Genomic DNA, 71895 nt, shown 5'->3' with positions numbered 1-71895 from the left:
GATTGAACTCAGGACCTCTGGAAGAGCAATCAGTGCTCTTAACCACTGAGCCATCTCTCTGACCCTGAGAGTATTAGCTTTTACATTAAATCATTTAATCTATTTGGAGTTGATTTTCGTGGAAGATGAGATACCTCTAGTCTACAGTATAGTTCCCTTTTTTCTTTAGTTTCCCCAGCACTGTTTGTTAAAAAGATTGTTTTTTTTTTCTACTTTGAGTATTTTTAGCATCGGCCTAAGTCTTCTATGGCTCTGAAAGGGACACCAAGATCAAGGCAACTAATAGAAGAAAGCATTTAACTGGAGGCTGGCTTACAGTTTCAGAGGGTGAGTCTATGATCATCAAGGCAGGGAGCGTGGCACCACACAGACAGGAGTGGTGCTGGAGAAGCAGATGAGAGTTTCATATCCTCCAACAAGGTCATATATCCCAATCCTAATCCTTCCCAAACAGTTCCACTAACTGGAGACCAAGCATTCAAACATCTAAACCCATGGAGGGCATTCTCATTCAAATTGCCACAGCATCTTAACAAAAACCCATGCCAGGTGGCTATAGATACATGGGCTTATTTCTGGGTTCTTAATTTTTTCCATTAATTTACATGCTTTTATTATGTTATTTTAAAATTTATAATAATTGTTATAATTATTATAAATTTTTAAACATGATAATAGTTACTATTGGTTTTTGTTGTTACTATTGTGCTAGGCTCTGTAGTATAATTTTTATAGTTTTTCTTTTACATGCTGTAGCCCTGGCTAGCCTGAAATTCACTATATAGAGCAGGCTGGCCTCAAAATCACAGAGATCTGCCTACCTCTGAGTGTTAGGATTAAAGGCGTGTGCCACCACACCCAGCACCTGTAGTATAATTAGAAATTAAGTATGGTGACAGCTTCCAGTGTTACTAGTTTTCCCAGGGTTTTTATCTAGGCTTGTTTATCCAAGACTTCTTTGCTTTCAAGGGAATTTTAAGACTGTTTTCTTTATTGTGAAGAATCTTGTAGTTTTCATTTTTTAAGTGTATATGAGTGTTTTATCTGCATGAATGTAAATGTAATATGTGTGTACAATACCAGCAGAGGCCAGAAGATGTTGGATCCCCTGGAACTGAAGTTACAGTTGGTCACATGCTGGCAGGTAGATGCTTGAACTCAAACCTGGGAAGAACAGCCAGTGGTATTAACCACAGAGCCTTCTTTCTAGTTCTGGTATAGGTGGTATATTTTTTTAAAATAAGGACTTCATTAAATATGAAGATTGTGTTTTTGGAAAGAGAGACATTTTCACAATTTTTTAAGCTTTGGAGAATTAGAGGTTGGAAAAACAATCAATTTTGGTGTAGGAACTATCTTTTTTTTTAAATTTTTAATATTTTTATTACATATTTTCCTCAATTACATTTCCAATGCTATCCCAAAAGTCCCCCATAGCGCCCCCCACTTCCCTACCCACCCATTCCCATTCTTTTGGCCCTGGCATTCCCCTATATTGGGGCGTATAAAGTTTGCAAGTCCAATGGGCCTCTCTTTCCATTGATGGCCGACTAGGCCATCTTTCGATACATATGCAGCTAGAGACAAGAGCTCCAGGGTTCTGGTTAGTACATCATGTTGTTCCAACAATAGGGTTGCAGATCCCTTTAGCTCCTTGGGTACTTTCTCTAGCTTCTCCATTGGGAGCCCTGTGATACATCCAATAGCTGACTGTGAACATCCACTCCTGTGTTTGCTAGGCCCCGGCATCGTCTCACAAGAGACAGCTATATTTGGGTCCTTTCAGCAAAATCTTGCTAGTGTATGCAATGGTGTCAGCGTTTAGAAGCTGATTATGGGATGGATCCCTGGATACGGCAGTCTCTAAATGGTCCATCCTTTCATCACAGCTACGAACTTTGTCTCTGTAACTCCTTCCCTGGGTGTTTTGTTCCCAATTCTAAGAAGGTGCACAGTGTCCACACTTTGGTCTTCATTCTTCTTGAGTTTCATGCGTTTAGCAAATTGAATCTTATATCTTGGGTGTCCTAAGTTTTGGGCTAATATCCACTTATCAGTGAATACATATTGTGTGAGTTCTTTTGTGATTGTGTTACTTCACTCAAGATGATGCCCTCCAGGTCCATCCATTTGGCTAGGAATTTCATAAATTCATTCTTTTTAATAGCTGAGTAGTACTCCATTGTGTAAATGTACCATAATTTCTGTATCCATTCCTCTGTTGAGGGACATCTGGGTTCTTTCCAGCTTCTGGCTATTATAAGTAGGGCTGCTATGAACATAGTGGAGCATGTGTCCTTTTTACCGGTTGGGACATCTTCTGGATATATGCCCAGGAGAGGTATTGCTGGATCCTCCGGTAGTACTATGTCCAATTTTCTGAGGAACTGCCAGACTGATTTCCAGAGTGGTTGTACAAGCTTACAATCCCACCAACAATGGAGGAGTGTTCCTCTTTCTCCACATCCTCGCCAGCATCTGCTGTCACCTGAATTTTTGATCTTAGCCATTCTGACTGGTGTGAGGTGGAATCTCAGGGTTGTTTTGATTGCATTTCCCTGATGATTAAGGATGTTGAACATTTTTTCAGGTATTTCTCTGCCATTCGGTATTCCTCAGGTGAGAATTCTTTATTCAGTTCTGAGCCCCATTTTTTAATGGGGTTATTTGACTTTCTGGAGTCCACCTTCTTGAGTTCTTTATATATATTGGATATTAGTCCCTTATCTGATTTAGGATAGGTGAAGATCCTTTCCCAATCTGTTGGTGGTTTTTTTGTCTTATTGATGGTGTCTTTAGCCTTGCAGAAGCTTTGCAGTTTCATGAGGTCCCACTTGTCAATTCTCGATCTTACAGCACAAGCCATTACTGTTCTATTCAGGAATTTTTCCCCTGTGCCCATATCTTCAAGGCTTTTCCCCACTTTCTCCTCTATAAGTTTCAGTGTCTCTGGTTTTATGTGTAGTTCCTTGATCCACTTAGACTTGACCTTAGTACAAGGAGATAGGAATGGATCGATTCGCATTCTTCTACATGTTAACAACCAGTTGTGCCAGCACCATTTGTTGAAAATGCTGTCTTTCTTCCACTGGATGTTTTTAGTTCCCTTGTCGAAGATCAAGTGACCGTAGGTGTGTGGGTTCATTTCTGGGTCTTCAATTCTATTCCATTGGTCTATTTGTCTGTCACTATACCAGTACCATACAGTTTTTATCACTATTGCTCTGTAGTAAAGCTTTAGGTCCGGCATGGTGATTCCACCAGAGGTTCTTTTATCCTTGAGAAGAGTTTTTGCTATCCTAGGTTTTTTGTTATTCCAGATTGCACTTTCTAATTCGTTGAAGAATTGATTTGAAATTTTGATGGGGATTGCATTGAATCTGTAGATTGCTTTTGGCAAGATAGCCATTTTTACAATGTTGATCCTGCCAATCCATGAGCATGGGAGATCTTTCCATCTTCTGAGATCTTCTATAATTTCTTTCTTCAGAGACTTGAAGTTTTTATTATACAGATCTTTCACTGCCTTAGTTAGAGTCACGCCAAGATATTTAATATTATTTGTGACTATTGAGAAGGGTGTTGTTTCCCTAATTTCTTTCTCAGCCTGTTTATTCTTTGTGTAGAGAAAGGCCATTGATTTGTTTGAGTTAATTTTATATCCAGCTACTTCACCGAAGCTGTTTATCAGGCTTAGGAGTTCTGTGGTGGAATTTTTAGGGTCACTTATATATACTATCATATCATCTGCAAAGAGTGATATTTTGACTTCATCTTTTCCAATTTGTATCCCTTTGATCTCCTTTTGTTGTCGAATTGCTCTGGCTAGGACTTCAAGTACAATGTTGAATAGGTATGGAGAAAGTGGACAGCCTTGTCTAGTCCCTGATTTTAGAGGGATTGCTTCAAGCTTCTCACCATTTACTTTGATGTTGGCTACTGGTTTGCTGTAGATTGCTTTTATCATGTTTAGGTATGGGCCTTGAATTCCTGATCTTTCCAAGACTTTTATCATGAATGGGTGTTGGATCTTGTCAAATGCTTTTTCCGCATCTAACGAGATGACCATGTGGTTTTTGTCTTTGAGTTTGTTTATATACTGGATTACATTGATGGATTTCTGTATATTGAACCATCCCTGCATCCCTGGGATGAAACCTACTTGTTCAGGATGGATGATTGTTTTGACGTGTTCTTGGATTCGGTTAGCAAGAACTTTATTGAGGATTTTTGCATCAATATTCATAAGGGATATTGGTCTGAAGTTTTCTATCTTTGTTGGGTCTTTTTGTGGTTTAGGTATCAGAGTAATTGTGGCTTCATAGAATGAGTTGGGTAGAGTACCTTCTGTTTCTATTTTGTGGAATAGTTTGTGAAGAACTGGGATTAGATCTTCTTTGAAGGTCTGATAGAACTCTGCAGTAAACCCATCTGGTCCTGGGCTTTTTTTAGTTGGGAGACTATTAATGACTGCTTCTATTTCTTTGGGGGATATAGGGCTGTTTAGATCATTAACCTGATCTTGATTCAACTTTGGTACCTGGTATCTGTCTAGGAACTTCTCCATTTCATCCAGGTTCTCCAGTTTTGTTGAGTATAGCCTTTGGTAGAAGGATCTGATGGTGTTTTGGATGTCTTCAGGATCTGTTGTTATGTCTCCTTTTTCATTTCTGATTTTGTTAATTAGGATGCTTTCCCTGTGCCCTCTAGTGAGTCTGGCTAAGGGTTTATCTATCTTGTTGATTTTCTCAAAGAACCAGCTCCTTGATTGGTTGATTCTTTGAATAGTTCTTCTTGTTTCCACTTGGTTGATTTCACCCCTGAGTTTGATTATTTCCTGCAGTCTACTCCTCTTGGGTGAATTTGCTTCCTTTTGTTCTAGTGCTTTTAGGTACGTTGTCAAGCTGCTAATGTGTGCTCTCTCTAGTTTCCTTTTGGAGGCACTCAGAGCTATGAGTTTTCCTCTTAGAAATGCTTTCATTGCGTTCCATAAGTTTGGGTATATTGTGGCTTCATTTTCATTGAACTCTAAAAAGTCCTTAATTTCTTTCTTTATTCCTTCCTTGACCAAGGTATCATTGAGAAGAGTGTTGTTCAGTTTCCACGTGAAGGTTGGCTTTCTATTATTTATTTTGTTATTGAAGATCAGCCTTAGTCCATGGTGATCTGATAGGATGCATGGGACAATTTTAATATTTTTGTATCTGTTGAGGCCTGTTTTGTGACCAATTATGTGGTCAATTTTGGAGAAGGTAGCATGAGGTGCTGAGAAGAAGGTATATCCTTTTGTTTTAGGATAGAATGTTCTGTAGATATCTGCCAGATCCATTTGATTCATAACTTCTGTTAGTTTCACTGTGTCCCTGTTTAGTTTCTGTTTCCACGATCTGTCCATTGGTGAAAGTGGTGTGTTGAAGTCTCCCACTATTATTGTATGAGGTGCAATGTGTGCTTTGAGATTTACTAAAGTTTCTTTAATGAATGTGGCTGCCTTTGTATTTGGAGCATAGATATTCAGGATTGATAGTTCCTCTTGGAGGATTTTACCTTTGATGGGTATGAAGTGTCCCTCCCTGTCTTTTTTAATGACTTTGGGTTGGAAGTCAATCTTATCAGATAGTAGAATGGCTACTCCAGCTTGTTTCTTCAGACCATTTGCTTGGAAAATTGTTTTCTAGCCTTTCATTCTGAGGTAGTGTCTATCTTTTTCTCTGAGATGAGTTTCCTGTAAGCAGCAAAATGTTGGGTCTTGTTTGTGTAGCCAGTTTGTTAGTCTATGTCTTTTTATCAGGGAGTTGAGTCCATTGATATTAAGAGATATTAAGGAAAAGTAATTGTTGTTTCCTGTTATTTTTGTTGTTAAAGTTGGCATTCTGTTCTTGTGGCTGTCTTCTTTTAGGTTTGTTGAGGGATTACCTTCTTGTTGTTTCTAGGGCGTGGTTCCTGTCCTTGTATTGGTTTTTTTCTGTTATTATCCTTTGAAGGGCTGGATTCGTGGAGAGATAATGTGTGAATTTGGTTTTGTCGTGGAATACTTTGATTTTTCCATCTATGTTAATTGAGTGTTTGGCTGGGTATAGTAGCCTGGGCTGGAATTTGTGTTCTTTTAGTGTCTGTATAATATCTGTCCAGTATCTTCTGGCTTTCATAGTCTCTGGTGAAAAATCTGGTGTAATTCTGATAGGCTTGCCTTTATATGTTACTTGGCCTTTTTCTCTTACTGCTTTTAGTATTCTATCTTTATTTAGAGCATCTGTTGTTCTGATTATTATGTGTCGGGAGGTATTTCTTTTCTGGTCCAGTCTATTTGGAGTTCTGTAGGCTTCTTGTATGTTCATGGGCATCTCTTTCTTTAGATTTGGGAAGTTTTCTTCTATAATTTTGTTGAAGATGTTTGCTGGTCCTTTGAGTTGAAAATCTTCATTCTCATCCACTCCTATTATCCGTAGGTTTGGTCTTCTCATTGTGTCCTGTATTTCTTGGATGTTTTGAGTTAGGATCTTTTTGCGTTTTACATTTTCCTTGATTGTTGTGCGGATGTTCTCTATGGAATCTTCTGCACCTGAGATTCTCTCTTCCATCTCTTGTATTCTGTTGCTGATGCTCGTATCTATGGTTCCAGATTTCTTTCCTAGGGTTTATATCTCCAGAGTTGCCTCATTTTGGGTTTTCTTTATTGTGTCTACTTCCCTTTTTAGGTCTAGTATGGTTTTGTTCATTTCCCTCATCTGTTTTGATGTGTTTTCCTGTTTTTCATTAAGACTTCTACCTGTTTGATTATGTTATCCTGTTTTTCTTTAAGGATTTGTAACTCTTTAGCAGTGTTCTCCTGCAATTCTTTAAGGAATTTTTGTGCTTCCTCTTTAATGTCTTCTACCTGTTTAGCAGTGTTCTCCTGTATTTCTTTAAGTGTGTTATTAAAGTCCTTCTTGAAGTCCTCTACCATCATCAGGAGATATGCTTTTAGATCCGTGTCTAGCTTTTCTAGTGTGTTGGGGCGCCCTGGACTGGGCGAAGTGGGAGTGCTGGGTTCTGATGATGGTGAGTGGTCTTGGTTTCTGTTAGTAAGATTATTACGTTTACCTTTCGCCATCTGGTAATCTCTGGGGTTAGTTGTTGTCGTTGTCACTGTTTAAAGATTGGAGCAGAAGCTGTGTTCCACTCACCAGCAGTCTCAAAATCCTGTGGCGGGGGTCGTGGGTAGCTGGCGGGTGTCAGCCGACCCTGCGCTCTAGCTACCCGGGTGCTGGTCCGGCTGGATGAGGCCTGTGGCCCTACTCAGGCCGGTTTCTGCTTCCCTAACTAATGCAGTCTCAGGTCCCGTGCGCAATTGGATTGGAGCAGAAGCTGTGTTCCACTCACCAGAAGTCTTAAGATCCTGTGGCGGGTGTTGTGGGTAGCTGGCGAGTGTCAGCCGACCCTGCGCCCTAGCTACCCCAGTGCTTTTCTGACTGGAAGAGGCTTGTGGCCCTACGTAGGCCTTATTTCTGCCTCCCCAACCAAAGCAGTCTCAGGTCCCGCGTGATTGGACTGGAGCAGAAGCTGTGTTCCACTCACCAGCAGTCTCAAAATCCTGTGGCGGGGGTGGTGGGTAGCTGGCGGGTGTCAGCCGACCCTGCGCTCTAGCTACCCTGTGCTGGTCCGGCTGGATGAGCGGAACTATCTTGTTATGAACATTTGTAGCAAACATGTACATTGTATTTTTAATTTTTTTCAATAAAACAAGGGTATATTGCTTCAAAGTAATTCTTGATGACAATATTAGTTTTCATGGTTCATCTAAAAATAGCAGAGTTTCGTGAAGGGCCAAAGATGACAAACTACTTCAAATAAACAAAACAAAACCATATGAAAATATGTTCAACAGTACAGAGAAGACTTTTCAAAATCCATTCTGAGCCGGGCATGATGGCACACGCCTTTAATCCAAGCACTCGGGAGGCAGAGGCAGGTGGATTTCTGAGTTCGAGGCCATCCTGGTCTACAAAGAGAGTTCCAGGACAGCCAGGGCTACACAGAGAAACCCTGTCTTGAAAAACAAAAACAAACAAGCAAACAAATCCATTCTGTTTAAATACTGATATGCAAAGAAATAATTTCTGGCTCATGGCCAAACTTTAAATTCCTCCAAAATTAAAATCCAAAGTATTGACTTTATTGCTGAAAGGTACATTAATTCTTTCTGCCAGAATGAGACTTGACAATTTGATTTCTATATAAATGACTGAATAGATAAAGTATCAAGTATAAGGGGTATTGCAGCAAGAAAAATAACTGGCAGAAGTCACTATTCACCTAGTACAGGCAGCTAAAACCAGCAAAGATTTTTCTATGTACAACAACTGAGACAATACTATTGTGAGAATTTCAATCTGAAATAGGTACTCTTACACTTCTTTCTTCTTCAGGATGAGAGGACCCATGGTATGTTCATTGTGTTTATGATAAGATCATCACAGGCAGGAAAGGTCTTGGAACACCAGCACCTACAATCAGCTCCTTTAGTAAGACTGAGATCTTCAACATTTATTATATTCACCACCTTGGGATTTTCTTTTTGTATTTTAAGATTAATCAAGCTATTCTGTTATTTCTTCTTTGGGAAGATTGGACAAGTGGCAACACGGTAGCCAAGACAAGCAAGCACACCACGGAAGGGAAATAAGTGGAGCCATTCTGAAACTGCGGTGGGGCACAGCTGGTAATGCTCTTGGGAATGGGGGCTGCTTGAGGTGGGTAGGCAGTTCCACTATGTGATGCAAGTCAGTCCGGTCCATCCTGCCTGCAGCATCCACTGGCATCTGCTTTCCCACTGCTGCACTTGCTTGTTTGAGAACAGAAGTGGCCAGCGGCCTCTGGGGTGTGAAGTGGCCCACTAGACAGTGATGAGCTCGCAGTGACTCCTGCTTTTTATTTTTATGGCCAGTCTTGATTTCACAATATGGCTTTCTATCATGATTATTTTCCCCTGTGCAGCATTTTCAAGGATGAAGACACTTCCACCAGTACCAGAAGCTCTCTGAGGCAGTGGGTCTGATATGGAGTTATGGAAAGGAACAACCTGTATAGATTTCTAAAAATTATGATGCTATATTAGTTATTCATCAGTTATTCTGCCAGCCAGGTTCCACCTCCTGAAGACTCCTAAAGCATCACTGTCAACCATGGATCCAGTGTTCAAACTCATGAACATGTGGGAGGCATTTCATACTCAAGGCCATAACAGATGCTCATAGACTTGATAGTTTTAGATATAGTTTTAGGTGATTTTTTTTTCTTTTGTTCAGTTTGTCTGAGATGGTTTTGCCATGCAGCCCAGGCTGGTCTTGAACTCATGACCCTTCTTCTTTAGCTTCCATACGGATGAAATTAGAGGCATACAAACATCACATCTGGCTCAGATAGTTTTGAGTATAGTAAATCCGTGTTCTACTTCCTAGTGCCAATAGCAATACTACAGAGAAGATGAGGTGTTTTCTTTTAAAAGGGTACATTCATCACATAGTTGTAGAATTTGATGGTTCTTTATGATTGCCAACTTGATAAAAATATGAGACATCCAAGGGATTAGAAAACACATTTCTATGTTCCTGTGATGGAGATAAAATTGACAATTAGGTCATGAGGGCTTTGTTCTAATCACTTAATTAATATTTTGGTGGATACATATTACAACGGCACCACTGAAGCTGGTGAAAGTTAGGGGGCGGGGCTTAGTTAGAGGAAGTACAACACTGAGAGGTTCATGGGCTTACTATAGTCTTGTCCCAGTCTTGTCTTGTATTCTCTCTCTCCTTTGTGATTTCCATGGTGTGAACTATGGTGTTCTGCCATGCCTTCCTCACTATGATTTCAAAACTCTCTTGACAGTGGTCCAGAATAAGCCTTCCCTTCTTGACGTTGTTTCTGTTTAGCCACCGTGACAAGATAAAGAGTAAATGCAAGGATGTTTATTTGTCTCGTGGTTCTGAAGGACTGGAGGACTAATCTAGTGATGGTCTTGCTGGCAGAGTCCTGAGGCTGTGCAGGGCTTCACATGCCAAGGGACAGGGAGTGCCCATGTCCTGGCCTATCTCTCTTCTATAAATCCACCATCATTTGATCCTGGGTGCTCTACCATTATCCTAGTTAATCCTCCCCAAAGCTCCACCTGTAAGCACTGCAGTTGGGTTGAGTGCCACCCACTTACTTCTTCACACTGAGGCTCGGTGTCAGGACATGAAATCTTGGAAGATATCCTCCCACAACACGGTGCCTGTTCATCCCCCACTGGGAAATCACTGCACATTTACTACAAGTCATTACCTAATAAAGAAAAGCAGGTTACCAATGGCAATGGTTCTTGTTTAAGGAAAAACACTCCTGGAACAGAATCCTCTGAGCATTGCGGTCATTGCTATTCTTAAACCAGAGCAGCTGTGATCACCCTCAGGAGCAATTTACCAGACTGGGTCCACTCACACTCCTGTGTGGAGTTAAGGGAAGGCTCATGGGGAACATGAGACAGCTTGGTGGGGGTAAATCTCAATGCAGCATGTGAGGCCCAGCACCTCTTGGAGAATAGATGGGGTTTGTTTGTATTTCCCCAGGAAAAGTTTAAGCAACATCCCAAAAGAAAAATCTGAGAACATGTGATCTTACAGAGATTAGTAAAGCTCCACTTGGTTTCTGTAGAAGTGTTTTTCCTCCCCCTCCTCCCCCTCATTTTCCTCCCCCTCTTCCTCTTCCTCCTCCTCTTCCTCCTCCTCCTCCTCCCCTTCCCTCTCGTCCTCTTGCTCCTCCTCCCTCTCCCTCTCCCTCTCACTCATCAATCTTTTCCTATGCCTTCTGTGCATTTCTACGTTTTCAAAAACTTGGATGGTCTAGTTTCTAAAGGTGCTCAAGATTTAGAAATTAGCATATTTCTCTGAAGGAAATTCAGCATTCTTGATGTTTCTCTTTCTGCTCCTCACCTGTTTACCCCTTCTTAGTTCTCACAGTTTGTTGGTGAGCTTTTTCATGGGTTTACACTGCAGGAGTCTGTCTCTCCTGGTACCCATAAAAGACACCTTTTGAGTGGTGGAAGTGTTTGAGGTGAGCCTGAGCCTCCCGTGGTCTACCTCTGACAATGAGCTAAATCCCCAGCCTTTTTTTCCTCCTTACACAAATGTTGCTAAACAGCTTCTTGGGAAATCTTTCTAGATGTAACCTGGGTGCTGTTTCTTGTTTTGTTTTGTTCTCTGATGTATTGATGAACATCCATTCCACCTTGTTTCTCACGCCTTAAATGTTTTATGTGTCCCTTTTCACTGTCACAGCTGGGTCATAGTACATGTCCTTAGGCCAGGAACTGCAGCTTTTCTTTCTTTTCTCTGACCCTTTGGTTTTGAACGCCCAACATTCAGGCTATAGAAAAATCTGACTGAATGGAAAAGAGTGGATCTGGTCAACTTGAGATGTGATATCACTTTTCTATACCTGCAGAGGGGTAGGTGTGCTTTGAGCATCCAACCCTGGTGTTTTAAGCAGAACTTTAAAACGAATCCAAACAGTAAGGTCAGAGTCTTGACCTGTACATTTTGGCAGACTTATCTTTGAATCCTCTCAACATGAAAGATATTTAATATATGTGTGGACTGTGGTGCACTCCATTTTGGCGCAGTCCTTCTTTAGCAAGGATGAGCTCTGGAAGGTCATCTGTCCGGAGCTCTGTGGAGTCAAGGTCAATCCCCCATTGCCTGTGCTCAGCCACATCGCCCTGCTGTTTGCAGTTTTCTGCTCAGAGAGTCTTTGGGACCAAGTCTGTACTGGGGACCTTCATGGCCTTTTCATCCTGGCCTTTATGCCACAGTTTTCTTGGACACAGTGACAAACCTAACCTTGGGAAGCTGTCTGGATAGCTCTTCTTCAGAGGCTCGCTGTCCTACTTGTCATCATCGGTTACTCTGGTAGGTCTTCTGAAGGGTGTCGTGAGAAGGAACCCCACTTAGGGTCAGTTTGGGTCTATGTTACATAATTCTGGAGAAGTGGGGCTTTTGATAAGTGCAGGTAAAAGCCTGGTTAAAAAAGCATCATTTGGAGACACAACCTAAGAAGAAAGACATTTGATAAATAGGTTTAAGAAAATCAGACAGATGCCATTAGTGGCCCCAGAATGGAAGTAACCAACTAAAACAACCTAATAGTTTCCCATCGTGGAATCTCTGACATGCAGTGATGGAAGGATGACTGGCTGCTGTTTGGTTCTGATGGAAGCTGTGTTTACAATGCAGGCAGCTAGGGCTTTGTCCAACAGCATTGCTATTGTTCCCATAGTTTTACCAGAATCTGCTGCTGCTTTCTGTTTGGGCATAGTTTCTGGGCCAACCTTGCCTTGGGGACCTGTGCCATGTATGTCATCTTAATCCTGATCTACCTTCCACATCTCCCTCTGGCAGGTGCCTGGAAGCACCCCTTTGGTTTCTAACTCCAGTTCTAGCCTGTGAACAGCTATGGTTGGGTCCCAGCCACTTCCAGGCAGGGACAATGTGACAATGTTCAGCTTCTTGCTTACCACCCCCTCTTCCTAACTTCCCTCCTGAAGCTTCCTTGCTAATGCTGAAGCACAGAAAACCATGGAGCCTTGCTTGGCACCCACACATACACAACCAGGAGTAAAGAGCAGACATGTCATGGAAAGACTCTTCATCTTGAGCTACTTAATAGTCGCCCTTTCCCCGTGAGATAAGTGGCCTATAGAGAACTTTAAGGAACTTGGCAGAGGAATGCAGTAAGGTCAAGTGCCAAGTGTACTCCACAGTTGTACCCTATTCTTGCTCTCCTTCCTTCCTCATGGGTTCCCCTTGCTCCTTACTCAGAGCTATACTCCCTGATAAAAGTAAAATGTGCAGTGTTCTATCTGTGATAACTTGCTATGGGTATTTGACGTAATGATGCTGTAAAGCAATACTCATTCAGCAGAAGCCATATTTTGCAAATTCCAGTATCTTCCTGTTCTCGTGTTTTGTAGTGTAGGTTCTTTTGATGCTGGGTGGTGTCAGTATGCTGCAGCTCCCAGGCATCCTCAGTCATCAGTGTCCTGTGACTTAACAGTATACCATGTCCTTAAGCTATGATGCCCATTCAACACATTTGTGGCTTACGATGTCTTCAACTTATCAGGGCCAATTAGGATGAATAGGATGAACGTGGAGGTGCATCTGCTAAGTATTCACCTCTTAGACATTCCCCTGGAGAACACTGCTTCCTCAAATCCCACGTTCATCCCATCGGGAACAGGACTCCATTCTTCCCCATGTTCTCTCTGTGAAAAAAGGCATGATAGCAAATAAGCAACCGTTTGAATACTTCTTTCTCTCTCCCCAAAGGAAGTTTTAAGTTCTATAAATCAAGAGGCAGGGAGCATTTCAGAAAGCCAGTCAACCACACATTTCAATTTAGATCTCATTGATCCTGTGTTAGCATGCAGGGAGAGAGTTATTAGAGACTCTGGTTCACTGCTTCCTACAGGCACTGTTGTTTCTCACTGAAGACCTTGTCATTGTGTGTGGGAGTGGATAGCCAGATACACATAGGTGCCAAACACTCCTGGTGACATTCAGGAGTTGGAGACCAATCTCTGTGGAGCAAGGTCAATGTTAGGAGAGAAGTCCCCTCTCCTGCCTCATTCCACAGACATTTCTCTTCTGTCATCAAAGAAAACAGCATCATGGGGACTATAGAGCTCCCACTTTAAATAATACTCAGAAGAAATACAACTTGTCACCTACATCTAGTCTTCTTTAACACACGTGCAAAGACTTTAAGAAAACAGACTGAAGATTAGTTGTACTCATGCTCACCTAATGCAGGTGCAGGGACTTTGGGGGAGCAGCTAGGGGAGAAGCATCGTGCAGTCTGCAGATACAAATTTGAGGGTCCTGTCAGTGGCCATGCTGTTCCTCCCTGTGCCATTCAGATTGGTGGTATTCACACTGTCCCCTTTGATAGCCCCAGGTGTGTGCACACTGAGCCTCATTGCTGGCTTTCTCTTTTGTGCCCATTGAAGCAGATTGCATAGCTGGGAACAGTCTGGATCTCCTCATTCCTAAAGCTGGTATCCTGGAGGTTGGAAGTGATTGTCTTACAATCAAAAGGAGTATCTTTATCAAATCCTTCTCCTTCAGGAAACCATGAGGACTAGGAGGCAGAGAGATTGTAAGAGCCAGAGGGGATGGAGGATAACAGGTCTTTCAGACACAACAGGACTGATTCATATATGGATCCACAGAAACTGTGGCAGCCTGCAGAGGATCTGCCCAGAATCAAACCAGACAGGGTCCCGGTGCTACAGTGAAGAAGTAGACACAAGCTCCCATTCACAACACAAGAAGCTATCTCCAAATAATACCTGCTCCAGAAAAGAAAACTTAGTTTCTCCAAGGGAGTCTCACTGTGTGGAGAAACTAAACTTAAGGGCAGGCCCCATGTCCAGTAGAAGATGGTTAATACAATCCAAACGCAAAGCTATTTTTGGAATTATTTTGTCTCTTATTGCTTTGTTTGAACTATTTACTTATTTGTTTTTACCTTATTGGTCTTCAGCTTGTATATTACAATTGCTGATTTTGAGTTTTCATGTTGTGTGTGTATGTTTGTGTATGTATGTGCATATGTTTGTGTTTGTGTCTGTGTCTCCGTGCATATGTGTGGTACATGTTTGTATCTGTGAATGTATGTGTGTGTATCTGTGCTTGTGTGGTATGTGTGTAATGTGCATTTGTGTATATGTGTGTGTGTGTATGTGTGGTATGTTTTTGTGTCTATGTGGTGTGTCTGTGTGTATATGTGCAGTATGTGTGTGTCTATGTGGTATATCTGTGTGTAAATGTGTAGTATGTGTGTGTATGGTGTGTATGTATACGTGTGTGGGGCATGTATATGTGGGGTGTATGTGTACGTGTGTCGGGCATGTATATGTGGGGTGTATGTGAGTGTGTCTGTCTGCATTTCTCTTGCTCTTTCCTAGTTCCTTTTTTCTTTTTGTTAGTTTTGTTTTATCCTTGTTTGTTTCTTAAGGGAGAGATAGTTGACGTTGGAAGGGTGGGAAGGATCTGAGAAGAGATGAGGGAGGAGAAACTGTGATCAGAATATTTTGTATGAGAATAACTTTATTTTCAATAAAAATCGTCTTCAATTTCTCCTTCCCTCTCCCCTCCTCTTCCCTCTCCCCATCTTCCTTCCCCTCCCTCAGATAGGGTCTTACTATATAGCCTAAGTTGGCCTCAACCTCATGATCCTATGTCCTAGCCTCTTGATTGCTGTCCTAGCCACTTATGCATCACCACCTCTGGCTTATTTATTTCTTTGCAATGTTGTGGATAAAAACTACTGCTTCACATATGCTCCATTAGCCCTGACAACTGAGTTCATACCCACAGCCAGTCATCATAGATGTGAATATCTGTAGAAGACAAGTTACTAAAAATTCATCTCTATGCTATAATCTAGAAATAATAATTCTTATTTGGATATGTTATTTTGTATACATACCTAACATGTCCTCTGAGTATCATGTAAGTGCTGGAGAGCATCATTTGTTAGCAAAACATCCATGGGCTTACTTGAGCTTTGGCGGCACCACCAGAGCTATGACCATTTCTGTCCTACCCATTACTTTGTGTTTCATGACAGCGCTGCCTTGAAGATCAACTCCTCCTACGGGATGCATGATGTGGGGACCCTCTAAGGTATTACAGAGGTGCTCCACGGATGTGGATTTCCTAAGAACTAAATGATGATGCCTGAGAGAGCTGGGCATTGTTAAGGCATCTCACAAATCCTCGGGGGCTTTGGGTTGAGTCTTGGCCAGGACTGGCCCTTAGAGTGATCTTACATCATGATCTTTCTGCCCTCTGCTAATACTGGGGATTGTTTGGGATCAAGCTATGTTTTGCTAACAAATCTCCCTGCAGTGAATGGGGTGAGACACAGAGAATTTTGAGCTTCAGAATGAAATGTACTTTATGGCAATTACTCTCCTTATCCCTGCATCCTCCTGTCCTACTTTCCACGAAGAGGGAGCTTTTGCCAAGGTCCAGAGCATGTAGAGAACAGTTATATTCTACAGTATCATGGATGCTCACTGCTTAACATTTTTGTTATTCAAAGGAACCCTTAAGCAGTAGGTTATTGAGTGATTGCATCTCTGAAAGAAAAGTCCTGATTTGTAGTGTTTGTTAATTTACGTGATATAAATAATCTTCTCAAGGTCACGTTACATTATGGAGGTAATACTCAAGGGAACTGGGAGGAGATGCAGACACTGTAACACCATGCTTTGAGAGTGCAGTCAGCTCCAAGATACCACTGCTTCAGGTGGCCCCTAATGACAGAGATCTGCTCCGAGAATGCCAAAATTGACCCTTTGTCCTTACCTATTAAGGGAACTGTTAGAGGCATTCCCTAAATAATGCATTTATCATATATATAAAACCAGGATCATAGTGTAGTAAATCTCTAAACATTGCTGAGAGAAAGATGTAGAGAACTGGACTCTTTAAGAAATCTCTCCACAGCTCTGTATGTGGTCAGCTGCAGAATCTAGGGGTAGCTGTTTAGAATCAGAGTTGCCTGGAAACAGTTTTGAATTTGTCATTGGTAAGACTCAGGACTGTCAGTGTAATTCTTTGGGAGGTTTTCTATGCTTGTTTTAGCTTCCAAATAATAGATACAGAGACCTGGTATTCTTATTAATAAGCTGCAACCTTAGCTGGGAAGGTTCTGAGATCTTCTAACCCTCTAAGCTATTTACCTCCCAGCCGCAGGTCCTCTGTTACTTGCAGTTTGAGCCTCTCCCTGGCTTGCTCTGTCCATGTGAGTCCTTATAGCTGCTCTTTCATCGTGACCTCATGGTGAATCCCTTGGTGACCTGCTCATCATGATGATCCCTGGACCCTCTGCCTCATGGCCTCATGCCTCTTCTCTTCCTTCCCCATGGTCCTCTTTGTACTTCCTTCTACCTGGGACACCTCCCTGCTCCTGCCTGCCACACGTACACAATTGAATTGGAAGTCCTATCTTATTCTTGTCTGCCCAGCTAATTGGTTGATCAGCTCTTTATTGACCAGAAATCTGCTTCAAACATCTTCAAGCCTGGACTTGTAAAAGCTGATGTGAATCAGTCCAGTTGATGTGATTTTTCCCTGTCTCTTCAGCTGGGTCAGCTAACCAGATATTTCTGGTGAATATCTCATTGCCTGAATCCCCTCCTAGCCTTTGACTAACTTTCCAGCCTTCCTCAGCCCTGACAATAACTTCCTAATTTTAGCAGGAAGTAGTTTCAGAAGAGAGTTCATCACTCCTTATCCTCTAGAAAAGGCTGGAGTGTTAGGTAAAAAGGAAACTCCCTTGCATAGGAGACAAAATTTCTTGTTTTACATAAAGAATGTCAGGTGCCCTATCATATTGTATAACTATTTCAGCTAATGAATCTTCCTGTTCATAGATTTTGGGTCTTTCCTGGAATGTCAACAAGCACTATAGGTAGCTTCATTTGTATTGAAGATTCTCTCAGACAAAATGACTGGCTTGAACTTCCATGACTATGTTAGTGGTTCAGAGCCAAGTTCATTGTCCACCTCTATGCTTGACCTAGCATCCACTCTTGTGAGTACATAGTAAAATTCTTCTGGAAAATACAAATGGATCATAAGCCTCCATCAACCCAAAAGGCTAAGTATGTCATCTGATAGCATTTGAGGCCGCCAGCAGAGATTGCCCTGCTTTGCCATAGTTGACCTACTTGATATTCCCATCATTGATTTAAGGACTGTCATTACTTACAACTTCCTTTTGTTCTGTTGCCATGTTGGAACACGGTATCTGGAATAAGATACTTGGCATCACAAAAGACCCTTATTCTCTTTTGTCTTAGTTGGAGTTTTTATTGCTGCAAAGAGATACCATGACCATGGCAACTCTTACAAAGGAACATATTTTACTGGGGCTGGCTTACAGTTCAGAGGTAGAGAAGCATGGCAGCATGCAGGCAGACATGGTGCTGAAGACATGGTGATGTAGAGCTGAGAGTTCTACTCTAGATCCTCAAGCAACAGGAAGAGAGAGACACTGGGTTTGGCTTGACATTTGAAACCTCAAAGCCTACTCTTAGTGGCATACTTCCTCCAAATAGGCCACACCTCCTGTGATGGTTTGTATATCCTTGGACCAGGGAGTGGCACCATCTGAAGGTGTGGTCTGGTTGGAATGGGTGTGTCACTGTGGGTGTGGGTATAAGATCCTCACCCTAGTTGCCTGGAAGTCAGTCTTCCACTAGCAGCCTTTGGATGAAGACATAGAACTCTCAGCTCCTCCTGCGCCATGCCTGCCTGGATACTGCCATGCTCCCACCTTGATGATAATGGACTGAACCTCTGAACCTGTAAGCCAGCCCCAATTAAATGTTGTTTTTTTTATAAGACTTGCCTTGGTCATAGTGTCTGTTCACAGCAGTAAAACCCTAACTAATACAGAAGTTGGTACCAGGAGTGGGGTATTGCTGTGATAGGCCTGACCATGCTTTTATTTGAAAGAATGTGGATTTTGGGACTTTGGATTTGGAAAGCAGTGGAATGCTTTAAATGGGGCTTAATGGGTCATCCTAGTAGGAATATGGAAGACTTTGTTGCTGGGAGTGATTTGAACTGTGTTGACCTGGTCCAAGAGATTTCAAAGGAGAAGAATTTCAGAATGTGGCATAAAGACTGGTTTTGTGGTATTTTGGTGAAGAATGTGGCTACTTTTTGCCCTTGTCTGAAAAGTTTGCCTGAGGCTAAAGTGAAGAGACTTGGATTAATTGCATTGACAAAAGAAGTTTCAAAAAAGCCCAGCAGAGACTTTGTTCTCTGGTTAAGTCTTATGAAGAGAAGTTTGAACAAGCATAGCAAGCTTAGAAAGGCAAAATATAAAATATATGGTTTGAGTATTAAAGGAGTACCAGGAAGTGAAATGGAGCAAAATCGTGTGTTCTAGGAGATAAAAGATTGAGGGAGTGGGACCTTGAGGCAAGATTCTACCCAGCTTAATTAGAACCAGGTATGGTGGTACACATCTTTAATCCCATGAGACAAGCATGCTGATCTCTGCATTCAAGGTCAATCTACAGAGCAAGAACCAGAATAGCCAAGTTTAGGCAGTGAAGGATTTAGAAAGCATAAAGCTAGTGATAATGTAATAGTACAAGGGGATCATATTCTAGTTCCTGTAAGCAGCAGAACTTGGCAGCTTCAGCCATGTGGCTCTGGTTCTAGATTTAAGAATGGAAGGAACTACTGGGAAAATTGATGCTGGTTAGCTGGAGCTAAGGAATTAGTGGTGATTAAGAAGAGACCAGCGTCATTGAGGTGAAATCTTCTGGAAATTGTTTTCTGGGAGCACAAAGAAGCTGTGTTCCAGAGATACCCAAGGTTGTACCTCATGCTGCGGCTGGACTTGGTAATGTGTAAGAGTCACTCAGGTGGTACTGCTTGTGAAGGAATGAAGGGATCATGGAGAGAAGCTGAGGTTTAGCACTGTGAGAGGCCAGGGAAGGCCATTGGAGAAGGTGAAGCCTCAGCTGTAGTTGATGGCCCAGGACTGAAGGGGTCATGCAAAGGATTTGAGGCTTGGCACCCTGAAGAGAACCTATGAGAGGCTATTGGTGAAGCCTAGTTGGAGTGGAACACCCCAGTGTATTGGAGATGTCAGTACCATGGGATGATCACCAAGAACAGCAGCCAAAGTGGAGTGGATCAACCAGAGCATAGAGTGCTACAGAGGACAGAGATGGAGAAGTGATGCCAGCCCTGAGGAGGAGTCCAAAAGATCAAGTGGAATCCCAGACACTGAAACAAGAAGCTGTAACATTGAAATTGCCTTGGAGACTCAAAGATGTTAAAGATGCCAGAGCCATGGGATACATGCTGAGGAAAGCTGCTCACAGGGAGTGAAACCATCCCAGGAGAAAGCAGTTTGTTGCAGTCAACAAAGATGAAAAATGAGTGGAGATCTGAAGACTGCTTTGACATCAGCCATGGAGATGCACAGTTTGGAGTTTGCCCAGCTGGTTTCCTGCCTTGCTTTGGGGATTACAGTTAATTAAGTTGAATGAATCTCAGAAGAGTCCTTGAACTTTGGACTTTTAACATTGTTGCGACTGCTATAGACTATGAGGACTTTGAAAGTTGGACTAAATGCATTTTGCATTATGCTATGTTTAAGTATGCCCCCCATAGACTCATGTTCAAAAACATGAGTCTATGGGGGCCAGGGAGTGGAATGTGATGGTTTGTATATCCTTGGACCAGGGAGTGGCACCATCTGAAGGTGTGGTCTGGTTGGAATGGGTGTGTCACTGTGGGTGTGGGTATAAGATCCTCACCCTAGTTGCCTGGAAGTCAGTCTTCCACTAGCAGCCTTTGGATGAAGACATAGAACTCTCAGCTCCTCCTGCGCCATGCCTGCCTGGATACTGCCATGCTCCCACCTTGATGATAATGGACTGAACCTCTGAACCTGTAAGCCAGCCCCAATTAAATGTTGTTTTTTTTATAAGACTTGCCTTGGTCATAGTGTCTGTGACAATGCCTCTCCCTGTGAGCAGATGGGAGCCATTTTCATTCAAACTACCACAGCTTTGAAGTGAGAGCACATCTTTTCATCAATGGAGGACTCTTAGTCTGTTGCTGTAAGAAGGAGGGGAATGCCAGGACCAGGAAGAGGGAGTGGGTGGGTTGGTAAGCAGGGGGAAATGGGGAGGAAAAAGGGGTTTTCAGAGGGGAAACCAAGAAAGAGGATAACATTTGAAATGTAAGAAAAGGAAATATCTAATAAAAAAATAAAAATAAAAAAAGAAGGATCTTCTGTTGTTGACTGTGGTATGAAAATAGTGAAAAAACAAGATACAGTTTTTTCTTCTTCGTCTTTGAAATCTTCTTTTCTTTCTTCAAAGACTTGAAGTTTTTATCGTATAAGTCTTTCACTTGCCTGGTTAGTATTACCCCAAGAAATTTTAATAATATTTTATGTTATTGTAAAAGGCAGTAGTGTTTCCCTTATTTCTTTCTCAGACGGTTCGTTGTTTGTATTTATGACGGATGCTAATTTTTCTGAGTTAATTTTGTATCCAGCTATTTTGCTAAAAGTGTTTATCATTTGTAGGAATTCCCTGGTGGAATTTTTAGAGTCACATATAAGTACTATCCTATCATCTGCAAATAAAGGTGAATAAAGAGTTATGAATTCCTCCTTTCTAATTTATATTCCCCTGATATCCTTCCCTTGATTTTCTGCTCTAGCTTAGACTTCAAATGCTATATGGAATAGGTACAGAAAGTGGATAAACTTGTATTGTTCCTGATTTTAGGGGAATTGTTTTTAGTTTCTTTCGATTTAAGTTTATATTGGCTATGGGCTTGCTGTAAACTACCTTTATTATGTTTAGATATGTCCTTTGTATAACTAATCTCTCCAGGACTTTTATCATGAAGGGGTATTGGATTTTGTCTGAGGCCTTTTCTTTGTCTAATGATTATATAAGTGGCTTTTGTCTTTTAATTTGTTTATCAATTTTCATACGCTGAACCATCCCTGCATTCCTGGGATGGAGCCTTATTTGCTCATGATGGATGGTCTTTTAATCTAACTTTGGTAAGTGGAATGTTTCAAGAAAATTATCCTTTTCTTTTAGATTTTCCAATTCAATCGACTACAGCTTTTTAAAGTATGTCCTTAGGATTCTGTAAATTTTTCTCCATGTCTGTTGTTACTTTCCCCTTTTCATTCCTGATTTTGTTAATTTGGATATTTTCTCAGCACATTGTAATTAATTTAGACAAGGGCTTGTCAATCTTATTGATTTCCTGAAAGAATCAAGTCTTTGTTCCATTGATTCTTTGTAATGTTCTCTTTGTTTTTACTTTATTGATTTCAGTCCTAGGCTTGATTATTTCTTGGCATCTACTCTTTGGGTGTGATTTCTTCTTTAAATTCTAGAGCCTTTAGGTGTGCTGTTAAGTTGCTGGTATGAGATCACTCCATTTTCTTTATGTAGGCACTTAGTGCTGTGAACTTGCATCTTAGAACAGCCTTAATTGTGTCTGATAAGTTTGGGTACGTTGTGCATTCATTTTCATTCAATTCTGGAAAGTCTTTAATTCTTTCTTGACCCATTTTTCATTCAGTAGAAAATTGTTCAGTTTCCATGAGTTTTGTAAGTTTTATGCTGTTTCTGTTGTTACTGATTTCAAGATTTAATCTTTGGTGGTCTGATAGGTGCATGGTGTTATATCAATTTTCTTGTATATGTTGGAGCTTGCTTTAGATCTGAGTATGTGGTCAATTTTTAGGGGAAAAATATCTCATGAGATTCAGAGAAGAAGGTGTATTTTGTACTTGGGAGAAATATTCTCTAAATATCTGTTAGGTCCATTTGGTTCATAATATCTGTAAGCTCTAACATTTCTCTCTTTATTTTTTATCTCTATGACCTGTCTATTGGTGAGATTGGGGTATTGAAGTCTCCCACTATCAGTGTCATCATGTAATTTTTTTTTTTTTTTTACTGTTTCTATATTTTGTATTTTGGACAAATGCCCATTTTTACCATGTCAATTCTACAAGTCCGTGAGCATGGGAGATCTTTCCATCCTCTGATAACTTTTTCTTTTTTTTTTTAATTTTTAATATTTTTTATTACATATTTTCCTCAATTACATTTCCAATGCTATCCCAAAAGTCCCCCATAGCGCCCCCCACTTCCCTACCCACCCATTCCCATTCTTTTGGCCCTGGCATTCCCCTATATTGGGGCATATAAAGTTTGCAAGTCCAATGGGCCTCTCTTTCCATTGATGGCCGACTAGGCCATCTTTCGATACATATGCAGCTAGAGACAAGAGCTACGGGGTACTGGTTAGTTCATCATGTTGTTCCAACAATAGGGTTGCAGATCCCTTTAGCTCCTTGGGTACTTTCTCTAGCTTCTCCATTGGGAGCCCTGTGATACATCCAATAGGTGACTGTGAGCATCCGCTCCTGTGTTTGCTAGGCCCTTGCATAGTCTCACAAGAGACAGCTATATTTGGGTCCTTTCAGCAAAATCTTGCTAGTGTATGCAATGGTGTCAGCGTTTAGAAGCTGATTATGGGATGGATCCCTGGATACGGCAGTCTCTAGATGGTCCATCCTTTCATCACAGCTCGAAACTTTGTCTCTGTAACTCCTTCCATGGGTGTTTTGTTCCCAATTCTAAGAAGGGGCACAGTGTCCACATTTTGGTCTTCATTCTTCTTGAGTTTCATGCATTTAGCAAATTGTATCTTATATCTTGGGTATCCTAAGTTTTGGGCTAATATCCACTTATCAGTGAATACATATTGTGTGAGTTCCTTTGTGATTGTGTTACCTCACTCAAGATGATGCCCTCCAGGTCCATCCATTTGGCTAGGAATTTCATAAATTCATTCTTTTTAATAGCTGAGTAGTACTCCATTGTGTAAATGTACCATAATTTCTGTATCCATTCCTCTGTTGAGGGACATCTGGGTTCTTTCCAGTTTCTGGCTATTATAAATAGGGCTGCTATGAACATAGTGGAGCATGTGTCCTTCTTACCGGTTGGGACATCTTCTGGATATATGCCCAGGAGAGGTATTGCTGGATCCTCCGGTAGTACTATGTCCAATTTTCTGAGGAACCACCAGACTGATTTCCAGAGTGGTTGTACAAGCTTGCAATCCCACCAACAATGGAGGAGTGTTCCTCTTTCTCCACATCCTCGCCAGCATCTGCTGTCACCTGAATTTTTGATCTTAGCCATTCTGACTGGTGTGAGGTGGAATCTCAGGGTTGTTTTGATTTGCATTTCCCTGATGATTAAGGATGTTGAACATTTTTTCAGGTGCTTCTCTGCCATTCGGTATTCTTCAGGTGAGAATTCTTTGTTCAGTTCTGAGCCCCATTTTTTAATGGGGTTATTTGACTTTCTGGAGTCCACCTTCTTGAGTTCTTTATATATATTGGATATTAGTCCCTTATCTGATTTAGGATAGGTAAAGATCCTTTCCCAATCTGTTGGTGTTTTTTTTTGTCTTATTGATGGTGTCTTTTGCCTTGCAGAAGCTTTGCAGTTTCATGAGGTCCCACTTGTCAATTCTTGAACTTACAGCATAAGCCATTGCTGTTCTATTCAAGAGTTTTTCCCCTGTGCCCATATCTTCAAGGCTTTTCCCCACTTTCTCCTCTATAAGTTTCAGTGTCTTTGGTTTTATGTGAAGTTCCTTGATCCACTTAGACTTGACCTTAGTACAAGGAGATAGGAATGGATCAATTCGCATTCTTCTACATGTTAACAACCAGTTGTGCCAGCACCATTTGTTGAAAATGCTGTCTTTGTTCCACTGATGTTTTTAGCTCCCTTGTCGAAGATCAAGTGACCGTAGGTGTGTGGGTTCATTTCTGGGTCTTCAATTCTATTCCATTGGTCTATTTGTCTGTCACTATACCAGTACCACACAGTTTTTATCACAATTGCTCTGTAGTAAAGCTTTAGGTCCGGCATGGTGATTCCACCAGAGGTTCTTTTATCCTTGAGAAGAGTTTTTGCTATCCTGGGTTTTTTGTTATTCCAGATGAATTTGCAGATTGCCCTTTCTAATTCGTTGAAGAATTGAGTTGGAATTTTGATGGGGATTGCATTGAATCTGTAGATTGCTTTTGGCAAGATAGCCATTTTTACAATGTTGATCCTGCCAATCCATGAGCATGGGAGATCTTTCCATCTTTTGAGATCTTCTATAATATTTCTTCAGAGACTTGAAGTTTTTATTATACAGATCTTTCACTTCCTTAGTTAGAGTCACGCCAAGATATTTTATATTATTTGACTATTGAGAAGGGTGTTGTTTCCCTAATTTCTTTCTCAGCCTGTTTATTCTTTGTGTAGAGAAAGGCCATTGATTTGTTTGAGTTAATTTTATATCCAGCTACTTCACCGAAGCTGTTTATCAGGCTTAGGAGTTCTCTGGTGGAATTTTTAGGGTCACTTATATATACTATCATATCATCTGCAAAAAGTGATATTTTGACTTCATCTTTTCCAATTTGTATCCCTTTGATCTCCTTTTGTTGTCGAATTGCTCTGGCTAGGACTTCAAGTACAATGTTGAATAGGTATGGAGAAAGTGGACAGCCTTGTCTAGTCCCTGATTTTAGAGGGATTGCTTCAAGCTTCTGACCATTTACTTTGATGTTGGCTACTGGTTTGCTGTAGATTGCTTTTATCATGTTTAGGGATGGGCCTTGAATTCCTGATCTTTCCAAGACTTTTATCATGAATGGGTGTTGGATCTTGTCAAATGCTTTTCCCGCATCTAACGAGATGACCATGTGGTTTTTGTCTTTGAGTTTGTTTATATACTGGATTACGTTGATGGATTTCCGTATATTGAACCATCCCTGCATCCCTGGGATGAAACCTACTTGGTCAGGATGGATGATTGTTTTGATGTGTTCTTGGATTCGGTTAGCAAGAACTTTATTGAGGATTTTTGCATCAATATTCATAAGGGATATTGGTCTGAAGTTTTCTATCTTTGTTGGGTCTTTTTGTGGTTTAGGTATCAGAGTAATTGTGGCTTCATAGAATGAGTTGGGTAGAGTACCTTCTGTTTCTATTTTGTGGAATAGTTTGTGAAGAACTGGGATTAGATCTTCTTTGAAGGTCTGATAGAACTCTGCACTAAACCCATCTGGTCCTGGGCTTTTTTTGGTTGGGAGACTATTAATGACTGCTTCTATTTCTTTGGGGGATATAGGGCTGTTTAGATCATTAACCTGATCTTGATTCAACTTTGGTACCTGGTATCTGTCTAGGAACTTCTCCATTTCATCCAGGTTCTCCAGTTTTGTTGAGTATAGCCTTTGGTAGAAGGATCTGATGGTGTTTTGGATGTCTTTAGGATCTGTTGTTATGTCTCCTTTTTCATTTCTGATTTTGTTAATTAGGATGCTTTCCCTGTGCCCTCTAGTGAGTCTGGCTAAGGGTTTATCTATCTTGTTGATTTTCTCAAAGAACCAGCTCCTTGATTGGTTGATTCTTTGAATAGTTCTTGTTTCCACTTGGTTGATTTCGCCCCTGAGTTTGATTATTTCCTGCGTCTACTCCTCTTGGGTGAGTTTGCTTCCTTTTGTTCTAGTGCTTTTAGGTGTGTTGTCAAGTTGCTAATGTGTGCTCTCTCTAGTTTCTTTTTGGAGGCACTCAAAGGTATGAGTTTTCCTCTTAGAAATGCTTTCATTGCGTCCCATAAGTTTGGGTATGTTGTGGCTTCATTTTCATTGAACTCTAAAAAGTCCTTAATTTCTTTCTTTATTCCTTCCTTGACCAAGGTATCATTGAGAAGAGTGTTGTTCAGTTTCCACGTGAAAGTTGGCTTTCTATTATTTATTTTGTTATTGAAGATCAGCCTTAGTCCATGGTGATCTGATAGGATGCATGGGACAATTTCAATATTATTGTATCTGTTGAGGCCTGTTTTGTGACCAATTATGTGGTCAATTTTGGAGAAGGTAGCATGAAGTGCTGAGAAGAAGGTATATCCTTTTGTTTTAGGATAGAATGTTCTGTAGATATCTGCCAGATCCATTTGATTCATAACTTCTGTTAGTTTCACTGTGTCCCTGTTTAGTTTCTGTTTCCATGATCTGTCCATTGGTGAAAGTGGTGTGTTGAAGTCTCCCACTATTATTGTATGAGGTGCAATGTGTGCTTTGAGATTTACTAAAGTTTCTTTAATGAATGTGGCTGCCTTTGTATTTGGAGCATAGATATTCAGGATTGATAGTTCCTCTTGGAGGATTTTACCTTTGATGAGTATGAAGTGCCCCTCCCTGTCTTTTTTGATGACTTTGGGTTGGAAGTCAATCTTATCAGATATTAGAATGGCTACTCCAGTTTGTTTCTTCGTACCATTTGCTTGGAAAATTGTTTTCCACCCTTTCATTCTGAGGTAGTGTCTATCTTTTTCTCTGAGATGAGTTTCCTGTAAGCAGCAAAATGTTGGGTCTTGTTTGTGTAGCCAGTTTGTTAGTCTATGTCTTTTTATCGGGGAGTTGAGTCCATTGATATTAAGAGATATTAAGGAAAAGTAATTGTTGTTTCCTGTTATTTTTGTTGTTAAAGTTGGCATTCTGTTCTTGTGGCTGTCTTCTTTTAGGTTTGTTGAGGGATTACCTTCTTGTTGTTTCTAGGGCGTGGTTCCCGTCCTTGTATTGGTTTTTTTTTCTGTTATTATCCTTTGAAGGGCTGGATTCGTGGAGAGATAATGTGTGAATTTGGTTTTGTCGTGGAATACTTTGGTTTCTCCATCTATGTTAATTGAGAGTTTGGCTGGGTATAGTAGCCTGGGCTGGAATTTGTGTTCTTTTAGTGTCTGTATAACATCTGTCCAGTATCTTCTGGCTTTCATAGTCTCTGGTGAAAAATCTGGTGTAATTCTGATAGGCTTGCCTTTATATGTTACTTGGCCTTTTTCTCTTACTGCTTTTAGTATTCTATCTTTATTTAGTGCATTTGTTGTTCTGATTATTATGTGTCGGGAGGTATTTCTTTTCTGGTCCAGTCTATTTGGAGTTCTGTAGGCTTCTTGTATGTTCATGGGCATCTCTTTCTTTAGATTTGGGAAGTTTTCTTCTATAATTTTGTTGAAGATGTTTGCTGGTCCTTTGAGTTGAAAATCTTCATTCTCATCCACCCCTATTATCCGTAGGTTTTGTCTTCTCATTGTGTCCTGTATTTCTTGGATGTTTTGAGTTAGGATCTTTTTACGTTTTACATTTTCTTTGATTGTTGTGCCGATGTTCTCTATGGAATCTTCTGCACCTGAGATTCTCTCTTCCATCTCTTGTATTCTGTTGCTGATTCTCGTATCTATGGTTCCAGATTTCTTTCCTAGGGTTTCTATCTCCAGTGTTGCCTCATTTTGGGTTTTCTTTATTGTGTCTACTTCCCTTTTTAGGTCTAGTATGGTTTTGTTCATTTACATCATCTGTTTGGATGTGTTTTCCTGTTTTTCTTTAAGGACTTCTACCTGTTTGATTGTGTTATCCTGTTTTTCTTTAAGGACTTCTACCTGTTTGATTGTGTTATCCTGTTTTTCTTTAAGGACTTGTAACTCTTTAGCCATGTTCTCCTGTAATTCTTTAAGCGAGTTATTAAAGTCCTTCTTGATGTCCTCTACCATCATCATGAGATATACTTTTAGATCCATGTCTAGCTTTTCCGGTGTGTTGGGGTGCCCTGGACTGGGCGAAGTGGGAGTGCTGGGTTCTGATGATGGTGAGTGGTCTTGGTTTATGTTAGTAAGATTATTACGTTTACCTTTCGCCATCTGGTAATCTCTGGGGTTAGTTGTTATCGTTGTCACTGTTTAAAGATTGGAGCAGACTCTGTGTTCCACTCACCCGAAGTCTCAAAATCCTGTGGCGGGTGTCGTGGGTAGCTGGCGGGTGTCAGCCGACCCTGGGCTCTAGCTACCCCGGTGCTGGTCCGGCCGGAAGAGGCCTGTGGCCCTACTCAGGCCGGTTTTCTGCTTCCCTAACTAATGCAGTCTCAGGTCCCGCGCGCAATTGGATTGGAGCAGAAGCTGTGTTCCACTCACCAGAAGTCTTAAGATCCTGTGGTGGGTGTTGTGGGTAGCTGGTGAGTGTCATCCGACCCTGCGCCCTAGCTACCCAGGTGCTGTTCTGACCGGAAGAGGCTTGTGGCCGTACTCAGGCCGGATTTCTGCCTCCCCAACCAAAGCAGTCTCAGGTCCTGCGTGATTGGACTGGAGCAGAAGCTGTGTTCCACTCACCAGAAGTCTCAAAATTCTGTGGCGGGGGTCGTGGGTAGCTGGCGGGTGTCCGTCATCATGTAATTTAAGCTATTGTTGTGTTTCTTTCACAAACTTGGGTGCCCTTGTGCTTGGGGCAAAGATGTTATGAATTACAATGTCTTTTTAGTGGACTTTTGCTTTGATGAATATGTAGTGGCCTTTCCTATCTCTTCTGATTAGTTTGAGTTTAAAGTCTATTTTGTTAGATATTAAAATGGCCACACAATCTTTCTTTTTAGGTCCATTTGCTTGGAATATCTTTTCCAACCCTTTAACCTGAGATACTGTCTATTTTTTGATGTGGATGTGTGGTTTTTGGATGCAGCAGAAGGATAGATACTGTTTTTGTATCCATTCTGTTAGTCTCTGTCTTTTTATTGGGAAACTGAGACCAGACCACTGGTGGTCTCAATGGCCAATGATTGTTGATTCCTGTTATTTTGTTGGTGGTGTTGATTGTGTGTATGTGTTTTCCTTCTTTTGACTTTGTTGTCTGAGGTTATTTATTCCCTGTGTTTTCATGGTTGTAGTTAACCTCTTTAGACTGGAGTTTTCCTTCAAGAAATTCTTGTAGGGCTAGATTTGTAAATGTTGCTTAAATCTGGATTTATCATGGAGTGTTTTATTTTCTCTCTCTATGTTGACTGAAAGTTTTGATGGGTATAGGTATCTGGACTGGTGTCTATGGTCTCAGAGTCTGCAGCACATCTCTTCAGGCCCTTCTGGCATTTAGAGTCTCCATTGAGAAGTCAAGTGTAATGCTAATAAATCTGACCTTATTTGTTACTTGGTCTTTTTTCCTCTCAGTGTTTACTTTTCCTTCTTTTGTTTGCTAGGTTTAGCATTTTGATTATTATGTGGCAAGGGGACTTTCTTTTCTCATCTAATCTATTCCATGTTTTATATTCTTCTTGTACTTTTATCTCCTTTCTTCTATGATTTTGTTGAAAATATTTTCTGTGCTTTTGACTTGTATTTCTTCTTTTCTTCTTCTTCTTTTCTTCTTCTTCTTCTTCTTCTTCTTCTTCTTCTTCTTCTTCTTCTTCTTCTTCTTCTTCTTCTTCTTCTTCTTCTTCTTCTTCTTCTTCTCCCCCTTCTCCCTTCTTCTCTCCCTTCTTTCCTCCTTCTTTCCTCCTTCTTTCTCCCTTCTCCCTCCTCCTCCTTCCTCTATTCCTATTATTTTTAGAGTTGGTCTTTTCATAGTGTCCCAGATTTCTAGGATATTTTGTATCAAAAAGTTTTTATATGCAACATTTTTCTTTGTTTAGTCTATGTACCTTCAATGACTGAGATTCTCTCTTCCATCTCTTTTGTTTTGTTGGTGAAACAGGCCTTGGCAGATTCCTGTTTGAATTCCTAAATTTCTCATTTCTAGAATTCCTCAGTTAGGGTTTTCTTATTGATTGCACTTTTATTTTCTGGTCTTGAATAGTTTTATTTGCTTTTTATGTTTGTTTTCTTGGACTTATTTAAAGGGCTTATTCATTTCTTCCTACTGTTTTTTGTTTTGTTTGATTTTTTTGGATTGCTCTAGGGGATTTATTCATTTCTCCTTTAAGGAATCCTATCATCTTCATACAGGATGTTTTCAGTCTTTTTCTGTTTGTCAGGTATATTGGAATATCCTGGGCCGGCTGTGGTAGCAGTGTTGGACTCTACTGGAAGACATATTGCTTCTAGTATTATTGTGTTTTTACAATGGCATCTGAGCATCTGGGATTTGTATGATTACAGGTCTAGGTGCTGATTTCTTGTTTTGCCTTTGTTTCACAGATGTTTTGTTCCTTGGTTTCTGCTTCCTCTCTGGATTTTAACAGAATGTGGTGGCTGTGTATTGCCTTGTAGGAAATTTTCTGTGGACCTAATAGCTGTGGAAGTTTCAGGTAAAATGTGCTTTAGGGTATTAGGAGATGACACTTATGGGAATAGGCTGGGATTCCAAAGAGGTTTACAGAGGGAGGGAGAGTGGAGTGTTCAACCAGGATCTATTTATTTGATCCCCTTGCAAAGGGGATAGACACTGAAGACAAGTTCTGTTCCCATGCTGGTGTTGAGACTGGTGTTGGATTGAGTCTGTTTCCTTGACTTGCTCAGCAGGCATGTGCTCAGTAATGGCTGCTAGCATTGGAGGCTGGGAAAATGTGAGAAGTTGGGGATGAAAGATTGGAAGAGAAGATCTTTGTGATCTCCTTGGGATGGGTTCAGAGGGTAAAGGGAGGCCACAGCAGGGTGTGAGACTGCGGGGATAGAGACTGGAGGAGAGGAAGGAAAGGTGAAGATTGCAGGTTGCCCACCTGTTCTCCTGACAGGACTTGCCTTTGGACTAGTTGGAGGTGGTGAGGCTGCTGGCACTGGGGGCTAGAATAAAGCAATGAGTTTGGCAGGGAGGTTGTTGTGTTTTATAAAAAGAAAGAGAAAGAAGGAATATGTTTGGTGGAGGCTCAGTATGGTGTGGGGGAAAGGAGATGTCAGGAGATGCCTCCGTGGGCCCACGCAGAGGCATCCCATCCCCCCTGAGGTACCAGCCACAGGATGGCATAGTATGGAATAGAGTTTATTCCAAGCATGGGGGGTGGGGTGGGTGGGAGTTGAGTGGGTAGGAGAGACAGAAAAGGGCAGAGAGAGAGGGAGTAGAGGAGTAGAGGCAGGCCATGAGCAAGTGGAGAGCACGTGGAGAAAGGGGGGGGGTAATGGGAGAGAGTGTAAGGAGCAGGAGTAAGAGGAGAAGAGAAAGGAGTAGGAGCAAGAGATCAAGAGATCAAGAGAGAGAAAAGTGGGCAAGCAGTCCTTTATATAGTAAGTCAGGCACACCAGGTTGTTGCCAGGTAACTGTGGGGCGGAGCCTAGACTAACTGCCAACAGAGGTGAAGAGGGGGAAGGTCTGTGGGATCCATAAGAGCTGTGGGCAGGTGGAGGGAGAGGGAAGGCTGCAGCAGGTGGAGTGTTGCAGAGCTGGGGTTAGATGAGGGACTGGGCCTGGAGGGCCTGAGGGAGAGAAGATCTGCAATCTACCTGGTTCCCTGGCAGGGGTGGCTTGTGTAGCAGGGAATGCTTGCAGGGTTTGAGTCTCAGCCCAGTTTTAGAATGTCATGATCAACTCCCAAAGAGACCATAACCAGTTCCAATCCTCCCCCCACCCCACATTTCTGCCCTTTCTCCAACCTTAGGAAACAGCCAATCATTGTTTATCCTCTACCTTTGTCTGTTATAGTAATTTAATATATACTAGCTTGTATGATGTGTGGTCTCGGTCTTTCACTTGGCATACTTTTTCAAGGTCATCTATGGGATAGCCAACTACAATGTGGTCATCTACATATGTTATTCCTTTTTATTTCAGAAAATATTCTATTGCATGGGTATATTGTATTTTAAAAATGCATTTAGTGTGTGTGTGTGTTTGTGTGTGTGTAACTTGCTCACCTTTACCTAGATAATTATATTTGATAATCTGATTGAAAATACCACTCTCACAGCACCACCTTGTGGACAGCACTGAAAACACTTTCTTCGTTGTTCAGTTACTGAAGGAAAGAAAATGACACAAAGTTTTGTGGAAGTTTAGCATATACCAGCCACCCCAAGTCCTTTTTATGGAAAGATATATGAGATGAATATTTTAAATATGATTAAACTGTAGAGATGAGGGTGTGTCTCAGTTGGCAGAGTGCTCGTTTAGCATGCATCAAATCTCCAGCTCTATAAACCAGGCTTGGTGGTACTTGCCTGTAATCCCCACAGTCAGAAGGCAAAGGCAGGAGGAGCAGAATCTCAAGCCATCCTCAGCTACCGAGAGTTCAAGGCCAGCCTGGATGGGATCCATAAGATCCTATGCCTCATAAATAAATGTTAGTAAAGTAATTGGAACTGGATAATCTGAAAATAATGGGTTGAATTCAAACCTGGTCCTCTCTGATTTTTAACACAATCACTTACTAAAAATACGTGTTATTTAGATTGTGTCTGGTGACCACTAATGATGCCTTAGGGATGTGCGACAGGATGCATTTCTGCAATCTGCTTTTTCATTTATTCTCCAGAAGTCAGGCTCTTTTTTTTTTTTTTTTTTTGGTTTCCCTTGAGTGGTAGGGATGGAATGCGATGTGAGACAAATGTTCCACCACTGACCTACACCCCGGATGGACACACAGACTAGTAGCAAGCCAGATCGAAACACCTAGAAGTGTACCACAGCTGCACTTGGGCTTTTCTGACCTCCTCTAGGGTCTGGGCTGATTTGTTTCCACCGTGACTTCTCTTTCACTAGTGCTTGTGTGTTCCTTGCTCATGCCCTTTAGATGGTCACCGTTCTGCTGTTCAGACTGACTCCTGTGGGTATTTGGGAAGCCTTTCCCCCATGTAAAATCAGCCTCCCCTTTCTCCTCTCTAAGTTCCTTTTTTCTCTCCCCCTTTTCTCCCCCACTCTTTCCTCGCTCTCTTTTTCTCTCCCTTCTCTCTCTCTCCCTTTCCTCTTTCCCAAAGAATGGCAGACCAGAATATTTACAAATGTAAACTTAAACAATTACCATGCTGGAAAAGCCTATATTTTATATAAGGACTGTTTGTCTGTCCTCTGAGAGAGGTCCCTTCAAGATCTTACATCATGCAAGTTCCTTTGAATTTTTCATGTCCCTCAGTATTGGTTCAGGCCCTGTGAAGTCCAAACTAACTCCAGCCAGTGGGAAGAGAGTCTTCCTCTCCCCTCTGCTCTCTACCTTTTCCTCCCCCTTTTTAGCGAGGGAACAAAGTCTCACCCGTTGCCAAACAAGACACTCAGAAGCCACCATCTTCCACCTTCCTCCCCTTCCCTCCCCCTGCAGCTCACCTCAGCCTACCCTTTTTTTGACCTCCTGCTCCCCACCACGCTTTCCTCAAGGTACCCACATCAATCCCCGATAACTGCCCTCAATCTGCTCATATCATCCTCAGCCACATAGTCCTGACAACCATCCAGCTAGTCTCTGCAAGCACTCTGAGCTCTTGCCAGTCTGTTTTCACACCAAGGCATTTGTTCAAAATGCAAATCCTGCCAGGCCTATTAAAATCCTTCTAGATCCTCGCGCCCCCTAGTGTAGAATGCCATGTGGTGCCTTGCCTGCCAGTCCAGCTGTTTCTCACCCTCTTTGCACCTTGTTCGCTGCACATCGGTCCTGTTGGCTTCTCCTTTGTTCTGGCAAACCCTCCACAGAGCGTCATACCCCCTCGTTCGTCATCCAGCTCGTCACCCAGTTACCTCCGCTCAGCCTAAGCTGACTTTTCTTAGGAGATGCCTTTTCCCAATTTTTAAAATAAGTTTGGCATACCACACTCCCTCCCTTCGAAACACTAACCTCAGTTTTCAGTTTCGAATCAGTGTGGTGGGTTTTCGACTCATGCCATCTTCTCAGGAAAGCCTAACCCCCAAGAGATGTGGGAGGCGGCTGGTACACGGAAGGAAATGGCCCCTATAGATCCATATTATACACTTGATCCCCAGCTGGGGGCGCTATTTGGGGAGGTTCTGGAAACTTTGGGAATTAGCGTCAAGGTGGAGGAAGATCACTGACCATGTATCCTTGAAGCTGTGTACTTCCCTGACCCCTTCTAGTGTCCTGTCCATCTTGATATGAACTTCTCTGTTCGACTTTAGCTTCCTTACCGTGCTGGAAACCTATGAGACAATGAGCCAAAAAAAAAAAAAAAAAAAAAAAAAAAAAGAATTCTTTAAGTTGTTTTCAGATATTTTGGTCAAAAATGACAAGGAGACTAGAAAAGTTGAATGAATGAATGAATGAATGAATGGTAATGTCTCATAGTAATTATGACAGTCGATAATATATACTTATTGTTTCTTATTCATGTTCAAGGTAAGATTAGGTGCAGGTGTGACTGAAAGTTCCATGATCTGGACAGGGCAACTGCAAGTCTCATCCAGTTGCTTTGGGCTGTTTCTGAAAGATGAGGAACCCCAGACCTGCCTGCCCCTTGCCTAGTCCTATCTGGTCTAGTGACATCAGTAAGCTTAAACTTAAAGAATTGTTTCCATGTTTCTCCTCTGATAGTATACTATTATTCTGAGTGACATACTAGTCTAGGTTTGTCTTAGGGCTTATAGTGCTGCGATAAAACATCATGACCATAAGCAACTTGAGGATGAAAGGGTTTATTTTCATTCACAGCTTGAATCTATCATCAAGAAGTCCAAGCAGTAACTGGAGCAGCAGCCTGGAAGCAGGAGCCGATGCTGAGGCTACGGAGGACTGATGCTTACTGGCTTGCTCCCCATGGCTTGTTCAGCCAGCTTTCAAATAGCACTCAGGACTCCCTGTCCAGGGACTGCACCACCCACAATGAGCTGGGCCATCCCACATCAATCAATAATGAAGAGAATGCACTAATAAGCTGTGTACAGGGAAGCCTAGAGAGACATTTTCTTAATTAAGAGTTCCTCTTCCCAAGTGACTCCAGCTTGTGTCAAACTTGTGTCAAAGTGATGCAAAACTAGCCAGAGCAAAGTTGACATTTCAAACAGAAAATACCTCTATCTTCTCATCATCCCATTTGCACTTAAAGGCGCAGTCAGCTTAGGTCACTATTCAGACAGAGTAATATATTCATCGCTGTGCAAATAGCCTTTCCCATGTTTGAGGAGCTGATGGGGGAAAATAATAGTCATTTCCTTCAAAACACAACTTTAAAGGTAAACCAGTAGTCCAGAAAACGGACAGCTTGCGGGAAAGGGTGGGAGTCCCGAGTCAATGTGCTGTTGACGTCGGCATGGTCATGGGAAAATGACAAAGACTTTACCCCACTTAGGGTGAGGTTCAGAGGGATGGTGAGGTCTTTCTTTGGTTGCTGTGCAAATGTCAATAGGGCAGAAAATGTCTGTTCTAGTTTTTCTGCCTAGATATTTATGGCCTGAGGAAAGCTCTTCTCCAGAGTCTGCCCTTACCTAGATTGGCTAAATCTCTCTCCTTGACCAGCTGTATAACCAAAACCCTGCCTCCTCGTTTATAAGTAAGTAACAGCCCTGCCTCCTTGTGCCACTGTGTGCTCTAACCCACCTCTCTGTTCTGCGGTATACAGTAAACACACTAAGTTTTTCTACTTCAGTGGCTTCTCCATCAGAGAGCCTGTCCACCCACCCCAGCTTGTCTATGTGTCTGTGTCTTTTCTTCATTCCCACCCTGCCAGTCTGGTTTGTCCCTAGAGCTGTGCTCGCTGCAGAAATAGCTAATTCTAAATAACACATCTCCATCTTAAAAATAAATCCAAATATGAGTGGGTGCTTCACTTCAAGATAAAATAAAAACTCACGTAGAATATTGACATGACATGCAAAGTGAAGAATACCTTTATGTAAAACAATTATTATCGTTTCATATAAACATGAGAACTTAATCTTTCCTTCACTGTTGTTTTTTTTATTAATAGAATTTTGTCTCAGGAATAATTTAACATAAATTACAACGTATGAAACATGGCAAGCTAACATAGCTATTAACAAGGTAAAATTTCAAAGACTATGAAAAAAAAGAATAAAAAAAGGTAGGAATGGGGATAGAACACTTGGGCTGTTTTCATGCTGCTGTAAGGAGCTCTGTGCTTCGGGCAAGAGTTGCTGGGGTTTTCTCATCAATAACCCACTTCTTCTTCCTTCTGCAGAGCCCTGAATTTGTGTAGCAAGTGTACCTGTACTCAATCATACAGGAGGGACCACAGTTGATCTTAGAAAGTCATGGACTCCTCAAGGACCAGGCCCTAGACAGTTCTTGTGCCAAAAGAATGTTCTCATTGATTGAGACTTGGCAGTATCTCTGGGACTGAGTGCTACCTGACAGAGTGCTTCATGGTTTGCATTCAAGCACAGTTATCAACCCCAAAGACACAAGGTAATACTCCTAAAACAAACTGAAATTCGTTTTAGACCCCCAAACTCCCACAAAACACAATGTAGCCAAGCCCAAAGGAGACCAGGGTTTGTAGGGTTCCACTTGTCTGATCTATTTAAAATTCTCGGTGAAAGTGCCCATGATAAAGATACCATCACCGTCCACCAGGTCCACCTGAGCCAAAGCAATGGGCTTCCTCTGTTGACACAAGTTATTATTCACTTTGAACCTTTGTCTTCCACACTCATTTCAGATTATAATACTATTCTTGAGCCAAATGAAAAGGTGTTTAATAAATTAACATGGACCCTGAGTGCAGACCAGCTGTTCTTTGGAATCTGACCTTTGGTCTCCACACCCAAAGCCCCAAATTAGTGAGGCAGCAGATAAGCTGTGGGGGTGGGAAATGTCCAGATGCTTCCCCGGTACATCTTCTAGAAAGAATATGTGTCTAGTATGTGCACCTCTTCAGAAAATGTGCGGATATTTAGCACAAGAGAGAAAGATCACATTCTTTAAAGGATGTTTACTTCATGGAACACTGAGATGAGAAGAGACTGTATTTTTGCAGAATATTTTTATGCAGGAGTAAGACTGTCTCTGTTTATGTTATTATTATTTATATCTAGCTTAGGAGAAAGAAGCAGCTAGAATACTGGTAGGAAGAATGTCTCTTTCTGCCTGATGCTATGACTGCTTGGGTAGTCTGAGCACCTGCCAGAGCTCCTCGCCCACGGGGCACCACCCCTTCCCACTCTCCCAGTAGGAGGAAGCCTCTTTGCTACTTTACTGCAAAGAATCAGCTAATGTGACCATGTGAGGTGTGTCCTTGGAGAGGAACACTGCCTGTACCAGGAAGGCTTGAGGAGACTTGAGCTGTTGCCATGGCTAAAAGCCGGTGATGCACTCCTATGACTTCATCCTCAAATGGATGTGAGCCTTCAGTCTTAGTGAAGCCTCAGAAAAAGAGCGATTTGGAAAACATGAAGAAAAGAGGCAGGATTTTCTCTTCCGAATTAAATGAAGGAATCACTACTCAGACCCTGAGATAAAAACTCGTTCTCGACAGCACTGATGATGACTGTAAAGGCACAGAATAGAGAAAGAATAGGAAACTGCCAGTGGTATTTTTCAGTGGGGCTCACGAAAGAGGAATGTAGGAATTAAATGCCCATCCCTGGGCTGTACATTTTCATCCCATTTGTTCAGACCCCTCAGACTCGTTTCTAGTTTTCTTTTTAGAAAAAGGGAATAGTTCCATTCCAGTTGATGGTAGCCTCTCTCCATTTGGTTCTGATCACCATTTCCAGTGAAGAAAACCGTCTTCCTGATCCATATTTATCTTCATGGTGCTCCCCTTCCCAGTGGTGGGAGTGGGTATCTGAGGATAGAACAGTAGCATTGACATCCAGGTCTACTGTCTTTTTTCTAACAAAGCCAGCATATGGGGAGAAGACACAAGGGGTGAGGTGCTGGCCCAGGGCCCTGGCTAAGTGAATGGATTCTTGCAGGCAATGTATTAAAATACCCATACAAAATAGGTCTGTAGTAGCTTTGTGTTGGGACAAGAATATTCATGTCATTTAATGCAACGTGATGCAAACATAGGTATTTGTCACTGATATTACCAGGAAAACAAATGAAAGGACGATCCATCATTTTTTAAGAAGAGGCACTTATTTTGAGGTAGAGGGAATCTAGAACTTGTTTTCAAGGCCTAGGTTTGTCTGGTATGAGCCAGATAACATTTGAGAGAGTATTTAAAATACCATTGCTGTACTCCCTTGATTCATTTATCAGCCAAATATAGCAACTATACAACTAAGAATAGATCCTCGAGTACCTGCTTCATATGGCTATTGGGAATTTAATGCTACTGTTACATACAGTCTCAACACAGTACTCAGAACAGAATGTGTGGGATGTTTGTAAGCGGTGGGGGGCAGGGGCGGGGAGAGAAGGGGGTGATGCTTAGCTCACAGGTAAGGTGAAATAAGAGTGGTAATAGATATTAAAGAACACGTGGCCAATGTCACACTAAATTAAATGAGCTAATATGCATTTCTCATGATAAAAGAAAAAAATAGAGGACTCCCCCCGCCCCTGGGTTATGGTGCTAAATGCAAAGTCAGTCTTTGACAAAACCATAAAACTGGGGCCAAGGTTGCTGATGGAAGTCTTGTGTCCACTCTCAGCATCTGGTCAGAGGTATTTAGAGACCTCTTAAGGTTTTCTCATTAGCTTAAGGCACTGGAGTTGTAATAAAGACAAAAATGGTCTTCCTGTCCCTGTGGGTTTGCTAGTGTCCATCCTGGCATCTGGCTCATAGCTTTCCCCTCAAAAATGCCTTTTGAATTAATTTGAACAAAAATTCATTCTCACTTGAGCTGCTTCTGTCGGTGGGTGATTGTCTTGTGTTTGCCTGGGTACAGAACTGGCCAGTGGGACTTTGTGTCTCCTTTTCATTGCCATGCCTTTCCTGGGGGTAGGGGTGAGGCTTGGGGAAGAATTTCTGGGGATTTGACTCTTTAACCTTTATTTTTTATTTTATCTAAAATGTATTTATTTTTCCATGTTATTTCTAGTGCTAACACATGTGCACACAAGCACACACACACACACACACACACACACACACACACACACAATGTCTCCATTTTAAAGCCACACATGACAATGGATTTAGACCTAGGCAGGAGCTTCACTTCCAAAACCAAGTCTAAGCAGTTCTTGCAGTAGTAGCATGAATAACCACACAGCTGTTAAACAAGGACAGCTATATCTCAGGGTGCATTAAAGCACACACTTGGGAGTCTTAAGTACTCACCTATTGTAAGATGTACAGGCTTTTTCTGTGAGGGCTGGCCACTGTAAAAGTGCAGATCAAAGACACGCTCCATTTTCCAGTCTGATAAGAGCTGCCTATTTGTGCAGAAAAGGATGCTGTAATTTCCGTTGATGTTGCACAGCCAAATAGGAAATGTAGGAGTCTTCAGCATGCTGCCCACCTGGAAGGAGAAAGGAGAATGCAGATGTACATCTAGATCTTTCAGGGTAGTGAAAGAGGCCGATTCATTCTGTTTAAAAAGAAGTTCTGAGCTTCCTATTGCACACGTAGCTTTCAGGTCCTTGTATGTGGTATAATATTCAAAATTGAGACTTGATGGAGAATGAATTTGTACTTACAAATGGTTTGAGAGTGGTAATGCCTCACTTTGCTCTGAATGGATTGTGCTTTTTAAAATGCAGTGGCCTTAGAGAGAAGGTGAAGATTCTCCAGCTTGGCTTTACAGTGTGATAATGTAAGCTGAAATATAAATATAGACGTAGATGTAGAAAACGAGAATGCCAGTTCTGTCTGTCTCATTGGCTAGTGTGATTGTTCCCAGTGTAATTTCCAAGGTCAGGCAATGCTTCACACAGCAGATGCCAAGTTTCTGGTAACACGAACCATATATACTAGAGAAAAAAAATTCTAGGAAATGTGGGAAACACTTGTGCGCACATATACCTGTGAGCTAGTATGTAGATTATTGGTGAAGACATACATACAGCAGAGTATTTTGGTTTCATATTACCATGATGGGATGGAATTGTGAACAGTGCAGAATTCATCCAAATTAGATGAAAGAAGAAAAGCATAAGCTTAATGCAGTGGTAGTGGGCAGAACAGCGCTAGAATGACCTGACACACAAGATAATGGACTGATCCTCTTCATATATGGGAGCTGTTCTCCTTTTGGTTCCTTCCGGCTTTCTGCTATGCAAATAATGGACTGAGCATGGCAGTTCTTATTGGTCAATGCTTGGCTCTGGAGTTTACAGGGCAACAACTCTGTTATGAGGGACATGGTTGATTTTGGTTGCTTGCTTTAAGTGGTAAGATGGATCCTCTAGAGGTTGATAGCAGTTGTGACATAGTAACAGTCCAATAGACCATGACACTAACAGATTGATGGCCTAGAAAGTTTCCATTTCTATGGTGTGAAGCCAAATGATTCTCACAATGTCCCCAACTTGTTTGTTCCCACATTCATACTTGATAGAGCAGCAAGGGCAATATTGGGTGTTTGGGCTGAAGATCTTCTCTTAAGGCTGAGTGGGTTTGTGTTAGCACTGTTCTACCTACCATAATTGTTCTGTCAGGGCACGGTGGGGAGAAGTCATGAAGGGGAGGTTGGCTGGTACACAAATAAATGCCTGCTTGCCTCTTTGAATGGCCCTGTGGGTAACGGATTGTCTGGCATCCATGCTGAAGCATCATCAAGACTTGAACTTGTTTGATTTTAGAGAAGACAAATTCGACAATTCAGCTAAAAATTCAGGCACCAGATACAGAGGTTTCAGAAAAGGGGGTGTCTAGGAAAACCATCCAAAGTGTCTTCCCAAGACAGCCAGCCCTGGGACACTCTCTTTCAGGTTTTAATGACTTGGTTTTTAAGTCTTTTTCTTTTTCATCATGTCTCAAACCATTTCTTTTCTAGAACCAGACAGATGCTTCTATGAGCAGCCATTACTAAATAAATACCACAGCAGTTCAGGGGGATCATGGACCAACTCAGTCCTTTAGGATCTGAAGAACATTTGAAATGTAGTTGAGAGGGCAATTGAAGCCAAAGGTCAGAGACATAGGGACCATACGGAGCTACCATGTCTAGTCTGGAACAAAACAAGGAAGTTTCTGGGGGTTTGTCCTAAGAGAGTGTAAGATTTGAATCAACATGATATGGTGAAGTCTTAGCTTCATTAAAAGTTCAAAGGTCTTGTCCAAGTTAGTTAAGCATCATCAGGTCTTTGTCTGTGGAGATGGATGTGTTTCCAGGGGCTACAGAGGCAGCACAGATTAGTGGTCAAAGTTATGAAAAAGGATTGTATCCATTGCTGGGCTTCAGACATGAAGGGGTATTGGGAGAATCTGTCAGGGTTCTTGAAAACAACTCTTTCAGGGGTCTCAGACAGTATCCGGGTAGACTGGCATTCAGACCTTCGAGAAAATATTTGGGAGCTGACTAGATACTTGTAGTACAACTATATTACTGTTTCTGAGAAACCTTCCATTCAAGATTATTGAGGTAGCTTGGAGTACATGTAGAATCCAGGAAACTAGAAAGGGAAAGGAGGAGACCAGAGGCAGTATGAACCGGAAAGGGGGAAGCATGGGGAGGCAGATTTAGGTGGGGAGAGAGATTCAAGGGTAGGATAGGAGGGTGTAGACAAGGAATGACTAGGGATGTTTGAAAATTTCCATATGGAAACCTATTTTATAATATATATCCATATGTGTGTATGCTATTACAATTACTCTTGGAAACCCACTAAAAGTTGATGGTAAGAGCCTATTTCTTGAAGACACTACAGACTTTGGTCATAGGACATGAAAAAAAAATCAAGTTAGAACTGACCAGAAAGCTTTCTCCCTGATGGTTAGCTTTTATAGAATTGAGAGGTATTATCTAGGCTTCTGGTGGGGTGTGAGAGTCATTAACATTTTTACCTAGATTTGAACCTGTGCACTTTAATAATGACCCACGTAGCAAGATATCTCATGGATATAACAGTAGCATGATTGTTATGGGATTAAATAACCACTTTCTCATAGGACTTAAGGCCTGCTCCATGGGAGGAAACACATGCTTGGTACTTTAAAACTAGCCAAGAACATTTGGTTGGGAGCTAGACAGCTCTGGAGTCAACCAAATGCTATTGTTTTGTTGAATGGACAAACTGTCATGTAAATTCATATCTCTGTACTCACAGACATGCAGATCTCAGATGGCACCAGAGAAGGTTCTTCATGCAGCGGACAATGGTTAATACAAATACTCCCAACTTATCAAAGTGCAGAAAATAAGTGTCACTGGAATGCTCAGCCATAAATGGGACATCTGTACCACTCCCACAGCCAAGGCTCAGGGACCTTCTGGGAAGCAGAGCCAGAGGTCAGGCAGGGTTCCACTGAAACTATGTCTCCTGGCATGACAGCACCGCTGCACAAACCAACTCAAAGAAGTGGGCGTTGCCTAGAAAAGATGTGCTAAAGATCAAGCCAGTCAACATTACAGCAGGGAGGAGCTCACGAGCCCTTGCCCCTAACTGAGCAGCGATTGACAGCTGATGGCTTCTGGGGGAGGAACAGTCAATTTTCTTTAAGCATGTGGCCTCTAGTAGGTTGGCCTTCCTCCAGTGGAATCAATCAAAATATCTTTAGAAAGTTTCCAAGGACATAATTTTTGGATAGTAAAAGTAAGTATGCCCTTGCATAGCTTCCTAATATCTAATCCTAATCGTGGGATAGAGAACCTCAGCATCTCCCGATCTCATGTACAGCTTCTGCAGAGCTGCACAGTTGTGCTCAAGAACCTGATTCGATCTGAGTCAGGCCTTTGGGTAGTATAAACTGCTGGTGGTGACCACACACCTTCGGTAGATTGTAATGCATTTTATAAATGATGTCTATCATTTTTTTCAAAGGCATGAAAACACATTTTTTTTTCAAAAATAGTTTTCCATCATCAGGACTTTTAAATATTAAGAATGATGTTTTTAACTTGATATGGTGCCACATCAAGTTATAATTATAATACTCATGAGCTGGAGGCAGGAGGGTCACGAGTTCAAGGTCAGCCTGAGCTGCACAGTAAGTACTAGGCTAACCTGCGCTATAGAGCCAGACAGTGCCTCAAAACAAGAAGAACAGGAGGACAACAACAAAGCATCCAAATTATCTTCTTTGCTGGTTTTTTTTTTCCTACTTAAAAAGATAAAAGTGAGCTACTTGGAAAACACCATGACTTCTGCACAAAGTTGGAAAGAGCAAGTGGCCTCTGGGCTTGCTGTGCTCCTGGAATGGGAGGGGCCGATGTTGCCCATTCAGGCCTTTTTTTTTTTTTTTTAGCCCTTGGGGTTGAGCTGTCTGTTCAGGAACCAACTCTGTTCTATAGGAAAGCAAACTTTGGAAGATCATTATGTGTTATAAAGCCAAGTGTTACAGGGTAATAACATGCCACTTTCCCCCTCAGTAGTTCTATTTAAACTCCTTCATTCTCTTTAAATTCTTCAGTTGTGAGTGAACCAGAGGTACTTTTGTCTTCAAGGGTTTCACTTTTCGTTGCCTAGAAAATCTGTACTGTCATCCTTAACACAAAGCGAGGTTCGTTCCAGTTAATAGTTTAGAAAGGACACGCCCCCTAGCATCCAGCCAGGACCCACTCATAGGAGGTACTCTTCTATCTGCACTAGAATTAGTGTCTCTGACCTAAAGGTAACCTGGGTGTGCTGGCCAGTTTTATGTCAACTTGACACAAGCTAAAGTCATCTGAGAGGAAGGAATTAAGATCAGTCTGTAGGCAAGCCTGTAGGGCACTTTCTTAATTAGTGATTGATGTGGGAGGGCCCAGCCCATTGGCCATCCTTGGGCTGGTGGTCCTGGATTATAAGCAAGCAGGCTGAGCAAGCCATGAGAAGCAAACCAGCAAGCAGCACCCCTCCATGGCCTCTGCATCAGCTCCTGCCTCCACGTTCCTGCCCTGCTTGAGTTCCTGTCCCGAGTTCCTTTGGTGATGAACTCTGGTGTGGAAGCGTAAGCCAAGTAAACCCATTCCTCTGCAAGTTACTTTGGTCAGGTGTTTCATCACGGGTAGTAACTAATTAAGGCATTGAGTATCTCACCTTCAAACCAGGGGCAAGTCTACACTAGCTACAGCCAGAGAGAAACAGCCTTAGGGTTAGTTTCAGAAACATTTCCCCCAAGTTGTAAATAAGTTTGTAATTATCCATGAGTTAAACCAAACACACGCTTTTCTAGGCCTTCTTACAATAGTTCCTGCTTGGACTAAGATGATATGTAATGAAAATATGATATACAGGTTTGGCTCATAATCTCAAACTTGCTATGCAACCCAAGGCTGGCCTCAATCTCATGACCTGGCCCCCTGCCTTTTAAGTGCCATTTGTTCCTTGTGTGCTTGACACAAAGGGGCTGTTTCTCTTTTCATGTAGCCAGTGTAGACTTGTCCCTGGTTTGAAGGTGAGATACTCAATATCTTAGAGTTAGAGATTGTTAGCATGTATTATAATATTCAAGTGGACCATGTAATTATTAATGGAATAAAGTAACTAGGAGATTAAATGCTGTTTCAAATAGATCTTATGATTGATTTAAAAATCAATGAAAACCCCTATAAATTTTGGATGAAGGGATAATATTCATATATAGGTATATGGATAATATTTACTTATAAAATATTTTTCATAGAACATTTGTAAAAATTCTACTGCCCCTCATGCATACACCTACCCTGGTGCTGACACCGCACCCCATCGTGTTCCTTTATGCAGAAATTCAACTGCTATTTTTTCCTGAGCTCAAAGCTACTTCGTCACTTCTGAGTGGCACAGCGAGCAGATTTCACCCTGAGCAGGCAGTGTTTCCTCCCTGCAGAGATTGCAGTAGAACCCTGAACGACGCTGGTGGCACTTTGGGTAACAAGTCAGGAGATGAGCCTGAAGATTGCCATTGAGAAAACAGCTGGTTTAAAGTAACGTAACTGGTCAGGCAGAAATGAAGATCTTCTAAAGAGACATTTGTGACTCTCTATGTGACGATCAGACTAGTAAAACAATGAACCCTAAACAAACGAGATGTTCCCCAAGAATCTCATGCTGGGAGAAAGAAAAGGCCCCAGCCAAGGGAGAAATTGAACTCCTGGATAGAGGTTTCAAGTAGTTCTAACAATGTGTCCTCTGACCACCTTACAGGATAAGACTGGAGCCCAGACAGTGACAGGTGGATGGCAGGCAGGACCACCCGTTCGTTGCCCAGGACTGTTGATATGTGCACATCCTTGGCCCACTATTTAAACTTTGATCTCAGTTCAGGACCCAAAGCTGGGCTTGGGGCAGTTGCTGGATCTCCCTGGCTCTTATTCCAACGTGACCAATGAATAACTCTCTCTTTTGTGTTTCCCACTGTTAATTTAGCTCTTTTAACTGGATTATTGAGGACAGGTGGCTGAACCTGGCTTGAGGCAAAGGTGTGACCCTCAAGTTTGAAGACAGTAAATCCTGTAAAAATAAAACAAAGCACCTTTTGGTTGAGCCCTGTCAGCTTTCACCCCAACTCCTGTCCCCACTTTGGCACAGCACATGGCCGTTTGACTGAAATGTCCCGGTTTAAGCATTTTAATTGTTTTTTTAGACAGACGTGGTTTACCAACTCCCCCTCCCCCTTTGCAGGATTCTAAATATATTTTATCGGTGAGATTCCACCAATTCTGAACTTGTGCACGTTGCCATGGTAAAAAAGGAAATTAAATTGTGATACAGTGGTACTATAAATAAAATACCTTTCTTCTTAGGGTCACGTATTGTGTAATAAGCTCAGTTGTTTCAGTATTAACCTGCAGCTATGGCAACCTCTGTAACACAAACCTTCCTTTAAGCCAATGTAAAATGGTAAGGACAGGAAAGATGGACACAGAGTCCATCTAGAGAACACATATTGAGTCTGTCGATTTTCTTTCCCATGCCACCGGTACAACAGTGCTTAGAAAGCACCTTTGCATAATGAGCTTAATATTGCAAGTCCCAGGGCCCCAGGTTGGTAATGAGAGTGGGGGAAAGGTGTAAACAACGGTGTGCCTTCTTCATTGAGCCCTGGTGACAATTCCAGTGCTGTCAATGGTGTGGCTTTCCTCTCTGCCACCTGAAACACACAGTTAATGCAACTTCTCTGGCAGAGTTTGCAGGTATGTTGTAAAGACAAATTGGATCATGCTTGCGGGGTGTAACCTTGGTGACTTAGTGGCAGAGTGTAGCGAGTGCCGTTTCATTAGGTATTTTCAAAGTTGGATTTCTTCTCATCAGCCTCTCCAAGGGGAAGATGTAAAGAGAGCAGAGGACACCACTGGGGATGGAAGTAGGCGCTGCCAGGGCTGCTGTGGGAACGATTCTGGAGAGACCTAAATGACTTCATTCCCTTCTAAAAACCGGAGTTGACTTTTCTTCCCACTGGCAGGTGTGACGATAACGTGCACCTCCTAAGGCTTTCCAGATGGTGTTAGACTCAAACTGCTTTATGTTCTCACTTAGGTATTGGAGCCTCACACTCAAACCTGTACCTTCAAATAGAAAAGTAACAGGGAGGCTTCAAAATAGTGCCTCGCCTCATGGGTAGCTGGCTGCTTCCTGCAGGAACTGTCAGTCTGGTAGGCTCTAGGGGGCTTGCCATGTCATCTGATGAGAACACCATCTTTTCTTCCTTTTTAAAGCTCACCCACTGAGCTGTGACATTGGGACAGAAAGATGTGTGGTTTTTTTTTGCAATCTCTGCAGTTTTATCACAGAGTAAGAAAAGATTGACTTGGGGAAGACAAAGGCGGAGCTACTGAATGGGGTTTACAGTAGTCACAGAACCCAGCTCTCGGGCGGCATGCACGTTGCCTTCTAAACTTAGAAACCGTTTTTTTTTTTTTTTTTTCCTTAGGTTCTTCTCATCAGTGTGTACACATACTATTCAAATCTATTGTACCCACCCTGGCTAGGGTACAGCAGATGCCCTGAGAGCACTTTATAGGGCATCTCTGGGTCTCACACAGTGTTCCCATGGCTTGGAGCCGAAAGGAAGGGCCCTGGCTGTGGCGTCTCTCCAAGCCAGCTGCGCATGTACCAGTATTCTGAAACCTTCTCCTCTCAAGCCAATGTCTGCTCTGTGAGGTGTTTCCATCCCAGGATACGATGCTGTGAAGCATTTGACTTCAGAGTCTGCTGCAATCAGCACAAAGGTACTTGTACAACACATCTCTAGGCACCATTGAGCTTATTCCAATAAGGGCGAAAAGTATGGATACCTGATAAACGTTATCTGCCTTTCTAGGAGCAAACACTTCAGAAAGCATCCGCCAAGTACTGTGATTCCTATCAACATACGCTCATGACAGCTTTAGCTTTAAACTACTCAACTGTCATACAGCAAAACCCTTACGTTGGGCGGCCATGGAACATGTGTTTAGTCCTAGCACTCAGGAAGCAGAGGCAAGTGAATCTCTGTGAGTTCAAGGCCATCCTAGTCTACAAAGTGACTTCTGGGACATCCAGGGCTACACAAAGAAACCCTGACTCAAAAAAAAAATACCAAAACCCAAACAAAGCAATCCTTGCCACTGTCTAAAATGTTGCAGACCACCAACAGTGCATCCTTAGCAAATGCTAAAGGCTGTGTTAGGTCAGTTTGCATTTATAATTGATTTTAAAGTGCTAATTATCGCATAGAATTCCAAGAACAGAATTTATATATTTATAATCTATTGGAAAATGACTGACATGGTACAGCAGACACTGTGAGCTTTGAGTCTAGCTAGAATGGGACTCTGACATGTAACTAGTCAAGACTTTGGGCAAGTTCCTCTATCTCCCTCTGACCTTTCTAACCCTTTAATGGAATGGCCAAGCAACAAACTGGATTTAAGATTGTAGCTTTGAGTTGCTAGTGGAATAAGGCATCATAGATAGTATCCATTGCTGATAAGGAGTTTGGCAAAAGTAGGTGCTCTCTGCCCACAGCTGTCAGCACCTCAGTGAGTGAAGCCTAAGTGTAACTGACATCTGTCATGAGTAGTGAGGGGCGCACATGTAAGTGTGAGTGTAAGTGTGAGTCCATGCTTTATGAGCTGAGAATTGCTTTTGTCCTACGTAGCAGGATGATATGGAAAGAGTTAAAAAAAAAAACCCAACAAACAAAAAACCAGATGAAATCCACTGTGTATGTGTGTATTTTATATACCACATTTCAAAAGCTTAAGTAAGACAAATGTCTGTCTGTAGCTGCTCCATAATACGTTTAAAAGAAAAAGAAAAACCTGAACTCTGAGTGCATGACAGAAACATCAGCATGAACGTCCTCAGGGTTTCAATCCATTAGTGTACAATTTCTGGCAATTTTCACCGAGGGCACATTCACAGACATCTCCCAGGGGAAGAGGACGCTGAGTCCAAGAAAGAAGGATGAAAAGCCACATTAGTCACTTTCCCAAAAGCTGGAAGCATTTTCGATTTGATTTCTATGTAGATTTTTAAAGTGACCCCAGGCAGTCTCTAGCCTCTGCCCTACTTCCAATTGGCAATCTCGCCTTTGGATGATGGCCCCGTGTTCTCCCACATCGTGTCCTCTTCCCAGCAGGAAAGCTCTCATTTTCCCACATGTGCTGTGGGCTCTCAACTGCCTTTAAGTTCCTCGCAAACATCCTCTTCCCATTAGAGGATATTTTAGGCTCTGTAGGTAATTTTCTTTAGAGCTTGGTTTAGGGTGGGATCCCTGTGAATCCCTGACTCCGACTCTGCATGCTTCACCCCATCGTGGCGGCATTTTGTCTGATGTGGTCCTTTTCTTCCGAGCAGCTTAGCAGCTGCTTCACAAACACCTGTTCCATTTTAGCCTCAGATAAAGCCTGCAGCTTGTTCCCAAAGCCTCGAAAATGTCACAAGGGAACAAAAGGCTGTCCACCTCGTCAGCACGGATCAGACAGGCCTATGCAGCTTCTTGAAGGTTCCGTTGAAACACCTGGTTCCTCAGTTCCACACACGGTGGATTTAATCACTGAGCCAAAGGAGTTTATTTAATTTCATCCTTCCTTTAGAATCGTGATTTTCATTTTAGGGACAATTCTATCCTCACCACCCAAGAGGGACATTTGGAAATGTCTGCAAATGTTTTGGGATGTCTTGCCGGTGGTAGGGTAGCTTGCATCTAGTGGGTGCTGCCCAAGAGCTTGCAGCATACAGCATAACCCTACAACCATTGATTGACAAATATTCATAGTGTCTCAAGCTGAAAAGTCTTACTTGGGACAGAGGTTTCTAGCCCTTGTTGACCGTTAGGATCACCTGTAAATTTTAATTAAGGTCAAGCGTCTAGCATTCCGCAGATGAAGTAAGTCTATTTGGGAGTCAAAAATGGCCTTTCATTTTTAGGACCCCATGCAAAATGAAAAGGCAGTGACTCTTGTTAAAAACTGAATGTGCAGCTCTGTTTGACAATATGAGTGCTTTACTTATGCAGTTGGTGATGTCTGGGGATGATCCAGGCATGGAGAGTTCCCAGAGCTTTCTGAGTGGCTTTAGACAAAACTGGAAAAATAAACTAGATCAAGTCCCAAGGGGTGGAACATAAAAGTGACAATAATTTTAGTGCTTCATCTATTATTGCAAAATTCTTTCACAGTACTGTAGGGGGGGTTATAAACTGTACCCTGCCCCTACATCATCTGTACCACTACTGATGCCTTTCCTTAAATCAACTCTACTTTAAGATTGCTTGTAACCTTTATTGCAGTGGTGATATAAACCAAGCAGTTGCTTTTCCCTTGTATACAGTTAAATGCATAAATGTTCATTTTAAAAGTTTCTTCCCATGCCACAGTCCAGCAGTGAGCAACCCCTCCCATATTTGGAAGCCTTGCTACCAAGGCAAGGTATCCTATAGTGATAGAAAATAATCCTACCCAGAAATCCACAGACATTGGAGACCTCCGCAGAGGCAGGACCTGCCCAATCATTTAACCTGAGCTGGTGACTGCTGAGCCTCTCCTGACCTCTGAGCAAGAGGATCAGTATGAAGCAGACAGAATCATGAATCTTAATCCCCACAATCTCTGGACGTACAAGACTTGTGGCAGGTGACAAGGAGTAGTGTTCTACTGTGTCAGTCAGCTAGGGTCACTCAGCAGCACTTAAGTTGGAAGGATCTGGGTCGAGGTACAAAAATGAGCCCTATGTGGACCACATGGGGCGCATGCTGATTATTCTAGAACAGTGGTTCTCAACTTCCTAATACTGCCAACCTTTAGTACAATTCCGGATGTTGTGGCAACTCCCAACCATACACTTTTTTTGTTGCGGTGGTTGCTACTTTATAACTATAATTTTGCTACTGTTATGAATCATAATGTAAATATCTGTGTTTTCCGCTGCTCTTAAATGCACCCAGTGAAAGGGTCATTTGACCATCCCCCCTCCAGGGGTCATGTCTCACAGGTTGAGAATTGCTGTTGTATAATAACACAAATGATAAATACTGGTTAGCAGTGACATCAACCCAGCAAACAGAAGTAGACAAACAGAATCTTGGCACATTGCTGAGTTCTGAGAGATACAGAATGTGAGACCATAGGCATGCAGTGACTTATGTCTGGCTACCAGAAAGGCAAGATAAATAAAAATAATCCTTACGCATGCCTGAGTTTTATTTATTCCACATAGTACGTCCAATGTAACCTCCCAAATTTCTAGAAAATGTGATTAGGGACTTTATGCTCACAACCCATCTGTTCTCATCCAGGATGTACCAAAGTTTAGCCTTTACTATTCATGTAGTGGGGGTTCTTTGCAGCCCTTGAATTCACTAATGGCCAGATTCTCATTACCATATAAAGATAAATGTAAAAAAGAGTCTATGAGAGTAACATGGGATTACACACGAGGAAGGAAAAGAGAAGGAAGTGTTTCTGAAAAAGACAGACCACTGGATGATGCAGTTGGGCTAATTTCTCTTAGTTTATTTGGTATTTCTCACATTTTATCTGATGGACCTGGATTATACACTTAAGGAAAAACGAGGAAACTTTCACAACTTGTTTGTGTGTAAAAGTTAGCAGCCTGTCATGGCCTGATGCTAATTTCCTGATGTCATCCAGACACATGGATGAGATTCTGGGTTTGTGAATAATATGCATAGTATCTAAACACAGGCAGAGAGGTAGGCAAGGCACACCTTGTGAACACACCTTGTGAGAAATTCTGTGCACATGAAGGGTATCTAGCAGGAACAGGAGAACTGACACATAGGATAGGGGCCTAGAAAGGCCCTTGCTTGCCACCAGGGTTAGGAGGGACAGGCAAGGGAGCCTCCATCAGAGGGAACTGCCTTCCAGGTGGTGTCAAGGTTAATTCAGAGAAGTGCAGCTTTCCACTGAGTTGGCCATGTTAGAATGAAAACCTCTACGAAACTTTGGTTCATGGTTTGGGGAAACTGTTTGCCCCTTCACTTTCTGGTCCTTATTCTCTGCTTGTACATTGATTATTTTCTGTCTATCAGAAGTTGTTTATCCCCTGAGCTGAAAAATCTTTGTGACAGATATATTATCAGTGGGGCCCCCATTCTATGTTTTTTAAAGTGTTCAGGAACAGGAAGTCTATGTATACTCATTTGCATAAATAAAGGATTCGGGTTATAGGTTCTAGCTGGCAATATTTCAGAGAAGGAGGTTGTGGCTACCTGGGCATGAAAGGAACCTTCCATCTATCTGTGTATTTCAAATATTGTTTTTCAGTAAATGTTTTCATACGTGGTTTTCATTTTATATATACTTTGTAAGGCATTAAAATATGTAAAATATAGTGTGAAGAACAGAGACTCAGATGTTTCTATTTAGACCCAATGGCACCAAAAGGGAAAAAAGGTGCAGGATTTAATCGATATAGAAACTTTGAAAAATGGTCAAATGCTTGCATTCTGGTTAGAGGGTTAAGAGTCAAGACACACTAACCTGTGAGAGGTGGTAACCCTCAGACGTGTCCTTACTCCACTGCAAGTAGCCAATGTCGCTTCGGGCCAGGACTCCATGCAACGATTGCTCAGACCTGCCTTCTTCATAGCCATTGAAGACATTTGGACTTGCTCTCCCAGTCAAAATCAAGTTTAGAACTGCCTAGATTGGATATTTCGTTAATATTTACATTAGGTAGCAATGGAATGAAGACTTTTTCCTTTTAAAAAATTACAGAAATGGCCAGGGATGTAGCTCAGTAGTAGAGAACTTGCCTATTAAGCCTAAGGGCCTAGATTCAACCCTCAGCACAAAAAGGCAATAATATCATTTAAAATGCTTATTTTGCTTTTGTTTGTTTGTTTGTTTTTTACTGGTAAAGAATGCAGCTATACCAACAGAGCATATGTGTGCTATGAATTTTATAGAAGGAAGTCTCTTGGCTTTTCTTCTCTAGTATTTGTTTTAATAGAGGTCTCCATTGTTGTAAGTTAGGAAGCACAGAGCTAAAATGTTTAATGCTATTTGTTCTGGCCAGATATTAGGGAGTCTTGGCAAGATATCTCCTGTTTCCAAGATCTTAGGCTTTCAGGGTTTTTCTAGGAAGGGTGGCAGAAACCAGAAGACGGTAAGGTCTGGTAATAATGTGTTATCTTTCAAAGACAGCGTGATCAGGTTTTCTTAGAGGAGAAAACAAGCCTGATTCAGAATCTACAAAGTCTTCCCACCTACCTGCCTGCACAAGACGCCTCCAGCTTGAGATTGCAAGAGATGAGTGGTGGTGGTATCCAAGTCCTTCTGGAGCCTGCAGAACAAGGAAGCTGTCAGCATCTTTGTCAGCACAGTGATCCTATCAGGAAATATATCAGTAACAAGCTCATTGTACAGGTCCTTCATGCTTCTATATCTCGTAGGACTAAGGCCTATGCAGGGATGATGGGGAAGCTATGCTTTGGGTGGTAAGGTAAGGGATACATGGTAAAGAAGGGGGATGAAGACACAGGCAGGCCACACAGCACAGTTCCTGTGTGTGCTCTGGATGGATGCTGGGCTCACTAGTGAGGTGGCTAGCTTATCCTCTGATAGATGTTTGGCTGACAGTGGTGACACATGACCACACACCAGAGAGTGTTGGCCTGAAGCAGACCTGAACAAGCTTATCAAGTACACACCAGAGTGGTTGCAACTTCATTTCTTGGCTTAAAGAGCAGAGTCTAGAGGCTCCAACCCTTGACTATATAAGGTGGCCTGTGACTCCTGTTGTCAACTGTGAAGTGTGCTGAGATGGAAACAGTACATGTTCCTGAGTCAAATTATTAATGAGACTGGAGGGCGTGCCTCCTACTTGACACCTAAAGATTTGGTGATAATGTGTAACTGAGGATAGTGGTCTCCGAAATACAGCACAAGAGAAAGTGTTATAGATCTGAGCATTTAACATCTTAATATCTAATCATGGTGGCACAGTGTGTTCTATAAGTCTACCTATGTGGGGGGCAGAGGCAGGAGAATAGCAAGGGTGAGGTCAACATGGACAATTTAGCAAGAGCATTCCTCAAAAATGAAAATGAGACTTTTTTTTATAAAGGTCTGGGTGTTGTAGCTCAGGAGTAGAGCTTGCCTAGTGTTTGTAGACCCTGTGTTCTAACCTCAGCATGCATGCATGTATATATACCACAACACACACACACACACACACACACACACACACACACACACACACACACACACACAAACACACAAATACAGAGTTCATAGTGACATATTTATTTAAATACATGGTTTTGGTCATTATACTTAGGGTTGAACCTTAGGCCTTCTACATGTCAGTCAAAAGCTCTATTGTTGAGCTATATCCCTAGACTTATTTTGATAAAACCATGACACACATATGGAAGGCAGAAGACAATTTGTGGGGAATCTGTTCTCTCTCACACTCTGGGTTCTGTGGCTCACACTCAGGTCAGAGGGCTTGGTGACAAGTGCCTTTTGTCTGCTGACACTTCTTGCCAGCTGGACAACTCCCACTTCATTCCTTATTTTGAATTAAAATCATATTAAGTAGCCCAGTCTGACCTTAAACTCACCTGTAACCCAGGCAGACCTTGACCTTGTCATCCCCCTGACTCAGTCTCCCGAGTGGCTAGGTTTACAGGCCTGTGAAGGCATGACAACTACATCTTTATCATAGCAAATGACTTAAAGAATTTGAATACTAGTGTTTAGAAACAGGTCTACACTTAAATACAGACTGATTTAAATAAATGTACTAACCAAGTAACAGCATAGCCCGTACAAATGTGAATGTTGTAGAAGACAAATTTTTTATAACACTGTTTCAGGTCTTGTATTCTTCTCTTCTAGGTGACCCTAACCCTTGTCTGACTCAAAATCTTGAATTTCTTTCAGAGTCCAGAAAAAAAGCCTACCTCTTCTATAAAACTTCCTGTGCTTCCTATAGGATCCTTCCTCCTCAGTCCACCAAGACTCCTTATCTTTATGACACTTTGAGATATCAGATGCTGCCTGGGCAATATTTGTCCAATATTTCTGGGCATATCTGTCATCTTTCCCAGAGTAGAACCCCCAGAAGGTCAGGGCTTCATCTTTTATTCCTCATACTTTTCCATGGTGCCAAGAATAAAACTTTGCATAGTATAGACAGTAACTAGACATCAACTAAGAAAAAGACACCCTGATGGAAGAATTAGCAGTGGATAAAATATTCGATGAGGACATTTCCCCACCCAAGAGTCCACATCTATGCGATCCCATTCCTGTAGGCAATGCCTGCATGGACGTTTGTAACATTTACCTCTCAAATGTTCTGGAGAGGACCAGGCTGTAGAGGAAGAGGGTGACACCATGACTTCCTTCTCCTTTGAACTATGGAGAGAAAGAGAGAGAGAGAGAGAGAGAGAGAGAGAGAGAGAGAGAGAGAGAGAGAGAGATCTTTGCTTAACAGCACTGCAGATAGATGGCATATGTGCTGGTGTGACTTCAGGGTTTTAGGTCTCAGAAAAGCCCTCCTCCTCCATTCTCAGTCTTCACCATAGCTTGTCTTTCCTCTAGTGGTATTTATTGATTCCCTTCTAATCATAGCTAAGATGCATAGTCTGTTCCCTAGCAAGATCCTTGGTCTACACTGAGCTGTGTTCCCTGGCCCTGCCTTTGGTGGGTTTGTCTTCTCTAGTTACCCCACTGACCTCAGAAGGGGCCAGACACTCGTGGAAGCAGTTCTGATTGTGCATGAACTGGTGCACAAAGACAGTTTTACCCATTAGCTTCTTTAGTTATAGTTTTGTCTTCAACTTTCATCAAATATTAAATTTTTTTACCCCTGGGGTTTGTTGCAAAGTTTGAATTCAAAGGTTAGTGTGTGGTACACATCTTCATTCTTGGAGCATTTGAGATCCATAGAAACTGTCCCTCTTTAAAGATGTTCTGCTTAGAACTTTCAAAGGTAACTAACTTGTGACCCCATGGATCATATCTCAATTGACCAAATCCAAGCCTCTCAGGGGCTAGCCTTATCTTAGCTTTCTGTCAGTATTCTCCTCACTGCCAAATAGTCCCTTTGTTGGCTAAAGCCTCGTTTAAGGTGTGGCAGCAGAAAGGCTTTTATCAAGACATGCTTATTTTTCTTCATGGATTAGTATGTCTACCTGTCTGTCTGTAACCTGGGAGAGCACAGAGCCCTCAGACATGAGAACAGGTTTCAGTGGCATAGGAGGCAGACAGGAATTCAAATAAACATTCTTCAGGGTGTAAGGGAAATGGGCAGGGTGGGGATTGAGGCTAACTGGAGCTGTTATGTATGAGTTACTTAATTGCTGCTATAACAATACCATACTGGCTTGCTGGCTGAAAACAGCACTGAGTTATTATCCAGCGGTTCACGCTCTGCATGGGTTTTAATGGACACAACTGACCTGACTATAATCTGGGTTCTCATGGAGACCAGCCTTTTCCAACTTAAAATCTGCCCTCATGTCTTATTCATGACCTATCTTTACTCTGTCCTTACACCTCTCCTAACTCCTCCTCTTCATTTGTATTGGGTAACTAGGTTAACCTAACTAACTAACTATGGTTAGTGAGGCCCACCAGTACAATCAATCCACAGCCACTCTGCATCTCAGGGTCCAGGGTTCCATGGGCACCCCGTTTTTATCAGATCTGACTCTCCCTCATGCCGACACAGTTTATCCCTTGGGGTTGGCAGCCTGTCAGTGAACTGAAGATGCAGAAGACGGTGAGCTCGGCGTCGCCATCTTTTCTGGGACAAATTCGGGTTCCACAATCCTGACAAGAAGTTTCCTGATTATTTTTGGCTTGTGTAGATTCAGATGTGAAGAGCTGTAACACTGTGCTGGCTCGTGCTCAGCTCATGTGAGACAGTGTATTGATTTCCCAGGGTTGCTGTCACACTATATCAGAAAATTGAATGTCCTAAAATAGTAGCAATCCATATCTTCATAGTTCTGGAAAGTGGAAGTTTGAAATCAAGGTTCAGAGTACGGCAGTGCTTTCTATGAAGGCCCTAGAAAAGGGCCTTCCCTAAATCTTCATACACTGCCTGCTGACGTCATTGGCATTGTTGGCTTGCTGGCCCATTACTCAGACCTCTCTCAAAAATTTCCCTCTTACCAAATATCAACCATTGGATTCTAGCTCACCCTGATTCAGTCTGACCTTTTTAGAACTTGAATGCATCTTTAAAGACTCAGTTTCAAATAAGGTTACACTCCTAGAAACTTTAATCTGTATGTTTTCAGGGTGGAGGGATAGTGCCTAGGACCTTAACATTTTCTTTGGCAGTAATCAGGTGGGCAGTTCAACTGACAGCAGTGGTCCTCCTGCCCACAAGAAGCCCCCAGATCTCTATGTTGAAATCTCTGTCTAAATAAAATGGAACACGGGACAGATGTAATTGATGGTAAGTAGATTTGGTTAAGGTCTGTTGATTACAACGGGCAGCCTTACCTGAGGAGATGCTTCTTGTCACTCTAGAAAGGCTGCCTGTTCCTCCTTAGTGGGGTTACAGTGATGGCCAGCTTGAGTTGGCTTGACTCCGGGTTGGCTCGCATGCCTGTCTACCAGCAGTGCACAGTCTTCATGGGCTTAAGCATTTTCTATGTGGGCCTGCCCAATTCTTAGTTTTTGACTTCGAAACATGTTTGTAGCCTCAGCTTAAATCCTCTGACCATAACCCTGTCTACATTAGTTTAACCAGAATCATATGAGTGTGTGTTTTAAGCACCCATGCCTAGGTTCTCCTCCTCGTGTTGCCTTTGCAATGAGTTTTATAAATCACACTTCTGCCCACATGCCCTGCAGCTTACAGCTTCATGGCCACCCTGCTAATTATCCTCTACTTTAGCTGTAGGTTTCTAATTCTTCAGAAGATTGTGGTTCATTCTCCTGCCCTCTCTAGAAAGAAGAATCTTAAAAACCAAGAACCCCCTTGACTCCTCTGCCACTATTATCCACTGCTTTGTTCTCTCGTTATCCAGGGCAGAGAAGAAGCATTCTCTGTGGAAGATGCCGTTAGAAGGGGTGAAGGGGGGCAAGCTTTGCAAGGCCCTAAGTCAGTGTGACCCGTCTGTCTGGCAGACAGCTTAGTTTCCCTCTGTTTCTGTTTGTTATTCATAAAATGAGATAAGCCTGCTTTAACATTTTTCTTCCCTCAAAAGAAATCCCGGTATAAGGCCTGAAAGGGGCTATTCTCTGGGATTGATTAGCTGAAGAAAAGGAGGTGTTCATGGATGGCGTCTGTGTGATCTGGCCTCTTTCTAGGCTGTGAGGAGGGAGAGGCAGGCTCCTCTGTCTCTTATTCCGCCCTTCCTCAGCCTTCAAAAAAATGACCTGGTTTTCTTAACAAGAACCATTAGCAATGCGCTTTGTAAAAGAATGAAGATCTCGGTAAGATCAGCTCCACATAAAGGAATTACCTCAGCATTTAGACACTTACACACTGTAAATGATCATAGACGAATTTCTCAGTGGCTTCTTTCTCTGAGAATTCAAACAGCTGGAGCTATAGATGGGGAATTGAAGATAAAAAATGCAAAGGAAGATGAAAGGCACCTCGAAGGGAGATCATTTCATGGCTATTACCTAAAGGGAGGTTTTGTTTCATTTCAAAATCACATCGCTAAAAACTGACATCCAGCACAAGGCCACATAAAGCACACATGGTAAAACCGGGCGGTGACAGCATCCCTATTGCATCCCCCAAATTTTAAGTCACTGTGATATCTCAAATAACAAAACCATACAGAGATTTCCCCCTGATGGAGTTTAGCCGCCTCTATGATAGAGACATACAGTTAATGATGATTTGAGATGTAGATTTCTTTTTTCTTTTTTTTGGTGGAGCCTATCAAACCCAAGGCTTAGCAGTACATGTTACCACCAGCCTAAATGCAGTATACTCTCACTTAGAGGGAACTTTAGGAGAAATTCACCATTTTCACTGCTCCAATCCCTCACAGCCCCTTGGTGCTGGCGTCCTCTGAAGAAGGTGTCTCTGGCTAATTCAGGTCCTGACTCGGGGTTGTACTTCCATGACCATGAGCACACTCAGGCTTCATTGGCTCTTCAGCCAACACAGCGGCTGGAGCGCACTTACCCTCTCAATGAAGTTGTTGCTGGAGTAGTCAAGAGTCGAAGTGCTGTGGATGTCTTTGGTGACAAAACAGACGATGGCTTTCTGAGCTTCTCCTGCAGCCCATAGGATGCCAGCCAGCACAGCAGCTAGAGCCTGTTCCTGCTCACGCTGGCTCAGGTTACATAAACTGCAATGCAGGTGGTGAGGGAATGAGTGCCTCTGAGTGTGGGCCTACTGACTTCCCTCTCAGGAGTCATGGGAGGGTAGAGCAGGGAAGTCTGATCTTTCTGCTTGGATTGTAACTACAGTCATCACAGCAGCCTATTATTTTCCTGAGCAACACCAGCCTATCTTGTCCTATGCACACCCTTGTCGTCTGTCTCTGAACTCCAAAATGGGTCACCCTGTACTCGTTGCCAAACAACGCAGTCATTTTTTTTTTCAAGTACAATCTGAAATAATCCCTGCAGTTTGGTCTCACAGATGTTCATTTTGCAAAAGCTCTTCCCCCATAGAACCCAAGTACCCACTGCACGTTTCCCTCCCTCAGGCACACCTACCTTCAGGGTTTGCAACCTCCCTTTCTACCTGGCCACATCCTAAGGAGGATTACCTCATGTAATCCACAGACTTGCTCTATGGCAATACTAGGTTTGTTCCCGTCTTAGAGGTGAGGGGAGAGTGAGATACAGAGAGGTTGTGTAATTGTTCTAGGCTCTCACCTTTACAATGAAAGCTCTCTGGTCTGCACCCAGGCCATCTGGGCCCTGAGTCTCTGCTCTTTCCTATCACACTGAACCCAGTGCCCTGAGAGCCTCCAACTACTCTAGAAAGTGGGAGCAATCTTCCCTCTGCTTATTTTTTTCAAACTATAACATGTGCTTTTCATAAAGAAACACCAGCAGAGGCTACTGGTTGTTTGTATATTCTGTCTAGCACTTTGATGGGACAGAAGAACTGCAAAGCTCCAGCACAGACAGAACAACAGAAAGATAGTTGTAATAGAGAAGGTTTGGGGAGGCTGCACGGAGCAGGGATCCCATAGCAGAGACTCGTTTGTATTTATTCAGTGTTGTATGCTATCCTAGGCCGTGTGTTAGGCTGTGTGCTTGTGCATGTATCTTTTGTTTCGGATCTCCTGTTCTCACATGGAGGGTATGTCCACCGTCTGTCTACTTTGGGTCCTGCTCCCTGTGACTCCAGCTTTTCAAATTTTCTAATGGAGTTGAGTCACTTTGCCCAGAAGTGACTAAGAATGATGCGCTTTCTCTTTGGATGGTCCATAGCCAATGACTGGCTGGGGTGGGAGGTACAGAAACGCTGCCTCTCAGTTGAAGGTGGATAGGCTGAAGAGCAAAGCATATTCCCTGGTTTGCCCTAGATTCTCCCTGATATGTTTGGTGACCACTGCCCTCCTTACATGCATCTCCTTCATTTTCCTGCTTCCACACCCTATTATAGATGTCTCCTGAGGGCATTCCCTTAATAAATCACTTTCATAAGGAGTTTACATCCTAGGCTCTTCTTCCGCTGAACATAGCTATTCAAGGTCATAGCCTATATTTCACCTCTATCTCCTGTTTGGGGTGATACCTTACCTTGCTGGAAATATATGCCTATTGCTGATTTTTATTTTTTTTTAAATATCTAATGTAGGTATCATGAAAGAGGTTTGTTAGATTCTAAGAATAAATTAAATAGTATTTAAGCTGATTCTTTATATACAGTATAATGCATTGTCCTATGTCAGCACAGATTTTTTTTCATCACTGCTTGAGTCTCCTTAGAGATGCTAGGTTGGACCTTCCCATATAATATGGGAAAATGAGCATGCCTGGAACCTGGTGTCTCCACTTGACTCTGCAGGTGGTCTGCAGTAGAACATAGACTCTGCCCAGCTCAGTCTGCAGGTGAGCATTAACTGGACATCAGGAGAGCCCTCCCCAGTGTAGCCCAGCCCTCTGGGAGAACCCGAGCCATTTCTGTCTTAAGGGGCAAAAATCCTTCCTGAAGCAACCTGGGAATTTCATTGTTACTGTTTAGCATATTCTAGGTTCTTAAGCCACTCTTTTAAGTGCTAAGCACAGTCCTCTTACCTGTGAAGACTGCAGTCTTTCCCCTCCCTTGTAAACAGTAAGTATTTGATGATAGATCCTTGTACTGCCATCTGGATGCTCTGGGCACCTCCCTGAGTTGGGAAAAAGAACACTGGGGCAGGAAAGCTGGAGTCGGCTTTACATTCCAGTGGAACCTCAGGGCCACGAGTACTGGAAGTAGATCTTGGAACTGGATGCTGTTGTTTGTGCTTCTCTGTAGCCTCCCTTCTTGGTGTCTCCTGGGGCTTAGCAAAGGGACCCTACTATTCTTTGTCACCTTCTCTGAAGGCTGTGGCTGGGTGCCATCACCAAGCTAGACTCCACAATGACCAGCTTTCTGTCATGCTCTCAGCCTGGTGCCTGAGAAGTCAAGGTCTTCTTCCTCCATCACCACTGTGCCCTGCTTCATACTGCACTTTTACATAGGAAGGAGTCGGGAAACCAGTTGGCTAGTGCCTGAAATTTAGGTGTGACTAACGACTTCTGACACAAATTATTGATATTCTAAACAATCCAGAAAGAGTGTGTAGATTTCCTTCTGCCTTGGGAATCATTATGGGAGCTTGAAAATTATAGAGAAATCACACGAGAGCTAAGATGGGTTGGAGGAGTAAGGCATGTGGACTTCGTTGGAATTTAAGTAATACTGGGTAACTTTACAAAGTCTTTTGTCATTTATAGTTACATGTTAATCTTTACATTTGATTGGACACATGCATCCACCAAGAAACACAGATCAGCATGGGATAAGGAAATGGAAATGACTAAACCTGTGGTCACCTTTTTGACTTGTAAAGCAAAAGCCAGATCAGAGAAGGGATCGTGGAAGTTGAAATGTGCCTTTCTCCAGTCACCGCCAAGGACTTGGTTCGTATTTCCAAAGAGGCTTCTTTTCAACATCTAAAAAAGGGGGTGAAAAGCACGGTGAAGTAAAGGATTTAGCTGGAGACAGTACCTCCTGGACATGCCCCTCTTGGTGGACACATCCAGCTTTGTTCTCATCTATGTTCAGATTTGCCTCAGACTTGAGTTCCTGATTTCATTGTCCTAGGCACAACTCTCACATCAGGTTCTCTTAGGACACTACCCTGAGAATTCAGTGTGCCTTGTTGTCTCTGTATCTCCTTTCCACTGTCAACCAGCTCCAACATGTGCCACTGCTCTGATCTTGTGCCTTTTGCCCCAACATCCAAGACTCTGTGATACCTATTTCTCCAATCTTTGAGATTTTTCTCTCTTGGTCCAAGGGAGGTGATTAAACAGTCAGGACACCCTAATTCTGTCCTTAGTACAATAGTAAGTGATTCAGTGATATTCACCAAGAATCTTGGATGTTTTCCTAGATACTTCTGAGCACAGTGAGACCTATGAGGGAATTTCTCCTTGAGCTCTTTCTGTCAAGGTATTTTATCATGGTCCTTGCTTCTTGACTGCTTTGCTCTGCCATGATGTCCCTACCAAGATAGAATGAAACCCTCTGACGTTATGAGCCAAACTTAATTTAAAAAAAGCTAAGATGTTTAGTGTCCTCCTTTTATCTAGATTGTGGGCCTGAGGCAGAGAAGGGAGCCACTTGTTGTCACCAAGCTAGCAAAAACAATGGGCTGCTGCACCCATTCCTCTAATACATCCCCCATTTTGATTCTATACTTTCCATCTTTATGTTTTCTTTTGTTTTGTGTGAAAAATCACTGCTCAAATAATATTTCCACTAGATTAGGCTACTTTTTGTAATTTAATTATTGCTTGTATCGAAAGCACACTTTGTACCCCTTCTGCCAGTGAAAAGCAAAAATCACTTGTCAAGTGTCATCAAAGAAGTAAAATAGAAGTTGATCAGTGCTAAGGATTATGGCTAGAGACTGCTGCTGTGTCCCAGTTTTGTATCATTAAGTGGAGGGGTGAAAGGTTTTGAAGAGGAGTGGCTGAGTATAGTCAGTCCCTTGACCAGTCTAGTCCCCTGGCCTGCCAGGGTGGAGAAGGGGAGAACTTCCTTCTAGCTAACAGCTCTATAGTATGTTATTTAATGTCTCATCACTAGGAGCAGAGGTACTAACCCACAGTCTGGGATCAGAGTCTGAACAGAGAGGAAGACAGCCTCATGTCAAGGGTGTCCTGGGATGGATCAGTGAGAAACTGAGGAAGAGGGCAAACGGTGGCACAAAGGGCAGACACTGGAAATGGAAAAACTGTGCCCTGATCCTAGAGGGCTTTAAATGTCATGCAGAGATGCTTGGAGTCAGTTACTGAACAGTAACAGGCTCTGGAGCCCAGCTGGTCCAGAGCCTTGATACCATCCTAGCCCTGCACAGAGCAGGTCCCTTGGGGTTGCAGAAGGAGGTTTAGGGGAACCTAGTATGCTCTTCCCTATGCCAGCCTATTTTCACAGCTGGAGTTGATTTCCTTCCATCTATATGGCCACCTTCAAGAGAAGTTAATCTTTATGAAGACTAGAAGTGTGTGCATTTCCTTGGCAGCCAGAGCTGAGTAGTCAGAAAACTCTCTGAGCTGGGCCTCAGTGCCAGGACCTGGCAAGGAAAAGCAGCAAGCATGCCCAGAGGCTGGAGATAAAACCCAGGGGTACACGGTGGCAAAGAGGCCGTGGGCCCACAGTGTACACAGGAGAAGCATGGCCAACCAGTGAGAAGCATTTTCCCAGCCAGAGTCTGAATAGCCCAGAAGACAGACTTTGATTATCCTGCCCCTGTGTTAGGCTTAAATGCCATCTTAGAGTTGGCATTTCATTCCGGTTTATGGTTAAACTTCTCCTTCTCAAGCATTGGACTATGCCCCACCTGCAACCTTAACTACAAATGGTTCCATACTACATGATCCAGGAATGGCAATCATGTCTTTGTTTCAGCAGGTTTTTATGACAGCCCGTGGTTATGGCCACCTTGACACCATGTCTGTGTGTATCAGAAGATTGTTATGACCAACTTGTTATCCTCAATTTGCCTGCCAGATCCACCGTTTGGAACCCCTGGACTATAAAAACCTTCATCTCATCTATGTCTGGTGCTGATCTCTTGAACCCTGTCTGAGTTAAGGAGAGACAGCCTGAGTACATAGATTTAAAAAGCTCGCTTTGACTAATTGCCTGCTTTAACTAATTTGGCTATGATTTGGGCCATAATTCTCCTCGAACTTGTGAAATTAACAGCTTCCAACCCAAGGCCTGAGAAGCTGCAACTAACTCTGAACTTACTGACCACGGGACCATTCTTCTGTATTGAGAAGTGGGACAGCTCTTCTCATCCCATATCATGTCTGTTGATGATGAAGAAGAATGGAAAGGAGCTTTGGGAATTGTGAGTGCTCGGTACATGCAGAATATCACCATCCTTGCCTGTCAGTGTGCAATTGTCTACGTTGTGTGGGAGAAAGTCCCAACACAGATGGGACCATACCAGAGGTCAGCAAGAAGAGGGGAGGAACAGCCATGTATGAACACGAATAATTAAGACTAAGAAGGCTTAGGATTCAAATTCAACTTCAAAACTGCAAGCCCAAGCAGCCGTCCTGTTGCTGTTGCAAGTTGCCACCCTCACCTTGGCCTCACCCTCCAGTTGCACCTCCGAGGAACTCTGGAGCAGAGAGCTAGAGCCACCCCAGCCAGCATAACAAAGATGGCTAATCTTACATGCATAATGCTCATTTTCATGTCAGATATAATTTATGATAACATTAATCTGATACACACTTAATGATATCTGTGTGTTGTGCAGCCTGGGAACTAGATGCAAATGACTGTATGAGACGATTGTAATGGGTATTCTTATTCAACACAATAAAGCCCAATTTAGAGTTGTGTTAGTTAGGGTTTCCATTGCTGTGAAGAGACACCATGACCAAGGCAACTCTTATAAGGACAACATTTAATTGGGGCTGGCTTAACAGGTTCAGAGGTCCAGTCCATTTTCATCAAGGCAGGAGCATGGCAGTATCCAGGCAGGCATGGTACTGGAGTAGCTGAGAGCTCTACATCTTCATTGAAAGGAAGCTAGGAGCAGATTGTTTTCAGGCGGCTAGAAGGAGGGTCTCAAAGCCCACCCCAACTGTGACACACTTTCTCCAACAAGGCCACACCTCCTAATTGTGCCACTCCCTGGGCCAAGCATAGCACTCCTCATCATGTTTGATCTCTTTAATCTGTCTGAATGTGTATGTGTGGCATACACATTGTGTGAATGATGACCACTGTCATTGTCACAATCATTATAGCAGTATGGAACATGGAGCCAGGAGAGAGGAGATTTGTTATAAATACAGGACTATTTGCAAGCATGTGGGCAAGCGACTGTGACAGGGCAAGACAATGCAAAAATTCCTCCACTTTATATTCTTGCGGAGGGCATTTCAGGTTTAACTAGAATCTGATCTCCTTGATGGAGAACTAGCCAACTCTATTCTAAAAACCAAAGGTCAGGGTGTGGAATTAACTTGTCTTAGCCTGTTTGTGCGGAATCTCCTAACCCTCTCAGCTTCTGAGATACTGCTTGCTTTTGCAAAACTCCCTACCTGATTCCTGAAGCTGCTGAACAAGATGCCAGGATGTGGGGTTTGCCTTCAAAACCCTGTGCTCTGGACACCTGAGATCACACCTAGATCCCCAAGTATGTGGGTGTGGTCCGGGGTGGCTGAAATAAGATTTTCAATTGGATCTAATCTGTGTCTGAGAGGTCATCTCTGGTGGGCTACTCGCAACACAACACAAGTAGGGAGTCACAATTTATGATATCTAGATGGGAGGCGGTGGGTCTTAAGCTAGGAAAAGGAACACCCTCACCCCTTCCTGACGGTTTTCCTTCCCATCAGTCTCATCTTAGGGATCCCCATTGCTCAAACCCTGCAGAAGCCAGGGTTAAGGTTTCTCTATTAATAGGGGGTGCCCTGTTTATAGAAACCCAACAGTTGAAGTTCATAGACAGAAAACAGGTTCATAACAGATCTCACTATTGAGTCCTAAGATGCCTCAGAGTCATGTGCAGAGACAGAGAATTAATAACTTCCACTGAGGCCTGTTGATGAGCTAGACCACATGCTGGCACACCAGGCTCTGCCTCCTTACCCCCCAAATAGTAGCACACTTGCTGTCCCTGTAGCAGAGCCCACGTTTGTCTCTTACTGTCACTCTTTTATGATATTTCTCCGGAGTTTTACAGCTATATCAGTTTGTTTATTGGTTGCTAATAAGTGGCCAACAGAATGTGTTCCAGGTGTAGGAGAAGGGTCTGGAAGTAGGAGCAGACAGGGATCAGGGGCTGAAGGGGCGGAAGGAAGGCTATTGGACTGGCTAAGAGCCCAGTGGTCATACTCTGTCCTTGTTTCATCAGGGGCTGCTATAGAAGTCAGGCAGGAAAAAGGCACCGTAGGAAACGGGAGAGATGAGGATAGAGCTGGTGGGAGGATTGCTGGACCCAACCCCCATTTCCTGAGGGGATTCTCAGCAAAAAGACTGCCTGTGCCCTGTCAGAAGGCATCATGAATCAAGAGCTACAGAGGCACACAAGACACTCAGTGAGGGTTTGGAGTCAGAGGCTCTGACAATTTGCCAGGCGGCTGCGCTGTCGAAATGCTGATTAGAACTGGTCAAGCTTCCAAGACTCCTCCCTAGAACAGGAGCATTCGGAATCCCAAGGCTCCATGGTGAAGTCCCAAGGCGTGTTTAATGAATGCTGCTGTTATTCAGGGACACACTAACATCTGGGCCACATAATGGGAATAAGTCCAAATTCATTTTTTAAAGAAAAATCAATTCTCTCTACTTCTGGGATTTCCTTAACACTCCATCAACTCTGTTTCCACTGCGCGGCTCTGAACCTTTTGTTTTACAACCTTTTCCAAAGGGAGAGAAGCGCCTTGGGGAGGGTGGGGAGAGCTCCCCTGCAGGGCCTCTGTTTGTGATCGCTGGTTAGAGGAGCTTTCAGACTTGTATGCGCTCCTGCCTCCCCAACACAAGGCTTTCAAACATCTGTGAGTGCTTTTTTATTTTTAAAATTTGTGTGTATTTTTAAAAATAGACAGTACATTGTGTGGCTCAAAAGCCAGAGTACAAAATGTAAAAAGGCTTTTTCTCCATTAGTCTCCTTGCACATCCCCCACCCCCTGGATGGCCTAGGAAGCCGTGTGGAATTTACCTCTGTATTTGCAGGCAATATCAATATAGAATTACAGTGTTCTCTCCTTTTCGCGTAAAAGGTGAAATTTACATATATCTTTCAGACATATAAATTAAAAAATAATAATACACATAGAAATTTCTTACAGATGTAAGAACATTATCTTATGAAGTAAAATGCACATAGAAACTGATTGACCAGAATCCAGAATGGTTGGGATGTCAAGGATTTCAGAATTTGGAATATTATGTGTTACATACTCGTGTGTGTGTGTGTGGTGTGCACATGTATGTGTGTGTATATATGTATATGTGTGTGTGTGTTAAGATACCCTGGGAACAGGGCTCAATTATGAATATGAAGCTAGTTACAGTATATATAATTCTCATGCCTAATACACAGAGGAACAAAGGTAGTTGGTATGACATTTAGTATGCCTGCTTTTTGACTGCAACATGAGGTCAGGAACTTTCTTTTTGCCATATCAATGCTCAAAAACGTTTTGGGCTGTAGAGCATTTTGAGTTTTGGACTAGTCACACGCAGCCTGCAATTGCTGTAACTTCTGAACTATAGCTGGGTATAGGCTTCATAACCTCTGAGTCCTATAGAACTCCCAGGCTTACACACTAGGATTCATTACTTAGAGGAGCAGCTAACTGGAGATGTAAGGCACAAGTTGAGACTCTGTTTCAGGCTTCACAGCCATCAGTGGGCATCCTGAGCCTTATGAGAACTTTGCCACCTGCCTGTTCTTCTGTGAGCCAGGGAGAGAAAGAAAAGCTGAGAGGAAGATAGATCTGCCCACCAGAAAACACGCCCAGGCTTGATGCCAAGACGCCCAGTGAAGACTTCATACGCTAGTTCTATGTAGCATTTCCAGAAAAGGGTTTCGTTTCTGCTCACTGCTCTCAAGTGGGACCTGAAGAGTACACACGTGCTTCACGTATGCGGTGGGTCTGGCCATACAGCAGATGCTGTGTGTTTTAGATGGTCTTTGCAGCTGTCCGTGTGCACACGTCTTTGAAGGAACTGTTAACTCTCACCCGTAAGCCCTGAGGTTCTAGAGTGTGGCACAGACATTTGGAGGATGGAGAGAGTGTGGGGCATTGTCTTAGAGGTCCAAGTGTCATTATGGCTTAGAGGACCCTGTTGGAGGACAGCCTAGTGATCTTGCCTCTAGCCCTGGCCAGGTAGGGTAATTCTGTTGTCTCCGTGGGAGGCCTCTGCTCTAACCCTCACTCTCAACAGGGACAAGACTTGAATTCAATAAATGGTCTCTGAGGCCAGAAGCTTCCAGATCACCCTGGAGCCTCAAATGTCAATTTTTGTTTTTTGTTTCTTTTGTGACAGGCACCCTTTGCATAGTGCAGGTTGTCCTGAACTCACCATGGCCTCAGACTCCCAGAGATCCTCCTGCCCCTGCCTCCTAAGTTCTGGTATTAAAGATGTGTATCATCACGTCTGGTCTGTCAAGTCCTTTTTATGTCTACATATTAATTGATAGCTCCCCAAACTGTTTCCTTTCTGAAATCAATGCCTAGTTCTAAGGTCAGGCCTAGCAAATTTCTCTATCTCCCCACCCCCTGTCTGCTCCTGACCAGGGCCCTTTCTTACCTACATTGTTTGTTTTGTTTTGTTTTGTTTTGTTTTGTTTTGTTTTGTTTTTTTAAAAACACATTTGTAGTACTCACCCATCTGCTACTTAGAGGGTCTGTCCTAGTGTATGCTAAGTAAAAACCATTGGAATGTATCTTCTATGCTCCCTCAAATATAACTGTCAGGATGAGGGAGTAAAGAGACATAGATAGAGTCTGTGAGGAAAAGACAGCTAGCCCCAGTGTCCTTCACAGGTACCATGAATAAGTCATTTTAATTATATACTCCTTTTACCCTGCAGCAGCCATCTGTAGTCTCATGTTCGGCAATACTGTCACAGGACAGGAGATCAGATACCCCAGTCTTGCTGTCTAGGGGATAGCATTTCACTTCATGTTTAATTGACAAGTTGTACTTACTGTGGCTATTGTTGGGGAGATAGGAAAACTGTGCAGTTTTGAAGAGATGCCGGGGAGTCTCGGAATAGAACAGACAGTACTGGATGGCAACTGTTCCTGTCCTTGAGACGGAAACATTCCAGATCCTTCTCCAGTCTCCTCAGGGGATATATGGCTGCCATCGTGATTCTGTATGAAATGTCACACCCAAGTAAGGAAAACAGCTAGTGAAGACCTCTCTTAAAAGTCTTCAGTGTTCAGAAAATGTTGTGTCACGTTTAAAGATGTCTAAAACTGTGATAAACGGCAGTAAAGAGCTGAAAGGACCCAAATGTCTGTGTTAAAGGGAACTTTCCTAAATTTTATGGGGCTGTGAAGATGAAATAATACATAATTACGATATCATTGATACATAATATAATACATACATTGATACTTGATACATAATTAATGGTATCAAGACCTTGACTTGAAATTATGTTCAGAGAAAAATAAAATGTAAATGTTACCATGTCCTGTTTTAGGATGACATTTTATAAGTGTTGAATGAGTCATGTCTTGGCCAGGTAATCCTCGTTATCTTATTAACCAGACAATCAAAGAATTGGGTCACCCCCATTAATTCTTTCTGAGTCATATTTCCCCTCAAGGGAGTGTGAAACATAGAACACTCATCCCACCTTTTACGGAAAAAAAAATCTATTTTTACATTTCTTCACTGGTGCTTTGGCATTTGTGTGTTATTTAAGATCAACTGTTTCAGTGTGCCCATTCCTATTCAGTCTTGTGAAAACAGCATCCCCACAGGTAGCTAGACCACGAAGGATGCTGCCTTCTTAGTTTTTCTGAATTCCTGGAGGTGAGGGTGCTTTCTTATCTCATGAACACAGCATCTGAGTCACAGACTGAAGATGGGAGGAGATACGTTTTCTAACCCAAATGGAAAAAAAATTTCCACCAGTGGGCTTACCCGTCCAATGTAAAACCAGGACTTGACATTTATTTACTTCTTTCTTTCAAACACTATCTTATCTTTTGAGTGGCCTATCTCCCCTGAGGTAACTATCAAAATTTAATATTTCCAGAACTAACGTAGAAACACTATCTCCCTGATTCCCATTTAGACTGTGGCTAAGAGGATGTTTACAAAATATAAGGCTTTTGCTCGCCCATGACTGGGAGGAAGGTGCTTAGCACTGTCGTTAATATGAGCAATCAGTTGCTCGATCACATATATCAGTGCCAGGAAATGCGATCTTAGCGCTTAGTGCTGCGTTGGTTCTGTGATTGAAGTGCATCTTGAAATTCAAAATCATTACCTTCTTACATTTTCAGGGTATATGGATTACAAACATCTTTCATTTTACATTGTAGGAGAGATTGGAAAAATGCCCTTTCAACACCCAAATATAATTTTATTTCCCTTATTTAAAAACAATAAGGGCAAACAAACCTTCGGAAGCCTATAAAGCTAACTGTTTCCAAAGCTACTTTTCTTTAGGGACCACATTTAGTTGTCACCGCAAACTTTTGTGTGTTACAAGTATAGGAGCTTTCTATTCTAATATCACTCCCCCCCCCAAAACAGTAGCAATATGGCGAGCTTAATGGTGAAAAGTAGCTCTTAAAAGTAGGGGAAGAATTTAATGAGAAATAAAAATCTTCCATGTGTTTTCTAGCTTTACATTTTCACCCAATAAATGCCAGTGCCTGTGTGACGTTATGTGCATTGAATAAATGCAAACTATGCTGTTTAACGTGACTTTTCCAAGAAGCAACTAGAGAGAAAGTAATTACCTAAGCTACAAGCCCCTCTCTATTTTTGGCTTTGAGAAAGCAATTACCTGAGGAGTTGTGAGACTGCTTCCCAACCTATAAGCGAAAGAGAGAACATTAAATAGATTACTCAGTCCGTTTAAACCTCACATCCGCACACCTTGCCAGACCCTGCCTTGCTAGGGAAAGTCTCGGTCAACAAATAGATATGTGGGAGGCATTTTAAATGTAACTCTATACTGGAAACTATCACAAGGCGAGCATAGAAGTTAAAGCATAAAAGCATCAAATCGTTGGAGATACTGTAATTGATGAGATGCTGGGCAGCTGTAACTTGGTTGTCCCTTAAGCATAAAACACGGAGAATCTCTGCGTTAGAGAAGTGCGACAAGGATGTCTTACTTGTGATTCTTACCTGAAGACTCCCCTCCACTGGTCAAGAAATAAAAGTTTCCTAGTAATTTCATTTAAATCCAGCTCTAAAGGATTTTGCTCCTGGACTGAGACCTCTGGATCCATTTAGATAATTCGAGGACTTGGAAGAAAGAGGCTGTTCAGATGGGAGAAGCAGCCTGGAGTGGGAAGGAGAGCTTCCTGGAGCCCAGGCTGATGGTAGTCCCCAGCAGCCCAGAGCTCGGGCCTCCCTGTTGCTGCTCAGAGCAGATTCCATTAAACTTTCATTGGAGATAGAGTACATTTTTGCTTTTGTTTTTGTCCACTGCATAGGTGCCATGAATATTTAATCTAAGATAGATTTTCAAACAAAAGGATTTCAATTACCTGTATCAAATCATTGGAGATAATGTAACTGATGAGATTGTGTGCAGGTGATTGTTCCTGAAGCTAGGGTATTTCCTGGAAATTGTTTGTGGAGCACAAGAATACAGACCCTGGGGCTGAAACCATCCTGATCACATAAAAAAAAAATGTAGAGGCAAAGGAAGATAAACAGATTTTAGTGCACAGAAACCTGGCACAGATGTGGAAGGACTGGTCTGATTTGTTTTAGGAGAA

The 71895-nt window shown here is 42.4% G+C and overlaps 1 protein-coding gene across 2 annotated transcripts; it reads right to left on the bottom strand.

The window, feature by feature from the left end:
• Positions 1-37977: 37977 nt before the first annotated feature.
• Mindy4b (MINDY family member 4B) lies at positions 37978-71400 on the bottom strand. 2 transcript variants are annotated; one of them, XM_021159072.2, is made up of 12 exons: positions 71294-71400; positions 70950-70983; positions 69127-69294; positions 61768-61887; positions 60988-61079; positions 58913-59078; positions 58253-58318; positions 55094-55164; positions 53011-53083; positions 52279-52440; positions 39567-39747; positions 37978-38120 (listed from the first exon to the last, which is right to left on the bottom strand). In XM_021159072.2, exons 1-12 carry the CDS (start codon positions 71398-71400, stop codon positions 37978-37980), a joined length of 1383 nt encoding a protein of 460 aa, XP_021014731.2. The 2 variants fall into 2 exon arrangements, with proteins under 2 accessions (XP_021014731.2, XP_085691472.1); XM_085835346.1 differs by having other exon boundaries at positions 70950-70977; positions 71284-71348.
• Between the last annotated feature and the right edge of the window lie 495 nt (positions 71401-71895).

This window comes from Mus caroli, unplaced genomic scaffold (assembly GCF_978045245.1).
Source record: "Mus caroli unplaced genomic scaffold, Mus_caroli_1 scaffold_3, whole genome shotgun sequence".
NCBI classification, from domain to species: Eukaryota; Metazoa; Chordata; class Mammalia; order Rodentia; family Muridae; genus Mus; species Mus caroli.
This window is presented reverse-complemented; position numbering and strand designations above follow the sequence as displayed.

Bases quoted from the DNA above. Each gene is read 5' to 3' on its own strand.
- Mindy4b (XM_021159072.2), bottom strand. From the start codon at position 71,400: ATGGATCCAGAGGTCTCAGTCCAGGAGCAAAATCCTTTAGAGCTGGAT. The intron at 61,888-69,126 runs GTAAGTACAACT...CCCCTTTTTTAG, and splicing joins TCTCCCCAACAATAGCCACA to ATGTTGAAAAGAAGCCTCTT. The intron at 59,079-60,987 runs GTAAGAGGACTG...CCTGCATTGCAG, and splicing joins AAAGACTGCAGTCTTCACAG to TTTATGTAACCTGAGCCAGC.